The sequence below is a fragment of the Triticum aestivum genome, chromosome 5B (assembly GCF_018294505.1).
Source record: "Triticum aestivum cultivar Chinese Spring chromosome 5B, IWGSC CS RefSeq v2.1, whole genome shotgun sequence".
NCBI lineage: Eukaryota > Viridiplantae > Streptophyta > Magnoliopsida > Poales > Poaceae > Triticum > Triticum aestivum.
This window is the reverse complement of record NC_057807.1, coordinates 639,323,794-639,393,570: the sequence shown is the minus strand read 5'-3', so window position 1 is coordinate 639,393,570 and position 69,777 is coordinate 639,323,794. Positions and strand designations below refer to the sequence as shown.

General features: G+C 46.2%; 5 protein-coding genes across 8 annotated transcripts; 2 read left to right on the top strand and 3 right to left on the bottom strand.

Annotated features, from left to right (window-relative positions):
- The first annotated feature begins 26,181 nt into the window (after positions 1–26,181).
- LOC123113831 (squalene synthase 1) lies at positions 26,182–32,020 on the top strand. 2 transcript variants are annotated; one of them, XM_044535144.1, is made up of 14 exons: positions 26,186–26,723; positions 26,842–26,884; positions 27,044–27,133; positions 27,243–27,318; positions 28,045–28,114; positions 28,595–28,738; positions 28,845–28,949; positions 29,183–29,329; positions 30,069–30,144; positions 30,784–30,872; positions 31,308–31,399; positions 31,471–31,513; positions 31,599–31,707; positions 31,790–32,020. In XM_044535144.1, the coding sequence occupies exons 1-13, from the start codon at positions 26,541–26,543 to the stop codon at positions 31,653–31,655; spliced, it is 1,215 nt and encodes a 404-aa protein (XP_044391079.1). In that variant the 5' UTR covers positions 26,186–26,540; the 3' UTR covers positions 31,656–31,707; positions 31,790–32,020. The 2 variants fall into 2 exon arrangements, with proteins under 2 accessions (XP_044391078.1, XP_044391079.1); XM_044535143.1 differs by having other exon boundaries at positions 26,182–26,723; positions 31,471–31,707.
- A 1,904-nt stretch (positions 32,021–33,924) lies between these two features.
- On the bottom strand, positions 33,925–39,103 carry LOC123113829 (DEAD-box ATP-dependent RNA helicase 37). The gene is made up of 7 exons (XM_044535142.1): positions 38,895–39,103; positions 37,066–37,921; positions 36,899–36,982; positions 36,122–36,364; positions 35,466–35,633; positions 34,869–34,982; positions 33,925–34,643 (listed from the first exon to the last, which is right to left on the bottom strand). The coding sequence occupies exons 2-7, from the start codon at positions 37,870–37,872 to the stop codon at positions 34,155–34,157; spliced, it is 1,905 nt and encodes a 634-aa protein (XP_044391077.1). The 5' UTR covers positions 37,873–37,921; positions 38,895–39,103; the 3' UTR covers positions 33,925–34,154.
- A 4,619-nt stretch (positions 39,104–43,722) lies between these two features.
- Positions 43,723–46,405, bottom strand: LOC123117319 (probable lactoylglutathione lyase, chloroplastic). Of its 3 annotated transcripts, none has more exons than XM_044538097.1 (10): positions 46,233–46,405; positions 45,711–45,850; positions 45,419–45,602; positions 45,199–45,323; positions 45,012–45,076; positions 44,712–44,873; positions 44,519–44,625; positions 44,344–44,451; positions 44,110–44,249; positions 43,723–44,023 (listed from the first exon to the last, which is right to left on the bottom strand). In XM_044538097.1, the coding sequence occupies exons 2-8, from the start codon at positions 45,769–45,771 to the stop codon at positions 44,436–44,438; spliced, it is 720 nt and encodes a 239-aa protein (XP_044394032.1). In that variant the 5' UTR covers positions 45,772–45,850; positions 46,233–46,405; the 3' UTR covers positions 43,723–44,023; positions 44,110–44,249; positions 44,344–44,435. The 3 variants fall into 3 exon arrangements, with proteins under 3 accessions (XP_044394032.1, XP_044394030.1, XP_044394029.1); XM_044538095.1 differs by having other exon boundaries at positions 43,724–44,023; positions 44,519–44,566; XM_044538094.1 differs by having other exon boundaries at positions 43,725–44,023; positions 44,519–44,566; positions 44,661–44,873.
- Positions 46,406–46,549: 144 nt separating this feature from the next.
- Positions 46,550–50,459, top strand: LOC123113828 (uncharacterized). The gene is made up of 3 exons (XM_044535141.1): positions 46,550–46,876; positions 47,170–49,819; positions 49,901–50,459. The coding sequence occupies exons 1-3, from the start codon at positions 46,845–46,847 to the stop codon at positions 50,330–50,332; spliced, it is 3,114 nt and encodes a 1,037-aa protein (XP_044391076.1). The 5' UTR covers positions 46,550–46,844; the 3' UTR covers positions 50,333–50,459.
- Positions 50,460–57,867: 7,408 nt separating this feature from the next.
- Positions 57,868–60,400, bottom strand: LOC123117318 (uncharacterized). Its single transcript, XM_044538093.1, has 3 exons — positions 58,948–60,400; positions 58,759–58,820; positions 57,868–58,236 (listed from the first exon to the last, which is right to left on the bottom strand). Exons 1-2 carry the CDS (start codon positions 60,258–60,260, stop codon positions 58,799–58,801), a joined length of 1,335 nt encoding a protein of 444 aa, XP_044394028.1. The 5' UTR covers positions 60,261–60,400; the 3' UTR covers positions 57,868–58,236; positions 58,759–58,798.
- Positions 60,401–69,777: the final 9,377 nt, after the last annotated feature.

Sequence of the window (69,777 nt, the reverse complement as noted above, 5' to 3'; positions counted from 1 at the left end):
GAGCTTGAATCTTTTTCGACCACCAATTTCATTCGTGTGGAGCGCTTCAGTCTTCCCTCAATCATTTCAACCGGTGAATTCTCGTTTTGTACGACATTCTTCATCTCTTTTCTTCTGCGGTGGATTCAGTTCCAATTTTCGATAGTGATTATATTCTTTCCCTCGGATCAAGTGTTCTCCTTGCTCGTTCACCTCTCGCCAGTTTATCCTTCGGGAGTGTTCAAGTCATCTCAGGAGATTCGTCTGTGTTCCAATTAATTCGAGGTTGTCACCTCATTCAAATATGTCAATTGTTCCGGTGCATCATCTATCTTTTCAACAATCCTTGCCAACGGTGTTTTCTCTTTAGTGGGCCCTAACCCACAGGTCTTTTCCCAGGATCTTACCTGACTCTTCTAATTCTCCCGGAGTTATTCTCAATTCTTTTCAAGTCTGGCGTAAGAATGGATCCCATCAGTCAGAGGTTTTTTTTCCAAGATCGATTTCAAATCATTTCATTGTTGGCCCAACCTCCTTGCTTTCCATTCTCCCGGAGTATCTCAATAATTTTGGTGGTGTTTCCCGTCGTCATTTGAAGACCGCAGAAGAGTTTTTCCTCTCAATCTTGTCCGTTCTCTTGAAGATTCGCGGTTCTAGCTTCTTGTTATCCTATCAAATTATTCCATTTGTCAGATATTCTTTTCTTACCATCCGGAGTATGTCAGAAGTTGTTATTCCACTTCTTTTCACCGGAGGTCATCAACCCAGAAGAATTCTTCGTCCTCACTTTTCAGCTACCGTTATCCAATTATCCCGGCGCATCTATCAAGTGTTCTTTAATCAGCTCGTTATCTCTTCGTTCTTGTGCATCTGAATCCCCTCTAGCATATTGGTTCTTCTAATTCTTCCCGGTGATTCATTCTCTTTCATTAGTCATTTTTAAATTCTAACGGTGGTTCCTTCAGATTCTTTTTCCTTGATTATCATATTAATTCATTCGTTCTTCCCAATCGTACCGGTGGTTCATGAAGACTCTCTCAAGTTTTGTGCTATATTCCCCTTAATCCTTTTTCGACAAGAATAAGTAGTGTGCATAATCCATTGCTTGTCGTCAATTTATGTTGATGAAGGATAAGCATACAATAAATCTTATTCTTATTTCCTCAAAGTGAGTAATCCTTTCCTTTGGAGTTTGTTCTTGATGAATAAATTCTAGTTCAAGTGTTTTCATCTTTTCTTTTCCGGAGTTCAAATTTTCCTCGTCTATTTTGTCGGAACCTCCATCTAAATCATCGCAAGGCTCATCTTATTCTTTCTTCCTTCATTTTATCTCGTCATCCTTTTGTTACCGGAGTTCTTCACGGTGGTTCTTCATGATTCAATTCATTCTTCAAGAGTTCATCAAGATTTCGTTGGTGGAGTTCAAGTATCTTTCCTTCTTGCATCTCAAAGTGCAATTAATTCTCCATATCCTTTTGGAAGTGGAGTTTTGCATTTCTTCGTTCTCCTCAGCTATTTAATCTTTTCCGCTTGTGGTCGGTTATCAGCTCATAAATTTTGAGATGTTATCCATAAGTCCACGTCAAGCTTATTCTTTCGTTGTTGAATTTTCTCAACAACTCCATTCAATATTTTCTTCTAAGGTTGCTTTCTATTTCATTCGTGGCACAAGTTGTCATTTTCTTCTCCGTTCTTTTCATTCAACTCTTTTAATTCTTTCCGGAGGTTTTGTGTCATGTCTTCATCAGGTATCATTCCATCCCCTCAAGTTCATGTTCTATTCCTTCCATTTTCAGCCGGAGTGCTGCCTAAATCCTTTCAGTCTTATTCGTTTCTTATCTTGTTCTAACCGGAGTGGTTTCATAGTCTATCTGATTCCATGAGCTTTCGATTCTCGTCATTCTCGTTGTTCCTCTCTTCTTCTCGAGTGCTCTCGATTCTTTGCTTCTTATCTTGAGTTCTTGTTTCACCTCATCCCTTTTCCCTTCCGTCTCGGTCCTAAGATCTCGGGACGAGATCTCTTGTTAGTGGAGGAGTGTTGTAACGCCCCGGATTCGATGCGCCAGGTGCCCGCCAGTTATTCGTCGCCGTTGCCATGTCTTTTGCTTGCGTGTTGCATTTTGTCATATCATCATGTGCATTTCATTTTGCATACGTGTTCGTCTCTTGCATCCGAGCTTTTTCCTCGTTGTCCATTTTGCAATCCGGCGCTCCTATTCCCTCCGGCGTTCCCCTTTTGCCTCCTGTTGTGAGTGGGTGTTAAACTTTCTCGAAATGTCCCGAGGCTTGCCATGCGGCCTCGGTATACCACCGGTAGACCGCCTGTCAAGTTTCGTGCCATTTGGAGGTTGTTTGTGACTCCAACGGTTAACCGCGTAGTCCGAAACCCCCCCCCCTTCTCTTTGCAGCCCAACACCCCTCCAAAGTGGCCCAAAACCCATCCAAACCCCATCCATGCTCTCGGTCGTTCGATCACGATCGTGTGCGCGAAAACCGCTCCTCATTTGGACTCTCCTAGCTCCCTCTACCTACAAATATGTGCCTCCCGTCCAAAAATCGCAGATGAACCTTAGCCCCTTCTCCACCGCGCCGCCGGACATGTCCATCCGCGCCGGACATGTCCGCCGGCCACGTCCCTCCGTCCAATAGCGTCGCGCCACGTCATCGCCGCCGCCGCCTCAGCCAACCTCCACGCGCCACGTGGCCCGTCGCCGTCCTGCTGCGTCGCGGCCCGCCGGGGCCCATCCGGGGCCCACGGGGCCTGGATCCGCCGCCGCCGCCGCCGTCCGGGCCGCCCGCGCCCGCGACCGGCCGGCGCTCGCCCGCCGCCGCCGCGACCCGGAGCTCGCCTCCGCCGCCGCCTCCCCCGACGCCTCTCCGTCGCCGCCGCCGGCCCCTCTGCCGCCTCGGGCTTGCCTCGGCCGCCGCGCCCGAGCGCCGCCTCGCCAGCCGAGCTTCGCCGGAGCCCGCGCCCGCCTTCCGGCGCCGCCCCAGGAACTCCTCCGCCGCGCCTCCCGCCGCCCCCTCGCCGCCCCGCGCCGGATCCGGCCGGATCCGGCCGGAGGAGACCTTCCCCGCCCAACTCCGGCCACCACCACGTCCGACTCCGGCGAGATCCGTCGCCGCATAAAAATCCGTGCAGCCCGAGGTTGACCCCTAATTCGTTTGTCCCGTATATTGTTGCATTATCATGCCATTTTCATCACATTGTATCTCTACATCCATAGCTCCGTTTCGTGCGTATAATATGTCAAATTGTTCGTCTCAATGAGTACATCATTTCATTCCATTGCGTCATGTTCATTTGAGCTCATCTTGATGCCTGAAGCATCGTTGCAAGAGTGCTTCATAATGTTTTCCGCTGTCTGTTAACAGAACGAGCTCATTTGTCATTTTTGCCATGATTGATGTGTGCATCCTATGAGGTTGATGTCTACATGTGTTTTGAACTATGCCATGTCTTCTTTACAGAGGTGCTTACCATGTATTTTTGTGATCAATGTGGTGACTAGCACAAGCATGCGAACTAGACATCGTGATGTTGCTGATTTTAGTCCCTGTTCTGCTGTTATTTTGATGCCATGTAAACTTGATGCTACAGAGATATCCATGCATATTTTGAGATACTTCAGTAAGGATGTTTTGAACATATGGTTGTTCTCTATCCATTCATGCCCCTGGTTGCAATTATGGAGTTGTCTAGCATGTCATTTTCGTGCTCTACTTTTGCTTCAAAATGGTTCCTGGCAGATTGTTTACATGTTATTCAATTTTGCCAAGGTTGTTGTAGTTGATCCTTGCATGCTATGAACTTGTTCTTGCCTTGGATTGTTTCATAAACATGTCTTCCTGATGATGCTATGATTATGTTGTCATGCAATGACTTGTGGTGAGTTAATCGAGCTTGTTAAGTAGGGTACTTGTTGTTGCTGTTTTGCTAGGCTGAATCTGTTATTTGGTGATGCTATATAAACCTGCTGCTACAAATCATTCTATGCATAATCTGGAGATGATCACTAAATATGTTTTGTTCTACATGTCATGCTCTATCCATCCATGCCCTGGTAGCATTTATAGCTTGCTTTAACTTGTTGTAATCTTGCTCCAAAGTTGCTTGATAATATTATTGTCAGCCTGTTAACATTAAGTTCAGTTGTTGTCATGATTGTTGCTAGTGTTCCATGGACCCTATGGACTTGCTGTTGCCATTCTTAGCTTCACAAACATGTCTTCTTACTGTTGGTTGCCTTGCCATGCCATGTATTGCTCTATGGTGAGTGGTACAAGCTCACCAACATGCCTTCATAATTCTGTTTCTGCCATGTTTGAATCTGTATTATAACTTGCCATGTTTACGTGGATGCCATCATTTCTTCTGATCCTTTTTGGCTCTTGGTCAGTAAGGGACTTTTGTTCTATGCATTTAGTATATTCATGCCATGCCTTTGTTTTCCTTGATAAGTTCCTGTAACATGTTGTTTGATAGCTCTAGACATTGCAACCTGATGTTATTTCTGCTAAAGTCTGAAACTGTTATTATTTGCAATCTTGCCATGTGTGTTTGAGCATGTTCTAGTGATTTCTGGAGATAGCTCAGTATTCATGTTTTGTAATGCTTTACATGTACATCATGCCCATGTCTTTTGTTTTCATGTTGAGATGCTGTAGCTTATTTTTTTGATGCTTGCAATATGCCTAGTTGCTGTTTTGGACAGATTGTTGCTATAACTTGTATAGAGTGCATGTGTTGAACCGTTGCTCCATTTTGAGTGTGCTCTATATGAAACTTGCTTGGAATTGCATGTAGTTTCATATTATCATGTTGCATCCTTATTTTGAGGTGTTTGCTTGATGTTTGGGTGCATTTTGCATCAATGTCATGTTTAACTTGTTTTGCTCATATCTTCTAGGCCGTAGCTCCGAACTAAATAAACTTTATATGTAACTTGACTAGAATCTCGTGTAGATCATCTTTGTGCATCTTAACTTGCTGTTTAACAACTTGAACATAAGGTTTATTCAGATCTGGACCAACTTCGAAATTTGCATATGAGGACTTACCAGAATTGTTATATGTTGTTCCCGGCCTCATTTAAACTTGCTTTGATGTGTTGCTCTTGTTTGCATCATCCCTTGCCATGAGTAGCTTCATGTAGTCTTGTCTTGCATCATACTTGTTTGTGCATCATGCCTTGTTCATGTGTGGTGTGTTTACCTTGTTGTGTGCTTCTTTTCGATAGTTCCTGTTTTGTTGCGATCGTGAGGATTCGTTCGTCTACGCTTGGTTCGGCTTCATCCGTTCGTCTTCTTCATGGACTCGTTCTTCTTCCTTGCGGGATTTCAGGCAAGATGACCGTTACCCTGGATCTCATTACTATCATTGCTATGCTAGTTGCTTCGTTCTATCGCTATGCTGCGTTACCTATCACATGTTCTTCAAGCCTCCCAAATTGCCATGAACCTCTAACCTTTGACACCTTTCCTAGAAAACCGTTGCTTGGCTATGTTACCGCTTTTGCTCAGCCCCTCTTATAGCGTTGCTAGTTGCAGGTGAAGTTGAAGGTTGCTCCATGGCGGACAGGATTTTGTTGGGATATCACAATATCTCTTATATTATTAATGCATCTATATACTTGGTAAAGGGTGGAAGACTCGGCCTTTTGCCTGGTGTTTTGTTCCACTCTTGCCGCCCTAGTTTCCGTCATACCGGTGTTATGTTCCCGGATTTTGCGTTCCTTACGCGGTTGGGTGATTTATGGGACCCCCTTGACAGTTCGCTTTGAATAAAACTCCTCCAGCAAGGCCCAACCTTGGTTTTACCATTTGCCTCACCACCACCTATCCCTTTCCCTTGGGTCGGCCAACCCGAGGGTCATCTTTATTTTAGCCCCCCCGGGCCAGTGCTTGTCTAAGTGTTGGTCCGAACTGAGCCGCCTGCGGGGCCCCCTCGGGGCAACTCGAGGTCTGGTTTTACTCGTAGCCTGTCTCATCCGGTGTTGCCCTGAGAACGAGATATGTGCAGCTCCTATTGGGATTGTCGGTGCATCGGGCGGCTTTGCTGGTCTTGTTTTACCATTGTCGAAATGTCTTGTAAACCGGGATTCCGAGTCTGATCGGGTCTTCCTGGGAGAAGGTATATCCTTCGTTGATCGCGAGAGCTTATCATGGGCTAAGTTGGGACACCCCTGCAGGGTATAATCTTTCGAAAGCCATGCCTGCGGTTATAGGCAGATGGGAATTTGTTAATGTCCGGTTGTAGATAACTTGACACCAGATCCGAATTAAAACGCATCAACCGTGTGTGTAGCCGTGATGGTCTCTTTTCGGCGGAGTCCGGGAAGTGAACACGGTTTCTGGGTTATGTTTGACGTAAGTAGGAGTTCAGGATCACTTCTTAATCATTGCTAGCTTCACGACCATTCCTTTGCTTCTCTTCTCGCTCTTATTTGCATATGTTAGCCACCATATATGCTTAGTCGCTGCTGCAGCCTCACCACTTTACCCCTTCCATTCCCTTTAAGCTTTGCTAGTCTTGATACCCATGGTAATGGGATTGCTGAGTCCTCGTGGCTCACAGATTACTACAACAACAGTTGCAGGTACAGGTTATGCGATGATCATGACGCGAGAGCGATGCTTGCTTGCGTTGAGTTCTTCTTCTGCTTCTTCGATCAGGGGATAGGTTCCAGGTCGGCAGGCTGGGCTAGCAGGGTGGATGTCGTTTGAGTTTCTATTTGTGTTTCATCCATAGTCGGATGATGCTCTTATGTATTGTGATGTTGTATTCGTGTGGCATTGTATGCCTTATGTATGTATCCCCATCTATTATGTAATGTTGATGTAATGATATCCACCTTGCAAAAGCGTTTCAATATGCGGGTCTGTCCTTGGTGGGACCTTTGAGTTCCTTTTGGATAGGGTCGCATATTGGGTGTGACAGATACACATCCCCCGGTTTCCCACCATAGGCGAGGAGGAGGCTGGCATTTTGGCATCGGCCGCGTCAAAAGTTCCCGCCTGTACCTGGACACGAGGGGCTTAGGGCATTGTTCTGCCCGGTATCATAAAGACCGAACACCTCAAGGAGTGTTCGGCGTCTCGAGTTAGGCCTTATATGCATCAGCTCCGAATCATGTCTTTGGTCAAATGTTGGGTTTGCCTGGCTCCTGTGTTTTGCTGCCTTACGTTCCGCATCATCGGCTAACGCGGCACCAGGAGAACTACTGCGATTGTGCCCCGGTTCGGCCGGACGAGCACCTTAGTAGAGAAAGCCGAAAACTGACTGTCATGATATAGCGAGAGACTGGTCAACCACTCGATCGACCATTGGAATGTTTAGAATTCCTCCGCTTTGACGAAGGACCGCTTCCCGGTCAGGCACATACGCGCCCCGAGTTCGGGAAGAGCGGTGCCACCAGGGGCTATATAGTAGCCCCACATTCGAGCTCCTATGGCTAAGTGAAAGTGATAAAGCATTATAGTTCGGTTGCCTAGTTTGCTACGCTATCACCTCCTTAAAAGGACCAAGACGTTGGATTAAGTGTGAAAAAGCGCTTTTCTTTTTGCAAACACCCCCGCACCATGTGCGTGGGGGCTGAAGCCAAAGACTGCCATCTTTCAGATTATACATAAACATACGGCCGCACAGGAGATAGTTCAATACTTGAACACACAAGTATAAAAAGTTATTGCATTATAAACATGATCTCAGAAATCATACATGTCATTCAAACATAACATCTTTCGAGCACTGCGACTCTATTAAACGAGCGCCCTGCAGGACTTCCTCAAAATAGTGCTCGGTGGGGAATCGGCTTTTGTCCGAACCCCGGGATGCAACAGCGGTGGCATCCATCTCCGCCCAGTATGTCTTACCACGGGCGAGAGCCATCCGTGCACCTTCTATGCATGCCGACCGCTTCATCGCCCCAATACGCGGCACCGCCCCAAGGAATTGCTGCAACAAGCCAAATAACTCTTCGGCTTGGGCCTTTTCGGCCACAGATGAGCGACCACATCCGTCATGGCAAGTCCGGACAATCTATTCAGTTCAGCCCACTCAACCAGCCGATCACTCAACGGAAGTGGACGCTCCGGACTATGGAATTGAGACCAGAAAAGCTCTTCCATTTCGTGATCCTTCTGGCTTCGAAAGTGCACGACTGCGTCCGCCGCACTCGCCGCCAAGTCCAGATAAGGATCCTCCGCACCGTACAATCGGCCCAGCTGAGCATACTTCGGATCCGTGAACTTCCTACGCAGCATAAAGGGCTTTCCAGCCACAATGTCTCCGACCTGACGCAGTTCCTCCTTCATAGCCCGCATCGCACTACGGGCATCCTTGGCTTCGGCGTCGGCCTTCTTCAGGTCCTCTTGCTCCGCTCGGCGTTCTCTTTCAAGAACCTCCAGGCGGTCGGTAGCAACTTTTAATTTCGTGGCCATTCCGGCCATCTCCTCCCTGCTTCGGCAGTGAGCAGCCTTCTCGGCTTCTAGCTCTTCCGCTGCCTTCGAGGCAGCCGCCTCGCTTTTTCTGGCTTGCTCCTTGGCCCGAGCAAGTTCTGCTCGAAGGCCTTCCACAGCAGCAGCACTATCTGCATCAGGCATACAAATTGTAAGGAATGGGCGTCAGCTCCCTTACTAGGCGACCGCAGAGCAACCACATACCTTGTGACTCATCAAGTCGTTTATTGACCAGCGAGATGTCCGCATCCGCAACGTCGAGTTGCCTCTTCAGCTCGGCAAATCCATCAGTCCGGCTGGCCACCGAACGTTCCGCCACCTGCATAGGAAAGGCGACAATCTATAACTGAGATTATGATCCTCGGCACGCTGTCGCTTTCGACAGCATACCAAGTCTCAGGGGCTACTATCTATACAGGGCGCACTTCATGTGCAAAACTGTCAAAAGGTATGTCATTTTTTGCGTACCTCAAATCCCGTCAGCAAACTTCCGACGGCCTCACACAACCCGCTTTCGGCGGACGAGATCCTCTCAATCACCATACTCATTAATGTGCGGTGATCTTCTGAGATGGACGCCCTCTTAAGCAAATCCTGCAGCTCCACCGGCCGTACTCCAATGGGTGCCGAACTCTCCGGCCCCGCCGGACTCGGGGAGACCCTCCGTGACGACACCTCAGGGTCGCCCGCCCCGCACGACGGGGCGGCAGATGGAGGCGTTTCGCTCTCCATCATCTCCGGACGAAGGTCTCCCGAAGATGAGCTGTGCTGAGATGGGCTGAGATCCGAACTACAAGGTGAAAACTTCGGTTACCCTTAGAAATTAAACGGGGATGTCCACTATTACAAAATTCCCCCTTTTTACTTACGGCTCGCTAGAGGGCTGATTCCTCCGAGGAGACAGTACGGCCGGGGCTCTTCCCGGCACAGGACCTTCCGGTACAGATTTCTTTCCCCGCTTTGAGGCCTTGGCCTCCGGGTCTTCGGAAGCGGTCCTCTTCTCCCCCTGGAAGGAGGGACTCTCGATTCCTCCCTTACTGAAAGCCTCCGTGGCTGTGGTGGTAGTTCCCCTGTGCCCTTCTTCGCCCTCCTCCGAAGGTGCAACCTCTAACATTTTGATTAACACGGGATCCTGCGTGGTCTCAGGGAGGGGGGCCGGACACCGTATCAGTTTTGCTTGCGCTATCCACTCCTGTCCAAGGGATAGCTGGTTAAAAGGCAAATCCACAGTAAATGAATGGACGATGTGTCCGGACACAGGGCTACTTACTTGAGTATCCGGGCGATTGCAGCTTAGGCCAGCATCCTCGGTCAATTCCGGACGCATCTCTTGCGATCCGAAGAACAGTTTGTACATCTCCGCGGGTGTCAAACCCATGAAGTGTTGAAGAGCTCGTGGCCCCTCCGGATTAAATTCCCACAGGCGGAGGGGGCGACGTTTGCAGGGCAGTAGGCGCCGGATCAACATAACCTGTACCACTACGGCCAGATTGATCTCCCTTTCTTGGAGGCCTCGAATCCGGTCCTGCAACAGGGGAACGTCCTTGGACGGCCCCCAGTCACGCCCCTTGTTGACCCATGACGTCAGCCGCTGTGGAGGGCCCGAGCGGAAGATGGGCGGCAGCCTCTGCCTGCTGCCCCTGGGAGCGGTGATATAGAACCACTCATGTTGCCACAAGCCGAGCTCCTCCTGAAAAGAGCCCTCGGGCCATGGAGCATCGGCCCTCTTACTTATAACCGCCCCGCCGCACTCTGCCTGACGCCCCTCAATCATCTTCGGCTCCACGTTGAAGGTTTTGAGCCACAAGCCGAAGTGAGGGGTAGTGCGGAGGAAGGCTTCGCAGACGACAATGAATGATGAGATGTGGAGGATGGACTCCGGAGCCAAGTCATGGAATTCCATCCCATATTAAACATGAGCCCCCTCACGAAGGGATCCGTCGGGAAGCCTAAACCCCGACGGAGGTGAGACACGAACACGACGCTCTCGCCAAGCTCGGGAGTAGGAATAACTTGCCCTCGGGCAGGCAGCCTATGCGAAATCTCGTAGGTTAAGTACCTGGCGTCTCTTAGCTTTAGCACGTCCTCTTCCGTGACGGAGGAGGGCATCCACCGGCCTCGTAGGTCGGGGCCGGACATTGTCGAAGATCGAAGGTACCCGAATATGGAGCCCTGGGTGTTGGAACTCGGGGCGAGGGGCGGATTCGATAGAGGATTGAAGGAAAAGAACGGGCCTTGGTCTCATTATAAAGAGGGAGAATACCAAGAGCCGTCCCCGTGACCGTTTGGAACCCGCCTTCGATGGAGGGGGCGTGGCAACGGGCGCGGTTGGGTTACCCACGTCCGTATTGATGGGAATCCCGGAATAAGGGGAACACGATCTCTGCTTCGACAAGACGTGCCAAGGAAACCGCCTCGCTAAACGCGCTGAGGTGGAACAATAAAAACAATTTGAGTAAAGGCTTGGTAGTGGTGTGATGTCACGCCACAAAATACGTCAGCAGATTGAACTTGTGTAATGTTATTCTCTCTACGGTGGTACGTGGAATTTATTTTGCAGAGCCAGACACTATCCTGGTGTTCACAATCTTCTATAAATTATTCGGAGGAAGAACCCGCCTTGCAATGCCGAAGACAACATGCGCGCCGGACTCGTCGTCATTGAAGCCTGGTTCAGGGGCTACTGAGGGAGTTCCGAACTAGGGGGTGTCCGAATAGCCGAACTATCATCATCGGCCGGACTCCAAGACTATGAAGATACAAGATTGAAGACTTCGTCCCGTGTCCGGATGGGACTTTCCTTGGCATGGAAGGCAAGCTTGGCGATACGGATATGTAGATTTCCTACCATTGTAACCGACTCTGTGTAACCCTAGCCCTCTCCGGTGTCTATATAAACCGGATGGCTTTAGTCCATAGGACGAACAACAATCATACCATAGGCTAGCTTCTAGGGTTTAGCCTCCTTGATCTCGTGGTAGATGCACTCTTGTAACACACATCATCAATATTAATCAAGCAGGACGTAGGGTTTTACCTTCATCAACAGGGCCCGAACCTGGGTAAAACATCGTGTCCCTTGTCTCCTGTTACCATCCGCCTAGACGCACAGTTCGGGACCCCCTACCCGAGATCCGCCGGTTTTGACACCGACAGCCCCCTTCCCCCTTCTCCCTATAAATAGAGGGGTGGATGGAGGGGTGCAACAACACATCCAAGGTGCAGCCCCTCCCTCCCCAACACCTCTCCTCCTCCGCGTGAGCTTGGCGAAGCCCTGCCAGAGAACTGCCACTCCATCATCACCACGCTGTCGTTCTGCTGCTGGAGCCTTCTTCCTCAACCTCACCCTCCTCTTTGCTGGATCAAGGTGCGGGAGACATCACCGGGCTGCACGTGTGTTGAACGCGGAGGTGCCGTTGTTCGGCGCTTAGATCGGAATCCACCATGATCTGAATCGCTACGAGTACGACTCCTTCATCCGCGTTCTTGTAACGCTTCTGTCTCGCGATCTTCAAGGGTATGAAGATGCACTCCCCTCTCTCTTGTTGCTAGTTACTCCATGGATTGATCTTGGTGATGCATAGAATTTTTTTAATTTCTGCAACGATCCCCAACAGTTAGGGCATTTTTACATTTGCCACCCTGACCATGTAAGTAAATCGTCTATTTAAAGGGACGGAGATCCTTAGATCCAAATCACACCATCCTCCCCCAGCGAGCATCCATTAGAGCGTGCCCGAAGGAAACCATCCCATCATGGCCGGCCGTCGCATCTCCTCCTCTCGCTCCCGTAGCACTAAGCCAGGCGATTGGGAGAAGTGTTCTGTCCCCCATAGCCGATTAGTAGAGTTGCAGACCAAGGGGTTTCTCCCGCCTACATACATGGTCCCCGTCCGAGCCGGACTAGCCACCTACAACGGCGGGGAGCAAGCGGAGAATTTTCCCAACCCGTCCAAGGGGGAGCAGGTATGCCTTGTCCCTTACTTGTTGAGGGAACTTGGATTTCCAATCCACCCGTTCCTCCGCGGGCTCCTGTAGTTCTATGGCCTCCAGCTGCATAACTTCACCCCTACCTCCATTTTACACATCGCCGGCTATGTCGCCTTTTACAAGCTATTTCTGGGCTGCGAAGCTCATTTCGAGCTATAGAAGAGGCTATTCTGCCTCGTACCCCATACTCAGGAGGGGTCAATATATCAACTGGGCGGAGCCGAAATATGACGCATCGCCGAGACCGGATACCTGTCCGGTACTCCGAAGAAGACATCCGAAGACTGGCCTTCGGAGTGGTTTTATGTGGAGGGCGTTCCCCTTCTGGACCCTATTCGGATGGGCCTTCCTGAGTTTGCAAATGCCCCGTTGAAGAAATGCCAAAGTTGGCACCCCCGGAGCCTCCAGGAGGAAGATAACACAGAGGTCCTTTTCCTGATGGACCGGATAAAAACGCTGGCCAAATCAGGACTGACAATAATTGAGGTTATATCAATATGTATAATGCGGGGGGTACAGCCACTTCAGTATTGGGGAAAACCCATGTGGCACTTCAATGGAGAAGACGATGCCACCCGCTGCGGTCGTAAAGGTCCGGACTCTGCCGCGGCTCTGGCACGGCTCTGGCAAAAAATTTGTTCGATTTGTACAAAGGAGAAGAATAGGAGTTCATCTATATTAAGCCACGGGATGGATTCTCCATGTATAACCCTCCAAGCTGGGTGAGCTACTATCCTTCACTCCAGCTATTCCCACACTTTTCATCATAAATATTTACCTTACTAATTCATAGCAGGAACTGCGAAAAGCCGTGAAGGAGGTTCACAGCCCGTCTCCACAGCCAGAGGATCCCGACTGGGCCCTCAACCCCGTACTTGGAGAAGATCCGGACATATTTGTGGAGCTTGTCGACACGACATTTTACCAGTTAAGCTGTGATGGTGCCTTGGTGGCCATCATAGCGGATTATCCTGGCCTACTCCCTATATCACATGTAAGTAAAACCGGAGTCACAATTTCCAAGAAGGATCCCCTATTTGCGCCTTACCCACCGCACGTGTATTGTGTTTTGCAGGGAACGCCATCGGGACGTTGTGACAAACCCACGGCGACTCGTCAACAAGGAGCACCAAAGCCGGGTCGGCTTAAAAGGAAGGCAGTCGGGACCGAGACGTCGTCGCAGCGGTATGATTAAAAACCTGCTACGTAATTATCGTACTTAAAATATAACAATGTCCATGGTTCTCCGGTAGAAAAATCGCTCGCCGGACTGTATCCGAAGAGCCTGTCGGTCACGCCTCCACCAGCCGGACTCCAGGGCCGGACTCAAGGGCGGAGATCAACGCAGGGACAATGCTGGACAGTCCTCCTACAGAGGATGCGGATAGATTCTCCACTACAAACTCCGAAGTGGAGAGCGCCATGAATCACAGGCGCCGATGGGCCACACTACGCGACCCTAATTTCTCTGAAGAGGCGTTCAATGCCTTCAACTCAGGGGACACGTACATCCGAGCTGCTCAAGATGGCCTCGCCAGAGACACAGACCAGTATGTAAAGGATATACGGGTAAGAAAATTTGATAAGTATGTATATCACTAGCTCCTGAGACTTGAAACAGTTGGCACAACCGATTTAAGGATCATTGTATGTGTAGGTTCTTACAGAGAAGAATACCCGGCTGTCTAAAGAGCTGGAGGAGTGCAAAGCCCAGCTGCGGGCCGCAGTTGCCGGAATGGAGGAGTCCAAGAAGGCCCCATCTGGTAATACTTGTCTTAATCAAAAAAGAATGTAGTGACATGTACCAGCTAGTATTCGGCATGCATGCAAATCTAACAATAGATTCTACAGACGATCCCGGAGGCAATCCGGAGATCGTAACGGTGGATGAGCAACATGCTCAATGACAGCGAGAGGCTGGCGAGCGCGTGCTTACACGGGTTATTCGAGGGAATAATGATCTCAAGGACGCCAAGACCAGGTTGGATGTTGAGTTAAAAGATGTTCGGGGCCAGCTTGTTGATTCCGTGAAGGAGAATAAGAGGCTTCGACGCGACATTTTTAGTAAGTGCTTGAACGAACCTTTATAAAGTTCAGTGAAGAAGCGGGCTAATAGAATTATGTTTGTAGGTATGCTGACAGGTCATTCCGAAGAGGAGATGCCCGGATCTGTAGTCAATCTTCTGCAGGAGCTCTCACAACTGCATGGACAAATTCGGCAGGTGATGCAGGGTATTGCCTAGGCCTTGTGGCCGTCCGCATCCCTGCCCGGAGGCATGGGAGAGCTCGTGGAGATGCTCAAGGGAGTGCGGCGGCGCTTACAATTATGGAAGATATCAGCCAGCCGACAAGGTGCAAGGGAAGCCTGGGCCATGGTGAAGACGTGATACACCAAGGCTGACTTGAACCACATGGCTGATGTCGGACCTATAGGGTCAGATGGGAAAGAGATCCCCATTAGTCTGGTATATGACCAGGTAGCATTAGCTGTGAAGTATTCCCAATAGGATTGTAGGCTAGACAGCTTGTTGGATGGTATAGGAGAAGAATTTAGTCAGTCTAAGTGACTATGTAATTCAAATGACATATTTTGTCCCTAGCCGGATTGTAAATCATTTGTCATGGCGGACCTTTTCGCTTCAACCTCCGGACCCGACAGTCTGGAGTGTATCCAAATACCCGCTCAGTTATGTAAAAACCGGGGTATGCATGGAAACCAGACATAGGGGTCATAAGTGCTTGAACAGACAAGTACCCAACTAGCTATGTTATATTATATGGATAGTAAGAAACATCTTCCAGGGAGAATAGTTCCGTTAAGGGTTCCTTTCCCTGGGTACGCATGCATTAATGTGCATGTCTGAACTGCGGAAAGCGACGCAGGATATAAACATCTGGGGGCATGTATTGAAATAAGTAGGAAACATCTTTTGTTCACCGATCGAATATTCCCTTAAGAACGCTAGCTTTCGGCTTCACCCAGTCTGAGGTACACATCCGGCTGACCCGGCAGTAACAATCGCAGAGGTGCTCCCCTTATGCCCTAGCCAAATTAACGGGAATGTAGGGCATAAACACAAGAGCCAAGCAACCCAGCTTGGTCAAAACTTAAGTCATATCGATGCAAATAATGGCGAAAAGAGGCACATATGGAGAAGTGACACATATGTGGTGGGCATAAAGCCCAGAAGATAATTATATTAAGCTTCTGCATAAGAAGCCCCTAGGTATATTAAGCACGCATAGTGCAGCAGGAGTGTGCGATCGAAGCACACTTAAAGCTTTGAACGCTATATATATTAAAGAAAGAAAGAAAGAAAGAAGACATAACTTAAAAAAAAGAGCGGAGGTAGGGAGACGAACACAGAGTTCGGCACTAGGCGTAGAATCTTCGGAGTCTAGCCGCGTTCCATGGGTTCAGCTCGAGTTGGTTATCTGATGCATCATGTAGACGATACGCTCCTCCCTTGAGAACTTTGTCAATGATGAAGGGACCCTCCCACTTGGGCTTGAGCTTGTCCTTTTTCTTCTCCGGTAGGCGTAGAACGAGTTCACCAACGTTGTAGGTTTTGGCCCATACTTCTCTGCTTTGATACCTTCGAGCCTGCTGCTAATAGAATGCGGAACGGGCCTTTGTGACGTCATGTTCCTCCTCCAGGGCATCTAAATTGTCCTGCCGATCTAGCTCAGCTTCTTTCTCTTCGTACATGCACACTTGAGGTGAGTCATGAATGATATCGAAGGGTAGTACTGCCTCTGCGCCGTACACCATAAAAAATGGTGTGTATCCGGTGGTGCAATTTGGCGTGGTCCGCAACCCCCATAGTACGGAGTCGAGCTCCTCGACCTAGTGCGTATCTGATTCCTTCAAGGATCGCACTAGTCTGGGTTTGATGCTGCTCATAATAAGATCGTTTGCTCGTTCGACTTGTCCATTTGTTTGGGGGTGATAGACAGACGCATAATCGAGCTTAATGCCCATTTTGCCGCACCAAGTTTTCACCTCATCGGCTGTGAAGTTGGAGCTGTTATCAGTGATGATGCTGTGGGGGACGCCGTAACGGTGTACGACCCTGGATATAAAGTCTATTGCTGGTCCGGATTCGGCCGTTTTAACTGGTTTGGCCTCTATCCATTTGGTGAATTTATCTACCATGACCAACACGTATTTTTTTTCTTATGGGTTCCTCCTTTAAGGGGTCCAACCATTTCGAGCCCCCAGACCGCAAAGGGCCAAGTTATGGGGATTGTTTGGAGAGCGGTAGGTGGCATATGGCTTTGATTTGCAAAAAGCTGGCAACCGACACAATGTTGGACGAGGTCCTGTGTGTCTGCTCTGGCTGTCGGCCAGTAGAAACCTATACGGAAGGCCTTGCTTACAAGGGCTCGAGCTGCGGCGTGGTGACCGCTGAGTCCAGCATGAATTTCTGCCAAAAGCTGTCGTCCTTCCTCTTCGGAGATGCACCTTTGGAGCACTCTAGTCGCGCTTTTCTTATAGAACTCTCCCTCGTGGACCTTGTAGGCTTTAGAACGCCACACAACGCAATGTGCCTCATTTTGGTCCTCAGGGAGTTCTTGCCTATTTAGGTAGGCTAAGAAGGGTTCTGTCCACGGGGCAATGACAACCATAATCACGTGGGCCGAAGGTGTTATTTCGGTGGCAGAGCCTCCGATTATGTCAGAGTGTTCGGGACCTGGGGTTGTGTTCGGATCTGAACTGGAATTGCCTATCTCCCCTTCCCACACCACGGATGGCTTGAACAGCCTTTCCAATAAGGTATTAGGTGGGACGGGGTCGCGCTTAGCACCGATGCGGGCGAGGATATCCATCGCTTGATTGTTTTCTCGGACCACATGGTGGAATTCGAGCCCCTCGAACCGAGCTGACATTTTAAGGACGGCATTGCGGTAGGCCGCCATTTTTGGGTCCTTGGCGTCAAAGTCTCCATTTATTTGAGATATTGTGAGGTTCGAATCCCCACGCACTTCTAGGCGTTGAATGCCCATGGAGACTGCCATCCGAAGACCATGCAACAGAGCCTCGTATTTGGCTGCATTGTTGGAATCTGTGTATAGTATTTGGAGTATGTATTGGACTGTATCTCCGGTGGGGGATCTCAGGACAACGCCTGCCCCTAGACCAGCCAGCATCTTAGAGCCGTCAAAGTGCATGATCCAATTGGAGTACGCGCCGTACTCTTTAGGGAGTTTGGCTTCTGTCCATTCGGCGACGAAGTCAGGCAGTACTTACGACTTAATGGCTCGCCGTGGTTTGTATGTTATGTCAAACGGGAGGAGCTCGATGGCCCACTTAGCAATCTGGCCCGTGGCATCGCGGTTATTTATTATATCGTTGAGTGGTACTTCAGAGGCCATCGTGATTGAACACTCTTCAAAGTAGTGTCGTAGTTCTCGGGATGCCATGAAGACCGTGTACGCTATCTTTTGATAATGTGGGTACCGGTGATTTGCATGGAGTGAGGACGGTGGATACGTAGTATACCGGCTTTTGAAGCGGGAACTTATGGCCGTCCATCTCTCGTTCGACAACGAGCACTGCGCTTACAACCTGGTGTGTTGCAGCTATATATAACAACATGGGTTCGCAGATATTTGGCACGGCCAGGATTGGATTTCTGGCCAGGAGGGCCTTTATTTCTTCCAGTCCGGCCGTAGCCGCATCCGTCCACTCGAAGTGGTCGGTGCGTCGAAGAAGGCGATAGCGGTAGTGCCTTTTCTCCTAATCGGGAGATAAAGCGGCTTACGGAAGCCATGCATCCAGTTAATTTCTGGATTTGCTTGAGGTCTGTTGGAGTAGCCAACTGGGACAGAGCTCGGATTTTAGCCGGATTTGCTTCAATTCCTCTATTGGAAACGATGAAGCCCAAGAGCTTTTCGGCAGGTACGCCAAAGACGCATTTTTCTGGATTGAGCTTGATGTCATATGTTCGAAGATTGTCAAACGTAAGCCTCAAGTCGTCTATTAAGGATTCGACGTGTCTGGTTTTGATGACCACATCGTCTACGTATGCCTCCACTGTTTTGCTGATTTGTGTTTCCAGGCATGTCTGAATCATGCGTTGATAGGTTGCACCGGCGTTTTTGAGCCCGAAAGGCATGGTGTTAAAACAGAAGGGCTGTATGGACTGATCAATGCCGTTGCGCCTTGATCGGACTCCGCCATCTTGATTTGATGGTATCCGGAGTATGCGTCGAGGAAACACAATGAGTCGTGTCCTGCGTTAGCGTCGATGATTTGATCAATGCAGGGGAGGGGGAAGGGATCCTTAGGGCAAGCCTTATTGAGGTCCTTGAAATCGACACATAGGCGCCAGGATTTGTCCTTCTTCGGTACCATCACCAGGTTTGCTAGCCAGTCCGGATGTTTTATTTCTCTGATGAATCCGGCTTCGGGTAACTTGGCTAGCTCTTCTCCCATGGCTTGTCGCTTAGGTTCTGAGAAGCGCCGAAGAGTCTGCTTGACCGGCTTGTATACCTTTAGTATGCTAAGGCTATGCTCGGCCAGCCTGCGTGGGATACCTAGCATGTCTGAAGGATGCCAGGCAAAAATGTCCCAATTCTCACGCAAGAACTCTCGCAGTGCGGCGTCTATTGTGGGGTTCGGTTGTGCTCTGATAGATGTTGTTTTTGTAGGGTCCGTTGGGTGGACCTGGAATTTGACTATTTCGTCCACTTGTTTGAAAGAGGTGGATTTGGGTCGTTTGTCGAGTATCACATCGTCCCTATCCACCGTGGAGCGCAGCGCCGTTAGCTCTTCGGCCGCAAGGGCTTCGGATAATGCCTCGAGGGCCAGTGTAGCGGTTTTATTTTCGGCGCGGAGTGCTACGTCCGGATCACTAGATAGAGTGATGATTCCATTGGGCCCAGGCATCTTGAGCTTCATGTACCTGTAATGGGGTATAGCTTGAAAGCTCGTGAATGCGTCCCGCCCTAAAAGGGTGTGGTATCCGCTACTGAACGGGGCCACTTGGAATGTGATTTCTTTGGACCTATAATTCTCCTGCGTGTCGAATACCACATCTAGTGTGATTTTTTCCCGCACGCCATGCCTCCCGACTAGGGATGATTCCCCTGAAGGTCGTGCTGCTTTGCTCAATGCAGCTCTTGTCTATTTCCATTTTGTTAAGAGTCTCCTCGTAGATGAGGTTTAATCCGCCGCTGCCGTCCATGAGCACTTTAGTAATCCGGAAGCCGTCCACGGTTGGACTAAGGACCAGAGCGGCTGGTGCTTAAACTGCTCGGAATTGAGGTTCGTCACTGGCATTGAAGCTTATGGCCGTGTCGTTCCATGGATTTATTGTTGTGACGTGGCAGACTTCGCCGAGGCTGCGGAGTGCTCGCTTGCGCCTATTATTTGAGGCGAAAGTCTCGAAGACTGTCAGTACGGTATTGTTATTTTCGGCGGGATGCTGCTCTGCGGTATGGTTGATGAGGAGATCCTCGCCGCTCTTGGCCACCTGCTGGAGTATCCAACATGCTCTAAGGCTGTGTGTTGGTATGGTATCCGGTGTACTGTGAATTTTGCATGGACCATTGAGCCATCCCTCCAATATGGTTCCTCGCCCTATAGTGGGCTTTGGTTTTTTGTAGTTGGATTGGGTGACTTGCGAGAGTGCACCCTTTTAGTTCGGATGAGGGGTTTAGTGAGAGCCGGAGGATCCCAGAATTTTGTTTGGGTTTTCCAGACGCTTTCCGTAGCACAGTACTTCTGTACTATGGCCGCCAAGTCAGTGAAGTGTACTATGTCACAACGACTTATGGCGTTGAGGATTCCCTTGTCCGTGCAATTTTCGCAAAAGAATGAGACTGTGTCTTCCTCCTTAACCTTGCACATTACAAGGAGGAATCTGGCCCAGAAGTGATGTACTGTCTCTTGGGGCTCTTATCTAATGTGGGAAAGATCGCTTGTATCTGGGTGGGTGGGTAGATTTAAGTCCAGACCCTGACCCGAACTGAGACCCAGGGGCAGAGGAGCTTCCAAGCTTGGCAGCTTGGGCTCCGGGATGTTGCCCAATTTTTCTGGCCCGCTATCCGATTCTAGGTTCAGAGCTTGGGCTATGTCCTCCCGTAGACGGGTACCTGGCTCGGAGAGCTCGGGAATCTGGACATAGTTCGTCCTCAAAATAGAGGAGGAATCGATGCATTGCTCCTCCACCACCGCTATCTGATGGGTGACCGGCGGAGAGTTAGTCTCCCTTTGGTCGGGTTTAAGCCCGATCCGATCATAGTCCGTAGCGACCCCCAGAGCGGCGATGCGATCCAAGAGCTCGTTCAGGGAGAAGAGCTCCATTGGATCCATCAGTTCGGCAAGTTCCGAGCTGACGTGGAGGCTGTTTTTGATGACCTGAGAAGTCATCGTCGGCGCGACAGCCGATCGGGCGGTCATGACGAAGCCGCCTAGTCAAAGAGTTTGGCCTAAAGCTAGGGCTCCCCCAGAGGTGATATTGTCCTTGATAACAAGGCGAGCCATCAAGCCTTACCGTGACGGCACAGTGGAACTTTCAATGAAAGCAGCAATGTCGGTGTCAAAACCGGCGGATCTCGGGTAGGGGGTCCTGAACTCTGCGTCTAAGGCTAATGGTAACAGGAGGCGGGGGACACGATGTTTACCCAGGTTCGGGCCCTCTCGATGGAGGTAATACCCTACTTCCTGCTTGATTGATCTTGATGATATGAGTATTACAAGAATTGATCACCCATGAGATCGTAGAGGCTAAACCCTTGAAGCTAGCCTATGATTATGATTGTTGTTATCCTATGGACTAAACCCTCCGGTTTATATATCCACTGGAGGGGGCTAGAGTTACATAGAGTCGGTTACAGAGAAGGAAATCTACATATCCGAATTTTCAATCTTGCCTTCCACGCAAAGGAGAGTCTCATCCGGACACGGGACGAAGTCTTCAATCTTGTATCTTCATAGTCCAACAGTCCGGCCAAAGTATATAGCCCGGCTGTCGGAGGACCCCCTAATCCAGGACTCCCTCACCCCCTGCCCCCGGTCCTCCCGCAGCTCGCGGGGCAGCCGAAGGGGAAGTTGAGCCTCGTCGTGGAGGCGCAATGCCTGAATGTCGTATGCCCATGTTGCATGCGCCGCACACTGGTAGGAGCTGATCCAGATGCAACGATGGGCTTCCTGGTCCATGATATCGGTCCCCAACGATCGCTACAGCACGTCGTGGTACCTCCTCTACGGTGCTGACACTGGTGGCAGGTCGGGGAACCGGGAGGAGGACGTGGCGCCGTGAGAGGATTCACTGCGACCTCGGGCTCGAGATCGCTGCACGTGGCGGCGTGAATCCGCGCTTCTAATCGTCATCTGGATCTGGCCATTTGGGCGGCGGGGCGGTGCCAGAGTGGACGCAGGGCGTGCCGGCGAGGATGCGGGGTGCAATTTAGGGTTGCGGAATGGATTGGGCGGCACCGGAATGGAATGAGGCCGAGCGGTGGGGAGAGAGCTAGATTTTACTCGCCGAATGGGCGACTGAGTAAATATAAGGGTTGGGGCCGACAATATAAATTTTAATCCTTTAAGGTCGATAAGGGATCAGCTAGGTGCAATTTAGCTATTTAAAACCGTGTTTTACTCCTCTACTGTTTTTCAAGGGATCGGTTTGAGATGTTCTAAGAGTCACTTGTAGTATTCTACTTGCTTCCAACAAATTTTTGCCTGACATTTCTTATATATTAGACTCATCATGCTTTCATTTTCAGGGGCTAGCTTATCATCTTCGGTCAAGCTGAGAAGTTGACCACTTTGGTTGTGCTTTAATGCAGACAGCGACGAACCAATGAGTTTGCTTACAAGGTACTCCTACCGCTGATAAGCCTATTTTTCAAGTACGTGAAAGATAGTGACAGCTTCAATAGTCATTCTTGTAACTTTAAGAGGGACGTGTGCTGCAGATGTACACGTTCACTATGCTTGTGTCTATAATACAAATAAGTACAAACAAGTCAAAAGTGCTTAACGAATGGAATTCAATCAAAGACTGGACTGAAAACAGCTCGCGTTAAACTGAATTCAGAGGACGAAACACCCCAAAATGTGGAAAAAGAATATTGTCCTAGCAAATCAAATTAAGGCGAACCAATCACAGCACATCGATCACCCGGCCACACATCCCAGCCGTTGTACGGTACTTGGAGGTGGTACAATCGGCGTGGTGTCCAACCAATTTGAACTGTGGCAGATGGGGTGCTTTATTGTCGGCATTAACTTTGTTGCAAAGTCTAATGAACTGATAGCAGATGAGGAGGACGACAAGGACATGTGTTCAACCTCCGCTGCCACACCTCTCCACGTATGGGCATCTTCAACGTATTTGATGCATCGGGGCAATTGGTGCTACCGGTGCACCAGACCCTGTTGCACACTAAAAAATGTTTGAAAAAATCTGGAAAAAATTAGTGCATTGACACAACCTCAATGTATGTTGTAAAAAAATCAAATTAAAATTCGAAACATTGCACGAGATATAAAAATAACAAATTTGACATTAATGTGCTAATGGGCCAAAACTGAAGCCCAACTTGTGTTATGTACTATTCAGTGTCAAATTTGTCATTTTTGTATCTCGAGCAGTGTTTCAAATTTTGTGACAATATACATTGATGTTGTGTCATCGCACTAATTTTTTTCAGATTTTTTTGAACATTTTTTAATGTGCAAGGAGGACTGGTGCACCGGTAGCACCAATTGCTCTGGTGCACCAGATACATCCCCATTCAACCCCAACCCCTAAAACGGATACAATATTTATTCATGAACTTTTCTAGACCAGTCTCACCATCCAACCATGTCCCATGAATGTCTGATAATATTTTTAAGCCTGCAACATTTATAAGATTCATCCATACAATATTTTGATGCTTTTTCATACAAAAATCACTTCGTCTGTTTCAAAATATAAGGTGTATTAGTTTGTTAAGGTCAAACATTTTAAGTTTGACCAAATTTATAGAGAAATATATCAATATCCATAATATCAAACCAGTATCATTAGATTTATCATGAAATAAATTTCCATATTTTACGTATTTGGTATTGTGGATGTCGATATTTTTGGCTTTGAAATTGATCAAAGTTAAAGAAATTTGACTTTACAAAAAATAATACGCCTTATATTTTGGAACCAATGGAGTATTTGGTTTGGCAAGTTGGGGAGATGATGGAGTGTTTTTTTTATTTTTATTCATAATGCAGTGTTTTGGTGGGCCTTTTCGCGGTGTGAATCTGAGTTATTTGTTAATCAACCCATAATTATGTGGGAAAATTTTCTAGGTCGGTGGCCACATGTATTACGTTGATGCTACAGTATACATGTTGGTGCTTCTTTTTCTAGTGGTGAGAGGATGCACGGAATTGATATGTTTTTATATGTCGATTGCTGCCGATTGATTTGAAAAATCGTTGACCCGATCAAAATTGTGAACCAAAATTAAAATTAATCCAATGGGAGAGCTCCAAAACTAGGGAGCATAATGAATTAAAAGAATTAAATGAGAGAGCTCCTTGAGAAATTGTTAACCCGGTCAAAATCGGGTGACCCAATTTTATTGATGGTGAGGCCTTAAAAATTAGAGAGCATAGTGCATTTATAGATAACATGTAAATATTTCTAGTACAACAATAAAATTCTGAGATAACCGGATGGTCAACGAGTTGGTCATCGATTCCAAATTCATCGGTACTAGAGTTAGAATCGGCATATGGCGTCCCACACATGGTGCCCCTTGAGCTTCATTCAAAATGAATGACACTCCCTCGGTCATGTTGTACATCACGACCGTCCATGCAAACTACTCCCTCCATTCCTAAATATAAGTATTTTTTGAGATTCCACTATAAACTACATGCGGATGTATATAGACATATTTTAGAGTGTAGATTCACTCATTTTCCTTCGTATGTAGTCCATAGTGGAATCTCTAAAAAGACATATATTTAGGAACGGAGGGAGTATATAACATTATAGTAATATTGCGATCTCGATGGTTGACGAGCCCAATGTTCATATTATCTCCACTCGGTGAATCGCGCTGCAAAACTTCATGACGGAGTTGTAGATGATATATCATCAATGTGATATCGAGTTCACATTGCGTTCATGGATGACATGCACATCGTAGGGCGCAAAATTATTTTGCTCATGAAACGAAGCATGCACATGCTGCCAAAAGGTCAAGCTCCTTTGACTCATGCCTACAAAGTACAAAGTTACGGTTGTTTATATTTTTGAGCATGAAATTCATTGATACAAAAGTCACCTTTTGGATGTGATGGGACTCCGGTGAGACCATATTCTTTCCTTGAAAAAACCAGTGAAAAAAGTAAGTAAAAATTGTTTCAAGACACTTTTGGTTATGAAACTTTTTTTTTTGAAAGGTGGTTATGAAACATTTTAATCCATGAGCTTGTGAGGAATGCAAGTTTGTCATCGGTACAGGTTTGGCCCTGTCCGAATCACACGTTCTCTCCGTAAAACTTGTGAAGGGACAAGAATTTAGAAAGGTCGGGTCGTTTGGGTGTTCCTCTTGGGTCGGTGGCGCAAACATGACGGTGTAAACAAGCAGGCGATAATCCTAACAACGACTAAAAAGGAAAAATATCCTGCCCTAAAAAAGATTATCTTATAGCAAGCTAATTAAGGCAAACCGAGTTATTTTATAGGAGGTCAAACGCGCAAACATAGCGATCCCCTTGAAGATCATCCCAGCGAAGCTAATCTATCTTCTTCTTTTTTTTTAGTACTCCCAGCAAGCTAATCTTCGCCAAGGAAAAAAAAATCAAGGCATATCGACCGTTCATCCATCTGTCGCCTGGTCGGATAGGTCGCTTCTTCCAGCAGTCCAACTGTCCAAGCAACGAACTGGTTGTAGGTTGGCAGGTACTCCCTCCGTTTGAAAATACTTGTCATTTTAGTGACAAGTATTTTCGGACGGAGGAAGTATGAGATACCATGTGGCGTACGGGCTGTGCCTCGCCGAGTCGCTATGGGATGCAGGTAGACGGTAGGCCGGTCAGCCATAGTGAATGCGTGGAGAGGTTTATTTGGTGGGTTCGGTCTGTTGGAGCTCGACTTGGCAGACATCCGGGCTTTTTGCAAGCCATTTTTAGTTATGAAACATTTTAATCCACGAGATTGTAAGCAATGCAAGCTCGTTATGTTCTTCCTTTTTGCGAGATAAGTTTGTTTCACCCGTAAAAAAAATGATAAGTTTGTTCTGGTTCAATCACTTTGGCCCTGTCCGAATCACACGTTTTCTCCGCAGAACCTCTGAACCCACAGGAATTCACACAGACGAGGCCGTTTGGGTGTTTCTCTTGGGTCGGTCCAACGCCGCAACGCGCAAACAGCACGCCGTACTCATCAGGCGGAAGATTATCCTAGCACCGACTACTAAAAAAGGATTATCATCCTGCCCCAAAAAGAAGATTATCCTGGCAAGGACACGCTATCTTTTCAGTTTTGTCATGTCGGTTCTTACGTGACTTGTACTTTGTTCTTTATGATATGAATGAGATACGTATTACCATGGAAAAAAAATCGGTCGCTGGTCGGCCGCGCTGACCGGATGCGATCAACGGGCTCGACAAATCTCCTCTCCGGTGCGGTGCGACGCCGTCCTCCCCCGGGTCGCTCCAAGTGGATTGCATCCCGAGTCCCGGGTCCATCCAGCCAGTAGGACCAGGCGTAGTAGTATAACTCCAGTGGGTCCCATCACGACGTGGGGGCTGCGGGCGCCTCCACCCGGCCAGATCCGCCGCCAGCCGCCGGCTCACTGACGCCGCGGGCCCGCCCTCCCCTGCTCCCCTCTGCGCCACGCCACCCGTGTGCGGGCAAGTCACCTCGCCTCACCACCGCGGAGGAGCTGGGGGTTAGCGGGCCGCGGGATAAATAGAGGACCGGGCACCCCGGCCGGCGGCGACAACCGCACCGCACCGCGCCCACACACGCCACGCAGCGCCTCGGTACCATCGCGTTCCTGCTCGTAGCTTCGTGTCCCGTCCCACCCCCGGCGGCCCGCAGGATCCGTCCGGCTGCGGTGATTTGATTTGATTTGTGATTTCGGTTCGTGCGGCGGCGATGGGGATGCTGTCGCGGCCGGAGGAGGTGCCGGCGCTGCTCAGGCTCAAGCTGGCGGCGGGGCGGATCAGGCGCCAGATCCCGCCGCAGGAGCACTGGGCCTTCGCCTACGACATGCTGCAGCGGGTCTCCCGCAGCTTCGCGCTCGTCATCCAGCAGCTAGGCCCCGAGCTCCGCAATGCCGTAAGCACGCAATTCCCGCTTCCCCTTCCCCTTCCCCTCCGGATCCCCTCCGATCCGAATCTCTGAAATCTCTGAAACATCTACGGCCGCTGATGTTGCTCTGGTTCTCACCCTGCAGGTCTGCGTCTTCTACCTCGTGCTCCGGGCCCTGGACACCGTCGGTCAGCACCCTTATTACCCCTGCTACTGCGCACTCTGTTTGTTTGAATTCATTTTGCCGCGTTTGATGGAATCTTCTGGGTCAAGTTCATCGCTGCCTTCCTTTTTAGTACTTGTACCAACCACTGTTTGCTCACTGCGATCAATATGTATAACTGCAGAGGACGACACCGCCATCCCTAACGAGGTCAAGCTGCCCATCCTTCGGGACTTCTACCGCCACATCTACAACCCGGACTGGCTCTTTTCATGTATGCATCCGATCTCTCCCCCTCTCCTTAACAAAAAGCTGTCCTTGTGCTCAACTCAACTGTGCTCTTCTTCTTGTTCATCTAATCATGTGTGTACTTTGGCCTTCAGGTGGAGCAAACGACTACAGAGTGCTCATGGATAATTTTAGGCAAGTCTCCACGGCTTTCCTGGAGCTAGGCGAAGGGTAATGATTCCTGTTCCTCAGCTTCCTAGTTCCCAGTGTGCGGTTGAAAACTTGCGCCTTCGTTGTTGTTTTGTCAAAGTCCTCGGGGGACACATCGATCATTTAGTCAGCACTGACGACACTTTATGAAAGTAAACGCAAGACTTCTTTAAATATGGACCTTTTATTGACGATCATTAGTGAAATTGTCATGTCAGTCAGGTTTGTAAGGGTGAAGTGAAAAAAGAGGAAGTAAAATGCTTATAGTTACACTTACAGTAGAACCAGACAAAGAACTGAACAGTCGGATGTACTTGTATGCCCTGAAGGTTTTCTTTATTGTTCTCAGAATCATAAGCACTAGAGCTTATGCCAACTTTTTGCTTGTTTTGTGTCGAGTATTTCTTCCAGGTGGTATAAATGGCACACCCTCTCATGTTTTATTATCTGCATGCCATTTGTGCAGTGGCACTTTAATTTGTGAAGCCATGTATTTTGAGAAAACATTTTACTACACTAGACACGTTTTGCCATCTAGCAGATGTTTATATGCAAGAAAGCAAATGTTACATATTTACTGTCCGTTTTCAGAACCAGGCTATTAAAGTCATCGTAGTAGTATTTCACATGTTGCAAATGAAGCTTTCTTTTCCGCGTTTGCTTTTTCATCAGACACAGTTTGTCCATTAAGTGCAAGTAAGTTCTTTTGAAACCTGCAGAATATAATTATCATTCTTTTGTTTTCAGATACCAAAAGGCTATTGAAGAAATCACTAGGCGAATGGGAGAAGGAATGGCTAAATTTATATGCACGGAGGTCTGTTAATCTAGATCACCCAATATATACAAGTTTTTTTTTTCTTGCAGTCAAGTTCATCAGTGCTTTCCTTTACGTAATGTTTGGTCACTATCAAATTTCTATTATTGGTTGTCATAGCAATCTGTTAATGTTTGGTTACTCTACATAAGGAAGATGATTGGGAGCATTGTGGCATAGATAAATGTAGCTGTCACATTAATAATGACAAACACTTTGCCATGACTTTCTGATGTACCACAAGAACTTTGATACAACCAAACTTTCCCTTGGTGACTTGTGGTCAACAGAAAATATGCCACATGATTATCTCGATCTGGACATTATGACTAAATAGCTATTTGATATCATATTTTCTTTGGGTGTTGAGATCTGTGAATAGAAGTGATACATGTTTAACTTGCTTCTGGTTATTAATTTATTTATTGAGTTTGATACTGTTATTTGTTTGAATTAATTTGGAACAACTTTATTTTGTAGGTTGAAACCATTGATGACTATGATGAGTACTGCCACTATGTAGCAGGGCTAGTAGGCTATGGACTTTCTAGGCTCTTTCATGCTACTGGCACAGAAGATCTGGCTCCGGATCATCTTTCAAATTCAATGGGTTTATTTCTACAGGTAGGTTTAGTGCAATCAAATTTCTGTACTTGAACTATCATGACAAAATAAGAATTTGTTTTTTTACATTTAACTCTGTAACTAATGTTTGGACTTCCACCTGCAGAAAACCAATATAATAAGGGATTATTTGGAGGACATAAATGAGATACCAAGGTGCCGTATGTTCTGGCCTCGGGAAATATGGAGTAAATATGTCGATAAACTTGAGGTACATCAACCCATCAACAAGGGAATTGCATATGAATCATATTGTAAAATTAATGCAAAAATAATTAAAATATTTGATTGAACAGTCAATAATGAAATCTAAATGTCCAATCCAATCCTTTCACCTTTGCTGAAAAGTCTACTCATCCCTTTATCACAACTTTTTTTGTTGAAGTAGCACCTGCAATTTTCTGCTCCACAATAATGCTTTTTTTGTTCTGGGATACAAATCAGGATTTAAAATATGAGGAAAATTCAGAAAAGGCCGTGCAGTGCTTGAATGATATGGTGACCAATGCTTTGATCCATGCCCAAGATTGCCTTCAATACATGTCAGCATTGAAGGACAACTCCAATTTTCGATTTTGTGCAATACCTCAGGTACACTGGTGCTAGTTTTTCCTGTTACAGTGTTCAGTTAAAATGTCCTGTTAAGAGTTTCACTGTCTATCAGGACTAAATAATGTCTTTGCAAAACACTGCCTAACAATCTAGTGGTATATAACTGAAACTTGCTCATAGCTCAGAATAGATTTATGGTACTAGCCATGATTTATGATAATTGAGTCTTCATTATTTTGGTTCCTGGATGTAATTGGTGTTGGTAGGTGCCAAGGATTAAAGATAGGCATACCATGTTTGAAATTGACGTATTACATTCTGTGGCAATCAGATGATAAGTTTTATCCATGGGCACAAGGTTGTAACTTAAGGATTGATCTATACCAGCACACAATTTTCCTTCAGACCTGTTCTGCTTCCTTTTTTGTATACATACTCAAACATTTGTACCCTTGCTAGTGGAAGTAGTTGCTACTCAAGCTAGTTTTCAGCAATGATAACATAAACCTTCTGTTACAAAACACTAGCTATTTTGCAATGTTAATATCTTTCATTGTGTGTCATGGCTGATTGGCCTTCTAAGTATTGAATTGGAGATATTTGATATTTTGCTTTGTTTTTACCATCTTCGTCAAAGTTCAATAGCATTCCTAGACCCTAGTTATACAGTGGTGGGTGCTATGATTTGACTTGCCTTTTTTGTGTTGAAGTATGGATCTTCCATCTAATCTTGAAACAACTTTATTTACCACATATTTTCAACTGTTTGTCTTTTCAGATAATGGCAATTGGGACATGTGCTATTTGCTACAATAATGTGAAAGTCTTTAGAGGAGTTGTTAAGATGAGGCGTGGTAAGACATATTTAGTTCAAGTTGACAAGCTGTACTAGCCTACAATTTACCAGAAAATACCCGTTCGATCACCTCTTTACACTATGTTTAGGAATTTAATGTGGATTAATTATGCAGTACTGTACTTCTTTATATCACATTTGTACGTATGGTTGTTGTATGATTAGGAATCAACACGACAAATCACATCATGGAGTGCTTCGATGTTCCTTGGCATCAGAAAATACAATTGCTACCTTTTAGTTTAATTTGTAGTTCCCTAATTTTATATTATTTCCCAAAGTATCATAGGATCCACCTTAGCCATTATGATTTAGTAGTTATTATGACCATTCTTATTTTGTGTGTGGGTGGGTGGGTGGGTGGGGGTGATCAACACAAAGTGACTCGCGGTTGTGCGTTCTTCTTGGACAGATGAGTTAACATTTGAGTAGAAGAACCTCAGTTTCCGTAATCAGATAAGAAGAAGCAAACTATAGTTTGCTTTTATTGTTGTGCTCTTTCTGCCAAGACTGTTATTATTCTTTTAACCAACGGCTACCTTTATTTAGTGTATTGAATAATTTGCATATTTCATTCATGTGTAACTTTCTATTTTTTCTGACCTGAGCGCAACCTAACATGTACTCCCTATCTCAGGGCTCACTGCACGGGTGATTGATGAGACAAAATCGATATCTGATGTCTATTCTGCTTTCTATGAGTTCTCTTCATTGCTAGAGTCGAAGGTATGTTCTGGAGTATGGATGCAAAGGAAAATGGAGTCTAGTCTAGCATACATATAATTGAACATTCAGATATTTTGTCCTGTTACACAAAAAATAGATATACTTGTTGGATAATGTTTTCATTGTTTTGGCTAAGGCAGTCCTGTAGATTTAGGGATCGCAGCTTAGTATGGCTTGCTTTTGAGCTCAGAAATCCATAAGTGGGTGGCTTTGCTTCAAGATGATGGGGTGCTAAGCTCTTAACTTCATATCTGTTTGTATAAACTTGACATTTTCCTTTTTGACCATCTGATAGTTTTGCTCCAAGCGGCAAAGTTTAGGGAAAACTCCTTACTGTCCCTCACCCATGTTGCTGTTAGTGATGGCCTTTGATGGTTACCTCAGTTGTTCTCTAGCTGTGATTTTATCCATAATATGTTTGGTCGCCATGCCCAGATTGATGATAACGACCCAAATGCTGCGCTGACACGGAGGCGTGTGGATGCAATAAAGAAAACTTGCAAGTCATCCGGCCTGCTGAAGAGAAGGTTTGTTGCATGATTTAGAGATGTACCTTACTGCTGATATCTTCATCCTCGCTGATTGTCTGATTCTACAGGGGTTACGATCTGGAGAAATCAAAGTACAGAATGCCTATGCTGGTGAGTAGTAATATATATAAGCTGATTAATACTGCAAGTTCTCTGTTGTATATTTTTCTCAAGCCGCTTTACGTGTCATCCTCAGATCATGATCATGCTTCTGTTGGTGGCTATTATCTTGGGTGTACTGTATGGCAAGTGATCCGGTCAAGATGGTCCTCTTATGTTCTTAGTGGCACCGCCTCCCCTATGTGGTAGGCTGATCGGTTTCGAGTAACAGCTTGACGATATTTTGTTTGTGCTTAACATTACTGATTGGGAACTGCGTTTGTGTAGGTTTTGCACGTGTACTTCCTGACTGCAGATGGATGGCTGGTTTGCATGTAGTATTGTGCTATGTACCCTGCTGGTGCCATGCATGCTAGTTCTTTTTGTTCTTTGTTTCTGTCGTCCCGTATGTTGTTTCAGCTTGTAATTTGTTTGAATCTAGGAGAGACTTCCTTAGTGACATGTATCCTATGAATTTGGCGTGGCGCCTTGGTTGTCAATGATTCTACATTTTGTTTATTTGTGACGAATGTATGTGATGCATATCGTTTTGCCGTGCCACCTGCGCAACTTGATTATAATTGTCCAACAGGCTTGTCAAACTCCTTATAGTTTTTCTTTTACTTTGCATATAAGTTTGGTCTCAAGTCAAACTTCATATCTTTTTACTCCATGTAAGTCTTGTCTTAAGACAAACTTTGTAAAATTTGAGCAAGATTGTATGAAACAATATCAAATCAATATCGTTAGATGCATCAAGGAATTAATTAATGTATATCCTCGTAAGTGTTGTAGATGTTGATATGTTTAATGTAAACTTGTTTGTACTTTATGAATTTCGACTCGAGATAGTAGTTTACGGTGGTGATTACAAGGGGATTACAGAATGGTGATAAAAAAACGGAGGGAGTACATACACTCTGAACTTGCAAGAGTGGTGATATTGGCTAGCTGGTATAGATCAATCTCTCTCCAGGTAGCAGTTTGCGGTGGGGATTACAGAATGGATCGAAGAACATGCAACTTAGCAGGGGAAGGAGGAAGATAGGAGAAAGAGGTAGTCGCCGCCCGCCAGTAAAGCCGTAATCCACTGGATGCTCTGCTCCTTGTCTGCTCCTTCATACTTTTAGGCCTTTTTTGGTTTGGAGGAATTTCACAGGAATTCCATAGGATAGGATTCTTGTAGGAATTTTGAATTTCAAGTCCTTTGGTTCATAGGAATAGATTCCTATTTCTACATAGGATTTGTTCCTATCCTCCACATTTTATAAGAAAATAAACATGAGCCTAGACCCGATGGAAAAATTCTATGATGTGAACCAAATGACATCCCCTTTTTCAAATCCTGCTCATAGAATTTGAGATACATGTCATCTTATTTCCTACAAATTTTCTATTCCTATGAATTTTTTTGGAGGAATTCTATTCATAATCCTGTCCTATGAACTAAAAAGCCTTAGCTGCAGCGCGGGGTTGCGGACTGGCCAAGTCCATGGGCTGACCCCAAGGGCTAGGAGGCCTCCTGACAAAACTCTGAAGAAGATGACACTCTTAACAAAAAGACACCAACTGAAACAAAGCCTGTGCCAAACTAATGCAGCTCACATAAGGAACATGCTCTGTCTAAAAAAAACATAAAGAACATGCTGTCGAAGACCCTCGTATCCCAAACGACCAGAATGTGAAGGGCGTAAGTTTGTTTCTGCTAACACCTTGATGAGAACTCGAAGATGTAATCCATGAGGGCATGACAATCCGTTGGAAGTGGTATCACCTCAATGTCATCTTTGCCTGGGCCGATAGTCGCGTTGCCCTACCTCCCGTGTTTTCCTAACTAAAGCGATCCTCTTTGCACTCCTACATGCATTAGAATTTTCATATTCTTTATATACCAAGACTCCACACCGTAAGAATACGCAAATTAGGAGCTTCAACGGTTATTGAGCAAACTAAAGAGATCCCGCAGTACCAGCAGATGCATTGGCAAACAGTTTGTTCAAGAATGTCTTGCACAGAATTGGACTGTTAACATAGGTTGTAGATGTCGCAGCAATTGCATGAAAATTGGAACAAATCAAGCTTCTTGGTAAATAAAACTAACCAAGTTATCTTTTCGTGATATTCTATAAATAGCGAGTACCCATACATGCGGCCAGGCTATCATCACAACCACAAATATGAATCCAATGACGCCAATTTTATTTGTGAAATGCAAATGTATGTCAAGTACTTTGAAGCGGGGGGAGTAAAATTTTCGACAGGGCAAGCAATCTCAGCATTCCATGACGCAGGCAAGCGGTAGAAGAGTTGAGCAGAAAAGGATCCAATCACTATTTTGCTAATAAAGAAGCAGAAGCGCAACAATGACCACCAACCAACCCACCCAACAATAAACATCATCCAAAAACTACAGCAGCAGCAGCAACAGGAAATTAGCCCACCCGGACTTTGACGCCAGTCGGAAAATAACCAGTACACGGGAAACACAAGTGCGGTGACAACAACCAGCCACAAAATAAGGTAAATGGGGGCAAGGGCACCATACCCACACCACGGTGACTACAAACCCCAATATCTGTTTTCAGCTAAGTCAATAGAATACCATCCATCCATCGGTTTCGTTTCAATTTCTCACCATTACCAGGTGAACCCATCAGTCCCACGAGCTAGACGCGCCTCCACCATAACCTCCACCACCACCGTAACCGCCACCACCGCCGTAGCCACCACCTCCTCCACCGCCGCCGCCCCTCGTGTCGCGACGGAAGTCACGTCCACCAAATCGAGCACCGCCACCACCTCCTGACCTGCGGTTTCTGCCTCCTCCGCCGCCTCCAAACGAGGAACGGGCAGAATAGCGCTCCAGCCACTGAGGAACCTCCTGATTGGCTTCCTGCATCAGTTCGCATAACGGCCTGGCCAGTGACATGTTGCCCTCATTGAAAAATGCAGTTGCCAAACCAGACTTCCCAGCTCTTCCAGTTCTCCCAATGCGGTGAACATAGTCATCTATGTCATTTGGCAGATCAAAATTGATGACGTGGGCGACATCTGGTATGTCAAGCCCACGAGCAGCAACGTCAGTTGCAACCAGGATGGGAGTTGCTCCACTCTTGAAGGATCTCAGCGCATACTCCCTTTCCTGAATAAGACCAAACAAGCACAAGGAAAAATGTGTTAACCTTGCAAAAATAAGACAAATTCAACTTCTCATGTAAAACCAGACAGATATTCAGATGGTGGTAACAGTGCACTGTTTTTAATAAAAAAAAGAATCCATAATCACTTAGATATTGAGGATAGATATTAGCGTCCAGGAAATAAGGGATTTCCATATAATGTTCAGGTAAACACAGCTCTGGCATACCTGTTGTGTACGATCTCCATGAATACTTGTCGCAGGGAACCCATTTGTATACAGCCAGTTCTCCAGAGCATCAGCACCCCTCTTTGTCTCCACGAAGACCAAAGTAAGAGAATTCTGCACACAAGAGAACAGAGGATGATGAGCCCTTAAGAATTTAATGGCACATTAAGAATTGCCACACAAAAGTTAAGAATTAAATGGTGCCGTTACATCATCCTGGTTATCCTTGTTGAAAATGCAGTTGCCAAACTAGACTTCCCAACTAAAAACACTGTTTACAAAACGTATGGTTTGCACTTAACTTGCAATCACCATGTTATGCTCTCCCAATTTTTAAAGCTGTTGTGAAGAAATTTGCAAGTCTATTATCTGTTTGGTTAATCAGGTAAATTATGTCATCCAATTGCCCTCTCACATTAATATATCATGTCTTAAAAAGAAAAAAAGAAAAAAGATGTTCGCCATGCCCCAAGCAAATTAACCAAACAAGATTACCAGAATGGTTCGCAATAGTAAATGAAACACTAGTCTAGTGATAAGTCCATGAACTACCAGAATCAAAACAATGTAAAGAAAAAAATAGTTAATGAATAGCACCTTTCCAGGAACATCATTAGCCTTCTGCGCATGAATAAGGTCCATGAGGTAACTTCTCTTATCCGCTTCAAGGACAAACTCCACCCTTTGAGCAATCAAATCGGTACTTGAACCAACTCTTCCAACAGCAAGGAAGATGTAGTCTGCAAGGAAATCTGATGCCAGGCGCTGCAGAAACGGAACATTACTGAGAAAAACAAAACAGTAGACAACAAAAAACATAACATTTTCCCTGCCATGTACAAGTAGAAAATTGAACAAATGCACATATGCATTCTCACAATATCAATTTCCCATGTCAGAAAAAGAAATGACGGCGCAAAGTTAATAACTGTGCTATTCAACTTTAAATGTAAAAGAATTAGACAAATATTCATGCATGCAATTTTCTGGTCCATTTACAGCAAAATAGAATAATACATAATCTTGTTTTCTTTTATTAGAGGTCTAATTAACAATGGCAATAAGTAAATTTGCAACTTGAAAACAGTAATTAGGAAGAAAAAACAGCAATATTGATGCCCAGGTTTAAAGGACGATGCATATGAACCGCCCACTACCTCAGCTAGGTTGTCCAACTCATAAGTGATAACACAACATTACACTTGGGGCATATAAGAACATAATTAAAAGCAGGGGGACAAAGAGAACCATACTTGTATCTCCTTTGGAAAAGTAGCACTGAACAGCATGGTCTGTCTCACACCACGAGGGGGCATGTCCATCTGCTCAACAATCTTGCGTATCTGTGGCTCAAACCCCATATCGAGCATCCGGTCAGCTTCATCAAGAGCCAAGTAATTCACCATTTGCAGTGATACTCTAGCTCTCTCCAGCAGATCCATCAAACGACCAGGAGTTGCCACTAGTATATCAACACCTCTTTCCAGTTCTCTCAACTACAATAGAACAAACAAATGCTTAATAGCAGCAGCAAATTCGATTTTACAAGACGGGTTCATTCCAATGGCTGTTTAAGTTATGAGATACTCCCTCCGTAAACTAATATAAGAGCGTTTAGAATATTAAAGTAGTGATCTAAACACTCTTATATTAGTTTATAGAGGGAGTATCTTACTAAGATTAGTGTACATACTACAGCTAAAAACATAAATGCAAGGATCTTTGTTCCCTTCACAATGTATCACTATTTCACTACTTGACAACATGCTGGATACGTAACCATTCTCACAACCTGAATACTTTAAACCTACATGCCATGTTATATAACTTTCTTAAACTACTGAGTCAGTTATGGTACAGTTCTAGGCTTCTAGCACAATGTACATTGCAAGTGTCATGCTATAGACAATTCTTCATAGAATGGGCAGAGAGTGACAGAGTACAAACAACGATCACTTGTTAATTTGTTTACAATACTGTGTGTTATTTTGGTTATCATGAAAATAAACTATAAATCAAAAAAGAAATACCTGCTGATGAATTGGTGCTCCACCATATGCAACACAAGCCTTAACACCAGTCTGGTATGCAAATTTCTTTGCTTCTTCATGAATCTGAGAAACAAAAAAAATATCATATAAGAAACAAAAACAAAATAAACAAGAGCACCCCAAATAAAACCAAAGCAGTCACCTACTTGGACGGATAGCTCGCGAGTAGGAGATAATATCAGAGCAAGAGGAAATGCAGTCCTAGCTCTAGGCCTCTGTGGTGGCCTTGACTTAAGGATCCCACTGATGATCGGGAAACAAAAAGCAGCTGTCTTCCCAGACCCAGTCTGAGCGCAGGCCATCAGATCCCTGCCTCCAATGACAATCGGAATGGCATGCCGCTGCACAGGTGTAGGCCTCACATACTTGCACCTCCGTATATTCTCATTCAGTGCATCACCCAAGTCAATCTCTGCAAACGTGTTGACTGCTGCAGGCACATCGTGGCCACTTGTCTCCACAGGAATGTCCTCATAGGCATCAAAATTGATACCTGTGTTCTGTTGACTCTCAAAGTCAACATCAACAGCCGCCGGCTCACTATCGCCAAAAGGGTTTGGTTCACGGTCCCTGCGGTCCCCCCACCCACCAGGGCGGGAGTTCCAGCCACCACCGCCGCCACCAACAGCACCACGTCCACCACCACCCTGGCGGACAACACCTACGCCAGCGCTAGGAGCACCAGGAGGGGCAGCCCAGCGAGTGCCACCAACAGCGGCTGCGTACCCACCAGCAGGCTGCACAGCACCTGAGGGGTATGCGCCAGCTGGTGTTGGAGCTGCAGCTGGCACTTGGTTCTCTGGTGAGCGGCCACCACCACGGAGGTGAGGAGGGACGTAAGAGCTGCGAGTGGGACGCGAGTTCTGGTGATTGGCAACAGGGGCGGGAGCAGCACCAGTCGCGGGCGCCGATTCCTCGGCGTTCGCAACTGAATCAGCCCATGAAGATCGCATAATTTTGCACAAAACCTTTGATGAAAGTGCTACGGCTGAACGCTAAAACCTGTGAATATCAGGAACAGCTATTCAGTACAAAAAGTAGACCACGACAATATGTTACCAGTAATAAATACAGAATCTGAACAAAAAGAAGTGCTTCAGGTTAGAAATATTTTTGCTTTGGCAAGGTATAAGAGCAGTTATATGATTGTATCAAACACATGTGTAATGCAGATTCAGGTCAAATCCATGATATATGCTAACATATATAAACCGAATCGTAAGTTCAAGCCCAGAAGATACAATAGAATCTACACTAACAAAAGCGGTTCAATTAGGATGGTCCTCTGCGAGACAAGCTACCTAGATTTTGCTCATACGCACTGTAAACTACCAACAAAACCCTAAGCATGAAGCCTCTTAATGTAATCTGCAAGTCTAATACTTACTCCCTATACCTAGAAGCAGAAGCACACACGTCCCAGATTCAAAACAAAAGCTGTACACAGGCGGCACTGTCATACTAGAGTAGATCTACGTACGGAGAGGAAACACGCTAACATAACAAGCAGAGATCTCGTCCAAACACAAAACGCCATCTATGAAAACAGCTAGTAAGATGCCCTGAACGCACCAACCGCACCAAATTGCGGCGGAAATCTCGCATACACAAAGATGAAACGCGGCATGCAAGGTGGGAAACCCCGCTAAGCTTCTAGATCGAACCACTGCGAGAGGGAAACCGGGCGCACTACTGCGCACAGGATTAAGCGGCAGCGGCATGTCGCGCTAAACCTTGGCCGGGAGAAGCGCTTGCCTCGGTTAAGGAAAAATCGAAAACCCTAGGAATCTAGCGGCCCTGCGGCGCCGGAAACCCGCCGACAGCTAGAAAACCCCGAGAACAGCAAGCAGCCTAGCGCGACGGCGAGCCCGGCCAAGCTCCCACGGGAGAACAAAACCACGGGAACTGATTGGATCGGGCGGAGGCGCCGCCCAGATCGGCGCGGGGGAGGAGGAGATCGGGGAGGGGAGCTGACCTGCGGCGAGCGAGCGGGAGGGAGCGGGTCGGAGTCGGCGGGGCTGGGGGCTGCGGGGGGCGGGTGTCGGGAGAAACCCTAGAGAATCGGGGGGAGAGGAGAGGAGATCGAAGGTTGAAGGGGGGAAGGTGGGGGGAGAGGAGCCGAAGGGAGCAAGGAAAAGCTGCGGGTGGAGGAAGGGTGCACGCACCTGGCTCGGCTTGGCTAGGGTAGGGAGAGGAGGCTGGAGGCGCCCCAAAATATCTGCCTGCCAGCCCTTTTTCTGACTTGGCCGGCCCGCAACGCGTGCGCGCCGCGGCCTCTGTGCGTGACGGTGGTGCGGCTGGTGTCCGGGCTGGATTCCTCCCTCCGGCCGCGTCATGGGCCCCTCCTCTCCCGCGAGACGTGTGCCGCTCGACTTTGCAACTTCGCAGTGCGTGTGTTCGTTTTTTTTTTTTTTGGCTACGGACCTTTTCTTTTTTTGCGTTGATGAGAAAGGGGTTCCGTGCAAGGTTTGGAAAAGAAAATTCCAGGGAATAAAAATATCAGTTCTCGTATGAATTTGCGAACCAACTTTTTTGGATGATTAAAGGGACTGTGGTATACTTGTCCCACCAGAGTTCAAATCTTGGTGCTCACATTTATTTTTGAATTTATTTTAGAATTTCCGGCGATGCGATCTTATGATGATATGTCGGCTCCGTCTTTCGGAGGTGCTCATAAGGGTAGGGTGGCGTGTGTGCGTTCATAAGGGTGAATGTATGCGCATGTATATGAGCGCTTGTGTGTTAAAAAAAATGTTTTTTTGCTAATTCTTGCTCTCTTTTTCGTTGGCGTGGGCACATGTGTTTCTTTCTTCGTGGCCGTCCAAAGGCATCGCTTCTGAATTGGAATGGCATCTCACCTACATGCTCATCTTGTTCCCAAGGGCTGCGTATATCTGACTCTTATGTGTTGGTTATCAACTACAAATTGCATTTGTCTTGCTCTGGATATGGCGACGTGCCGATACGCCAAGCTAGATGATTTGTGTTTTTTTGGTGTGAGTGTTTGAACCTAAAAAATATATTATTTTACAGTTTACATCAAAGCTGTTGATAATACTGGTTTTGCAAGCAATTTCAAGCGGTGTTCCGCCTTGTTAAGCGTTTCACGTCCTAACTTGGCATCTACACGTCACGCTAGTTAGTTTTTTTTTTTTTTTGCGGTCAGAGCATCTCCAATAGATGGTTCAAAATTTGGCGGTCCAAAACCGAAGATGTAAAATTTGGACCGCCAAAAAATGCGTGGAGCTCCGAAAAAACTCAACTCCAACATATGGTCCAAAAGAGCAACTTCAATAGATGGTCCAAAATGAAAATGAAAATTTCTTAAAACGACAAACTACCAGTCCATTCAACATAGTTTAAACATCAAATTCAACATAGTTTCATACATGAACTTCAACTACTACTTATTCAAACTACTAGATAAACTACTCCTCATCGTCGGAGTTGCGGAACTGCTCCCAGAACTCGTCCTTCTCCACGTCGTCGCACCCCTCCTCCTCCTCCTCCTCCTCCTCCTCCGAGAAGTCTGCCCAGTCCTCCTCGGAAGAGGACTCGATGGGGATCACCGTCGAGGGACCGGCCTCGTCCTCCTTCTTCTTTTGCTCCGCCTCACGCTTCCAGTAGTGCTCCAGCTCGGCCTGGACGTACTCCGGATGCTCCCGAGCAAACCTTGCCATCGCCTCCTCGTCGGTCTCGCCGGCATTGACGACAACCGACGGCTTCTTCGTCGTGATCTCCTTCATCTTGATGCCCTGCGGCACAAGCATCTCCGCTTCCACCCGACTCTCGATCTCTGGGAAGTTGAGGTGCTCCCGAGGCCTCCCGGCACGCCACACCGTCACGTCGTAGGCACGCGCGGCCTCATGGGCGGAGGGGTACGTGCCGACCCACCAACGCCTCCCGGCATCGGAGAACTCCACTCCCCAGTTACCGGAGGGCTTCTGCCTCACGCCGAAGAAGCCCGACTTGCCCTTCGGCGTCTTCTTCGGCGCCATCGAAGAGCGGTGAGAGCGGTGGAGCAGCGACGGCGGCCGGACGGAGCGGTGGCGGACGGAGCCGGGCGGGCGAAGCTGCGGGGCGGTGGCGGATGGAGCCGAGCGGGGTGGAGCTGCGGGGCGGTGGCGGACGGAGCCGGGCGGGGCGGAGCTGCGGGGCGGTGGCGGAGCTGAGGGGTGGTGGACGGAGCGGAGCTACGACGGCGGACGGGGCGGCGACGCACGGGGCGGGCCGGATCCGCGATGGGCGGGCGGCGGGGCGGCGTGGAAACAGCGGCGGGGGCGGGGCGGGGCCGGATCTGATGCAGGCTGCGTGCGGCGAGGCGGCAGCGGGTTGTGGGGGCGGCGGCGGACGGGCGGGAGGTCGCGAGCGGGCGGCGTGCGGCAAGGCGACAGCGGGTTGTGGGGGCGGCGGCGGACGGGCGGGAGGTCGCGAGCGGGCAGCGGGCGGCGGGGTGGCAGCGGGTTGTGGGGGCGGCGGCGGACGGGCGGGAGGTCGCGAGCGGGCGGGCGAGAGAGGAAATGAAGTGGCGGTTGGGCGTTCGCGGGCGGCGGCTGGTTTTGGACCAGATACATCTCGTGATGTATAATTGCACCGCGAGGTGTAGCATTTTACATCACGAGGAGGCCGCGGTCCAATTTTTTTTACATATGAACCGTCTGTTGGAGCTGCGTTTTTGGCTTCAGACGATCCAAAAGTTAGTTATTTTTACATTTGGACCATCTATTGGAGATGCTCTCACGCTAGTTAGTTTGCCCATGTCCTTTTTCAAAGAAAAAAATGAACAAGTAATTATTTATATTATTTTCAATCCAATTGCACACAAATTAGAGGCATCATATCACAACACATCTCCAACGGATAAGCAAACAACTATCGACATAAGAGAAAACGAATACATTTTGTAATCATCCATGTTTTACTGAACCCGTCTGACCGCGCTTATATTTGACTTCATATATGTAACCAATGTACTAATTTCGTACATTTCCCTGAGCTCATGCTTTAGTTGGATTTACGAACAGTCTTCAAAGTGCAAGAATCAAATTATGCCGAACATGTCCATCACTTTCATGCATTGAGTCTTCTTCTAAGAACTATCTCAATACATGAGCAATTGAAGCAAACATGTAAATATACGTGTTGTGTTATATTTCAAATGATCATTTTCTTTTTAGATCTTTGTTTGGTAAATCAAGTGATTGTCATGTCTTTTATGTTGGTGTACGTACTCTTCATAGACCCCGTGCTTATTGAACTCCTCTAGTCAAACTTGCTTCCCCATCTTTATTGTACATTCAAATCAAACACGGTACAAAATGATAAGATTTAATTTGAGTAAGGATGATGCCGACAAATCTAACAGGTGCCATAACAATCAAAAGCCCTATATTGCACCACCATGGTTTTTGTAATAACTAGATGCAACACATCTAATATCCCTCGTTCGCAGTGTCAAATTGCACACCACTTCGTTTGTTGATATTTTATATGACTGTTTATGCATTTGCACCTGAATGAACTGTAAAATAAAAAAAAATAGTTCAAATTTGAAAATTTTGACTTTTCTTTTTGTAGATGTTCATGTTAGTGCCGCAAGCAGACAATTTTCATCCGAAGCAGAGCAACAGTGTTTCGCCGGTGAAAAAAAAACAATTTTGGGTAACAATTGATGTTCAATTTGTTTTTTTACAGGGGCTAAAATGCTTCACCTTTTTTCCTAAAAAAATTTAGGTAGCATTTGGATGTGACAAAGAACACACAAAAAATTCAAAATTCATTTTCCACAGCCGGGAGCACGTGCTCCTGGGAGCGGAATTGCATTTCCGCTAGTTTTTCTCTTATATTGTGTTAGTTTCGTTTAATGCTGCAACACTTTAGTGTTTCAGAAATAAAATCATTTTTGTGTATTATTGTTTTCACCTGTAAAACATATCCCCTTTGTTCGCTAATTTCCTCATAATGGTGTAACTATAATCTAAAGTTGTGAGGTGTTTGCATGCTTATTCTAATCAGATTTTTGAATGCAACTCAAAGGATTTGATCGTAGTCCTTCAAAAGGACACAAGAGTAAAAAAAATGCAGGGGCACAAGAGTATGTATTTCTCACCACCTATATTAAAAAATATCACCAATAAAATTGCAACAGAAACTATAAGCACCTAGAGTAAATCAAACACGCTAACGAAGTAGGTAATGTATATTTACCATGCGAACATCAATTTTTTATCTGATTACTATTTCCTACTTGCATTACTCGCATTTTTGACAAATGCTAAGTTTCACTGCCAACGACCAACAAAACAAAATATTTTCTTGCCCCGTGGTTGCTCAACTTCTATTGCAACCGAGAAATCTTCTCGTATGCATTGCCTTTTTTTGCATAACTATATTTATGACAACGACCACATACATCTACATGAATATATTATAGAGGAGTCCATTGACTCCAAAATTCCTTGCAACATTTCCAAATTTGTGTTGCTCATTTTATGGATATAGTGCTATTAGTGCGCCATTGTGTTTCTTAATTTTTTTTGCGGGGTCATTGTGTTTCTTAAATAACGTCAAATCATACAAACATGCACCATATAATTACATCGATTGTTCAAGTGTCGCTATTAAAATCATGATATATGTATCATTTAGGAGTTTGGTGGTCTCGGAATCTCTATATAATTTTTGTTATGTTTAAGGTGTGTTTGTACTTCCGGTGAACTTTGATAATATATCTAGACCATTTCACAAAAAAAGAAGACATGTGTATCATTATTGATTTTGGACCGTATCATGTTTTTTCTTGATTACGGATCGTATCATATTTTTTACGGCCTAACTGCAATGTTTTGAATTTACATTTCAAACCCGCTCAAACTTCCCATCAAAACACAGCTTATCCAAAGGAAATGACATCTATAAAATCAGAGTTTCTCGATGTCCTCTACTTCATTTATTTTTTAAGATAAAACATTCTCCCAAAGTCTGTGCGCTCATGTTTACGTTGATGGTAAAAATCAAAGAGTCGACGTTTATAGTTCTTCGGCAAAGTCAATGGTGTGCATGACTACCCAATTCTTTGGTGAAGTCAATGTTGTCAACAAACACCTGCATGCCAAATAGACAATATTTGAGTCTTGGCTCGGTGAGCAATCATTGGTTTGAAGATCAGCATGATGGGAGCAAGATAATACCGTTTTCCACCCATCGGGGTCAAGCACAGATGTGATCTTGGTGCCGATCCCTGGCAAGGGACCTGGCTCCCGCACCACTTGCCCTGCGGACAGCTTCACCACCTCGGCGGTCTTGTAGACATTGTCGGTGCCTATCGCATCTGTTAAAAACCAGCATACCAAGCTTAGCGACACAACAAAAGTGGTTGCAATCATCTACGAATTGCAAAGGCAATGGAGATTATCCATCCATACCTGACCATAGGCCTTCCCCTTGTCATATTTAGCAATGCCATACTTGTAGGTCAGTTCCAGAACCGCATTCCGGTCTTCGGGCCCGTACCCCATCACCGCCACTGTATACTGCATAAAGAGTTTAATACATCACGCTCTGCAAGAAATTAGATAGTAGATTGAGCAGAGTGATCACCTTGTTTCTAGGGTTGTCTCGCTTCCGGAGTAGTTCCATACCATAAGCCTGCAATTTGGCGACAACAAGTCACTCTGGTGATCTTTGAGATACAATAAGCCATGGAACTGCAATGAACATCAAGCACTTTTGAGTAGCCTGCCTTCTCGTAGAAGCTTATGGATCGGTCGAGGTCGCCGACACGAAGCATCACCTGGCATAGTGGCTCTCGAGTCCCTGGCCTCTCAAGGATCTCAAACTTGTAGCCGTCAGGGTCTTCGGTGAACGCGATCACGGTCTTGCCACCCTTGACAGTGCCATACTCCCCTGTCACCTTGCCTCCCTTTGCTCTTATGATTTCAACCGTTTTGGCCACCTGTTGTGATCAAGCATCAAGGTCCAAGGCACGTCACATTAGTGTTAACAGAGCACCATACTTCATTCTCAAAAAAGAGAGAAAAAACAGAGCACCATACTTGTTACAAAACAATTTGCAAGGGAAATGGTGCCTTACATCATCGGTTGCGATGCCGAAATGACCGAACCCCGCCCCAATATCATACTTGTCAACCCCGTAGTCTGCGGAGGAATCGCCAGGTCGACTTTAGCAACGATAAAATTACAGTGAGAATGTGCTTATACTGTATCTTTGTCGGAGAAAAAATGTGCTTATTGTGTGTGGCGTGTAAGTAAGAATTAACTGTAGGTGAGCTCGACAACGAAATGGGCGTCCTCGCGGCCGTATCCGAGGAAGGCATTGGTGTACTTCTCTTCTGGTATGTCGCGCTTCCTCAGCAGCTTCATGCCCAGGCACTCTGTATGGAACCTGCAACCATTACACCCGTCAGAATCCTCTGCTGAAGAACGAACGAGACCGGTGTTGCAATGCAACTAGGCAGCTACTACGGCCGGCCGACTGACTTGATGGTCCTGTCGATGTCGCCGACGCGGTAGACGACGTGGAGGAGCCTCCGGTGGTCCTTCTTGGCCCAGGCGAAGGCCTCCTCTTTGCTACGGAAGGTGGCATTAGCATGCGCGGCGTCCGCGGAGGCGCGGAGCTTGGGCGCGCCGCTCGTGCTCGGCCTGATCGGGTCGGACCGCAGCGCTGTTCCGATCCGAGAAGAAGCGGCAACGAATGAATGGAATCAACCAAATGCAATGCTCGTTTTGTTGCTGTTCGGGGCGTGAAATGGAGGAAGGAACATGAGCTTACCTGCAGCGGTGGAGAGGAGCATGAGGGCGGCGCACGCGACGGCGCCACGGCAGACCCTCATCGTCGTCGGCGCGTGACGCTGGGCCGTCCGATGTGCTTGCGTGCCGTGGGCTGTCGTGGCTGGCGCTTCCCAATTTCCCCTGTTTTTATGTACAGTATTAATTAATATTTTTCTGTTGAAAGAAATGCTGAACATGCTACTCGGCTCTAGCAGGCGGGGCCCACCCATCACATCTCGAACCAACAAGCAGTCAAGCAGCACTATAGCTAACCAGCCCAGTGACACTGGCACTAGCTGAATCCTACCTCGCGGACTGAGGGAAAAAGCTGAAAAACTCGAGAACCACAAGCAGCACTCGCGCCGCGGCGGCGCGGCCAACCTTGCACGAGCTCACGAGACGAGAGTACAAACTTATGAGAACACAAGCTAGCGGCGGAGGACTGGATCGAGCGGGATAGCGAGGGCGGGAGCGCCGCACAGATTGGCGCCGGACGGTGAGGGGAGAGGAGAGGGGAGCTGACCTGCGGCGAGCGGGCGGAGGGACCTGGTTGGAGTCGGCGTGGGGGAGGAGGGTGTCGCGGGTGTGGGAAGATCGAAGGAATGCTTAAGCAACAACAACGTCAACAAATGCTACTGAAGGAGGGTGGATGCCGAAAGGAGGCAGGGTGCAGGTAGGGCAGGAGGAGGGCACCCAAAATATGAGTGAATTGCACAGAACATCAACTTCAGAGGCACTTATAACACTTTACCTCACCTTTTGGAGAAGTTTTCACAAAACCACAACTTTTGGGCTAACTAGTAACACACGGCCCAAATCCACCCCACACAGCCCAAATCCTCTAACTAATGCCCAGTAACACAAACGCTGTACACGTGCGTGCGTGCGGTGTCCTCCCGAGCGAGAGCCAAGCCGCCGCCGGCTCGCTCGTCGCCGGTAGGTCGCCGCCCCCGTCGCCCCCGTCGCCCCAGCGCCCCTCCTCCCCCTTCTCCCCGACATCATCTCCTCCTCCGCTTCAACACCGCCTCATCTTCCCAGCGCCGTCGTCCTCCACACCCACCCAGTTCCTCGCGCCTCTTCTCCTTTCTTCCTTGAACTGGGGTAGCCGTTGCGCGGCGACTCACGGACACGCATCATGGAGTGGAGCTTCAACAATTCCGGCATTGAGTATGCACCCACTCTCCAGCTCCTCTTGGCTTTGATAAATTGGTTTGTTTTGGGGATTTTAGGGTTGGTTGTAACCAAATAGGTAGTGATTTTCAGTGATTGCTCATGAATGACGTGATTATGTTGGTAGATTTTACTAGTTTTCAGCAGGCGCCTAATTTGTTACAATATTGGTATTAGCTAATTGCATTTTAAATCAGATTCGAGCTATCTAGGGTTGGAATTGAAGCAAAAAATCATGTCTTTTTTGTTGCTTTTCTTTCTCTGATATACAAGTATGTTTCATTATGCAGTGTAGATGATGAACTTTGGGTGGTTAATGTGCTGCCAATTAATGGTCTAGGGGATAATGTGCAAAGGATAATTGGACTGTCTGATATCACTTTTCTCAAGTTAGTGAGCTTGGTGTGCTCTGTTGGCTATAACAAAAAGGATACCATCTATTATCAGTGCGGAGGATTAGTTGGCATGGAGCTATTGGACAGTAATAAGAAGGTGACAACAATGGTAAATCAGTACAAGAGCGTTAAGATGTTGAATCTGTCAGTTTTGAGGAGACCCGCACCAACCCGCGGCAAGAAAAGAACGAGGAAGCAAGCATTGTTGATAGAGCAGCCAACCAAAGAGGGCATTAACGAAGTCATAGTTGAGCAAGAAAATGTGTTAGAGGAAAAAGTTGAGGTGACAGAGGAAGAAGAAGAGATGGCAGTGGTAGAGGAAAAAGAAGAGATGGCAGTGGCTGAGAATTATGATGATGAAGACTTGGAAAATCTTGCTCGATTAAAGAGACAGAAAGAAGATCCTGCGGAGCACATGGAGGGCGACACCGATATTGAGGACCTTTATCCACTACTAGATGATACACCTGTTATTCCTATTGAAGATAGCACACTTGATTCTTGCAATCCATCAAAGAAGAGAGCAGAAGCATGGCAGAAGAAGAAACTGAGGAAGGATGCTATTCTCGGTTCACAAGCAAAGTTGCGAGATGTAACCAACACTCAAGCATGTGAACTTTCAGATCCAGGAAGTGAGGATATTGGAATGGATATAATATCAAGCGATGATGATGGCTTTGAACCTGCAATATCCGTTGCACCAAAATGCAAGAAGAGTAGAGCACAACCACTTCCAACTAGAGTGTGGTATGATGAGGGCAGGTTGCTTGGAGGTGAACAACTCTGTTTGCATATGTGTTTTGTGAACATGCATCAATACAGAAGAGCCTTGAAGAATTATCATATACTTCAAAGTAGAGACTATATGTATCTTAGAAATGATAGAGATCGGGTCAATGTTTGTTGTGTGACTGAACTTTGCCAATTCTATATGACAGCTTCAGCTATCAAGAGAGAAGAGACTGTTTGCATTAGGAAGATGGTGTTACCTCATACTTGTGGCATTACCTATGATACTTCTAGAGTGGACAGCACATGGTTGAGCAACAGGTATGAGGAGAACTTTAGAGGCGATCCAGATTGGAAGATAAGCGCGCTAATAGACACTACCAAGAGAAATCATGGTGTAGACATCACTCCTATGATGGCATATAGGGCAAGGAATAAAGCAGCGGATATTGTGTTAGGAAATCACAAACAACAGTATGTGAGGATCAGGGACTACTTGCAGACAGTGCTTGATACAAACCCAGGCAGCCGATGCATCGTGACCACGGTTCAGCAGCCACCACCTGCAATGAATCCTAAGTTTCATGGCTTATTCTTCTGTGTGAATGCATCTAAGGAGGGATTTTTGCATGGATGTAGGCCATTCATTGGTCTTGATGGATGCTTTGTTAAGCTGACTACAGGAGCACAAGTGTTGGCCGCCTCTGGAAGGGATGGCAACAACAACTTGTTCCCCATTGCATTTGGAGTTGTTGGCAAAGAAGACATTCCTAATTGGTGTTGGTTCCTTGAACAACTCAAGTATGCTCTTGGTGGCGACTCAGGGCCATTTGGAAGGTGGACTATCATGTCAGACAGACAAAAGGGCCTGCTGAATGCCATAGACAAAGTATTTCCTAATTGTGATCAGAGATATTGTCTTAGGCATATTTACGCAAATTTTCAAACTGCTGGTCACAAGGGTGGTGATCTTAAAAAACACATGGATAGTGCTGCATATGCTTACCAAAAGTCTGATTATGATGCTGCTATGAGTGACTTGAAGGCTGAGAGTGAAAGTGCATGGGAATGGTTGTCCAAAATTCCACCTAGGCATTGGGCAAGGCATGACATGGACACAAATTGCAAAACAGATTTAGTGGTGAACAACTTAAGTGAAGTATTCAACAAGTATATCCTAGAAACTAGAGACAAGCCCATTCAAACCATGATAGACAACATTAGGACAAAACTAATGGTCAGATACAACAGCAATAGAGAGGGGCTCGTTAATTCAAATTGGGAGATCACACGAAACTATGCAGAGAAGTTGGAACTTGAGAAGACCAGGGCAAAGCATTGTAGGCCAGTATGTGCAGGTCAAGGGCTGTGGCAAGTTACTTCTGGATTGAAAACATATGTTGTTAATGTCGATGCTAATACATGTGGATGTAGAAGGTGGGACATTAATGGTGTGCCATGCAAACATGCAGTGTCATGCATTTATAAGAAAAAAGAGCATCCTGAAGATTATATGAGTGCATTCTTCAAAAGGGCTATGTACCAGGTTGCCTACAACAATATTATATACCCTGTCCCTAGCAAAGATAGTTGGACAAAGACTGAAACACCCGATATTGACCCACCAATTTTCACTAGACATCCTGGAAGACCTAAGAAGAGCAGAAGGAAGGGAGTGCATGAGGTGCCTCAGCCGGGTTCTAGACATAGGATGACAACAACGACATGCTCGAACTGCCACAAACCTGGTCACAAGTATACCAGTTGTACCACACCACTGAGAGTAGACTTGGCGATAAGAAAAAACAAGCACAAGGTAATTCACATATTCATAAATGTAATTAGCATATGTTTCTGCTTGTTAACACAACTTTGAGTGTTTGTACTGGTTGCTCAGAGTAATAGAAGAATATTTGAAGAAGGACCAATCCATGATCAAGCTGAAGAAACACCACTTCATGGTCAAGCCGAAGCATCACCTGTTCATGTTCAAGCTGAAGCAGCACCAGTTCATGTTCATGCTCAAGCTGAAGCAGATACTTCAACTGGTGCAGCCAAAGGCAGAGGGGGAGGAAGAGCACAAGTAAATGGAAGCGGAAGAGGCCGTGGAAAAGGCAGAGGCAGAGGACAAGCTGAAGCTGCAATTCAAGATCCTTTTCATGCGCATGCGGTCTTCGAAGCACATGATCCTTTTCATGGGTTTGACATACAAGAAGTTGCTTCACAACCAGCTGCAGCTAATACTAGAGAGAAGCTACCAGTAATGAGGGGTTCAGGTTCAACAGGGGGCAGATTCATGGAGTACTTCACTGCCAGTGGCAACCACTGAAGAAAATCCTATGTCGAAGGCTTCTTTTGTGAATGAAAAGTTTACATCTTTATGAAAACTGACTTGTAAATGCCAGGTTTATGTAACTAAAAACTCAGACTTGAATGAATGCTTATGTTACATTACATATTTTGGGGATCTAGGCACAGTGACTTGTAAGTGTCAGGTTTAAGTAACTTAAGCACATAACTATATGGATGCTTATGTTACAACACATATTTTATTCCTGTAAGACAACTTATGAAAGTTGCAAACTTCTAGATAACCACGGATATTGTCCGTTTAAGTATTGTTCTAGTCTTATATATGCTTCAGTTTGAAATATTTTATTCATTCTGTAGCTACTTTGGTTCATTTCTATAGCTATTTTACAAATAAGTATCACAAATTTTGATTCAGTCGTAGCTATTTTGGATCATTCTATAGTTTCTTTTGTGTCAGTTTTCATTGGTTCATATTCACAGATACACAACATGATGCATCGCTGGATTACACTGAAGAAAATCTGTAGCTATTTGCTGTTGAACTCTGAAAAAAGAAAGGACAAAGGAAGCAGCCTAAACTCGTTGGGGAGGAGCTCTGTACAGGATGGCCGACGGCGTCGACGATGCCGCTGGGTGGACGAGCCAACGCTGACACCAAGGAAGAGGTGCTGGTGGAGGAGACGACGTCGGGATGGACGAACCAGCGAGCTGCCAGCGACGAGCTAGCCGTCGACTCTGGCTTGGGAGGAGACGGCATGCACGCAGATGCAGGTGGCTGTTAGTACGGGCATTAGTTAGAGGATTTGGACTGTGTGTGCTGGATTTGGGACGTGTGTTACTAGTTAGCCCAAAGGTTGTGGTTTTGTGAAAACTTCTCCAAAAGGTGGGGTAAAGTGTTATAAGCGCCCCTGAAGTTGATGTTCTGTGCAATTCACTCCCCAAAATATCTACCTGCCCTTTGCGGCTTTGCCGACTTGCTCGCCCGCGACGTGTACGATTACACGGGCGCGGCGAAACGGTGGTGGCCCTGCCGGATCTTATGTGTATCCTTCGTTCTCACATGTGTGCCCGCCTAACTTTCTTCTTCTTTTTAAAACGAAGGTAAAAGATTTACCTCGCCTCATTAACGAATGAGACAAGTATATTTTTTATCGCTTAACTTCCATGTATATAAATGGTACCTTAACTTTAAAACCGGCAAACACGGGTGATTTTATTGTACGGGCACCTTGGTCACGTGCCCGGGCTCGCCATCGTCGCTTATTAGAACTCTAGCGAGCCGCCGAAGCAGTTAGTATCAAAAAAGTTGTTGAAATGCATGCAATATTATGAAAATAAGTCCCGCTTTGGTACAAACCCCTCTAAACGTATAAAGGGTAGTATCATCTTTTTCACTCCCATATAGGATACCCGCCGTTGAGCAATCAGAAACAGGAGGAGGAAAACCACCATCCACTCCTTGGATGGACCACAGGGTCCAGTCACTGATGTTAAAGGAATGCTTGATATAGCCTGTAGTTACTATAAAAACTTGTTTAAACAAGAAGATAGAGAAGGTTTCCACCTAAATCCATCTTTCTTCTCTAGTGAGGAAAAAGTTAAGAATACTGAGAATGAGATTCTAGAAGCTCCCTTTTCTGGGAAGAGATTAAAAGGGTTGTCTTTGAATCTTACCTAGATGGGGCCCCTGGCCCAGATGAGATTTCCTTTTTCTTCTATCAGCACTTTTGGGACCTAAAAAAGACCTGATAGCCATGTTTCAGGTCTTCCATAGAGGGGATTTGGCTATCCATAGGCTTAATTTTGCTATGCTAACCTTGATTCCAAAAGAAGCTGATGCTTCCAGTAGGAAGAAATTTAGACCTATTAGCCTACTCAACTCTAGTTTTAAAATTTTCACCAAAGTACTCACTAATAGACTAGCTATGATACTGGAAAGACTCATAGCCAACAATCAATCTGCCTTTTTGAAAGGTAGATATATCCTGGAGAGTGTGGTCACAGCTCATGAGGTGTTGCACTCTTTTCATTCTAGTAAAAAGCAACGTCTAGTCCTTAAGTTAGATTATGAAAAAGCCTTTGATAAAGTGAATATAGAATTCCTTGAAGAACTCCTTAGAAACAGAGGCTTTGGGGAGAAATGGATCCACTTGATCCTGCAGATCACCAGAGGGGGGCCAGTAGGGGTCAAGTTAAACAATACTGAGAGTGATTTCTTCCTTTCTGGCAAAGGTTTGAGGCAAGGGGACCCATTTCCCCCTTGTTATTTAACATTGTAGTTGTAAGTGCATCCAGTGCCACCCCTTGTTGGTTTTGGAGTATTGACGACAAAGTTGGTTGAGGGACTAATGCGTTTGTGAGAATTGCAGGATAACGCAGGTAGTGCCCCTCATTGATTCGGTTTACCTACCGGAGATGACCCCTAAAAATGTATGAAGACATTGACGACAATGGTGGTATATGAAGATATTCATATTGAAGACTATGACTTGAGAAGACATTAAGTGAAGACTATGGAGCGCGAAGACTGTGTCGTTTCGTTGTTTCCTTTTCTTCGTTGTTGAGTCATAGGAACCACCATACTGTTAAGTGGGGTCCAAGTGAACTAAGTCAGAATGACTGAAGTGATGCTCAACCCAAATCCTATGTCTTCGAGCGAAGACAATGAGAGCAAATCTTATCCAGAGCTGGATGAGTCAGCTTTGCTTGTAGCCCAAGTAAAGTTGCCGTGTGTGTTTGAAATCTAACCGTTGGAACACGTGTCAGTTCCTTAGTGACCTAGGGTCATTTCGGACATATCAGGTCGGGTTGCCTTGTGGCTATAAATAGCCCACCCCCTACACCATAAATTGGTGGCTGCTCAGAGTTAGTACACGGCTTTTGTCGTTTGAGAGCAACCCACCTCGAAGCCTTTGAGAGAAAGAAATCCTTGCGAGGACAAAGCCCAAACACCCAGAGCCAAAGAGTGTTAGATCACTGAAGTCTTTCTGTCTGTGTGACCTAAAGACTTATTACACTTGAGGACTGTGTATCCTCCAGCCGGTTAGGCGTCGCGTTCTGAGCATCCAAGAGTCATTGTGGTCGCCGGTGAACGAAGTCTGTGAAGGTTCGAAAGTCTACCTTGAAGACTTACCAGAGTGATTGGGCGAGGACTGGGTGTCCTTAGCTCAAGGGGAATAAGGTGAAGACACGGTCTTCTGAGTTGAATCTCAGCCTCCCTAACCAGACGTACAGTTGTCACAGCAACTGGAACTGGTCCAACAAATCCTGTGTCTTCAACAAGTGACCGGTTCTATCCTCTCCCTTCTTTACTTATTGTTTGTCTTCGTGAAGTCATTGCTTAATTGTCATACCTGTTTGACTTCATTGCTTGACTACAATTGTTTGTTGGCTTCATACTATCTTCCATCCCAATCCTTACTACCTGGCTGCTATTAGTCTTTGTACTTTCACATTATCGCATACCTGACTATGGCTTGCCTGTGTAGTTTATCTTCCACTGCATATTAATTAGGTTATTTCTATTGTTTGTCTTCGAAACTTCCACGTTTTGAAGACTTTCATAAAAATTGCCTATTCACCCCCCTCTAGTCGATAACTAGCACTTTCAGTAGTTGATGCACTCACTAGGATGCTAATGAAAGCAGCTGACCGTTGATTGATTAAAGGCCTATGCCCCGAGGTTTGTCCTGAAGGGATTATATGTCTTCAATATGTTGATGACACCATCCTATTCCTGGATAAGAACCTAGATCATTCTAGGAACCTGAAAATGGTTCTATCTTGCTTTGAGAACATCTCAGGCATGAGAATCAATTACAATAAGAGTGAGCTCATTCCTATTAATATGGAAAATGCTGAGGTTAGGGCTTTTCTGGATACACTAGAGTGTGCTGAGGGATCTTTCCCCATTGAATATCTGGGCATTCCTCTGCACTATGATAAACTTAGGAGAGAAGACATCCAACCTCTAATTGACAAGGTCATGAAAAGAATTGCTGGCTGGAGGGATAACCTTCTTTCTTATAGAGGGAGAATAGTCCTCATCCAGGCCTGCCTGGCTAGCATCCCTATTTACTTGCCGTCTTTCTTTAAATTCCCTAAATGGGCAATAGATATTATAAACACCGAAATGGCAAACTGTTCGTGGAATGACTTTGAAGGCCACAAGAAGTTGCACTTAGCTAACTGGAAATTGGTCTGCATGAAAAATGAATTTGGAGGCCTAGGCATTCCAAACCTGCAAGATATTAACCTTTGCCTGCTAGGGTCTTGGGTCAAAAGATATTATGAAGGGGAAGGGAAACCTTGGAGAAAGATGATAGACCAAAAATATATGAGGGGCAAAACCAATCTCTTTTCTCCTAGCTCCTCCACTAGTATCTCTATATTTTGGAAAGGAGTAAAATCCATCATCCAAGCTTTGAAGTTTGGATACAGATGGAAGGTAGGAGTAGGGGATAAAATTAGATTCTGGGAGGACACTTGGTTTGGCACATCTTCACTAGTTGTCCAATTCTGGCACATCTACATGATTTGTAATGAGCAAAACAAGAATGTCAGGGAGGTCTGGGATGGTGAAACCCTAAAACTTACTTTTAGAAGGAACTTTGATGATATGATGATGGAGCAGTGGTATCAGCTGATGGAGATAGCCAGAGACATTAACTTTAGCAATGACCCTGACTCTTTGATTTGGCAACTTGAAAACAAAGGGATCTATTCATCTAGCTCGCTGTACCATGTGATCAACTTTAGAGGGGTGCAACCTCTGTTCCTACCTGCGGTGTGGAAACTGGCAGTTCCACCCAAGATACATGTTTTCCTTTGGTTGTTTTCCCAGAATAAGCTCATGACTAGGGATAACCTGAGGAAAAGACACATCATCAAACCTCTAGACTGTGTTTTTTGTGCTGAGAATGAGACTAACCACCATCTGTTCTTTGACTGTGTTGTAGCCAAAAACATTTGGTCTTTTGTCAGTTGCTTTTTCCAAAAAGCCGTGGGCACGAATTTTGAATCCGTGGCCCGCTTCTGGATTTCTAACAAAAAACATGTAGCTTTGAATATAGTTAGCTCGGCTGTCCTGTGGTGCTTATGGAAATATAGGAACTCTATGATTTTCAATAACACCATTTGGACTTCTATTACTCAGGTTTGGGGGCTGATCCACAGAATGATCAAATTCTGGGTGATTCTGACCCCAGAGGTGGACAAGGCCCTGATGGAGTCTTTCCTGGAGGCGTTGAGGAAGCTGCTCCAACAACCTTTGATGATCCTGAGTGGCTGAACATGAAGAGCACACAGTTTGACGGCGGTGCAAGCTGGGGGAACCTCAAAATCTCAGAAGATGAAGGCTTCCACTACCCAACCAAGAAAAGGGACACCAACGGCAAGAATGCGATGCCCAGCCCGGTGTCCAGGCTCGCGATCTGTTGGTCTCCTCAGGCGGCTCTGGCGCCCCCGCTCAAGTTCAGAAAGGGTGTTGGCGCGATCGTGATGTGAGCGCAACTGTCACGTTCCGCCGCGCGGTCGAAGGAGGCTGGACTCTTGTAGCCTAGCTTACCTAGGCCAGTTTTATCTTCCTCTACCTTTCGTCTAGTCTTGTTAGCCTCACTTTTAGCTTGGTTGTAATAAAAAATCCTGAACCTCTTGGAACAAGTAGTTGGTAGGTAAAAGACAACACTGTATGGTTTCATTCTGAGTTAATGGAACCGGGGAGAGGCCTCCCTGTTCATCGAAAAAAAGCAATCAGAAACAGTCGGCCTGATGGGAGGAAGAGCGCAGTCGCTTCACTTCATTGTTGAAGATCACCGCCACCCATGCAGAAACTCTAACCCTAGCCGTCCGCCTTCCTTCCGCTTGTTGTATTCTTGAGGGTTTCTCGTGATGGACCCATGCGTGCGTGTTTGTATTTTTTTATGCCTTACGTGATGTCTTGAGTTGGTTATTGGTCCATGTAGTTTCGGCTGACAGCTACCACAACCCGTGATCGATTTATTTCTCATGCACTTTATTTTCCTCTCCCACCCGAGTTAACGCTACATTTGTAACGTATGCGGTATGCTAAACAGATTATCCTTGTATTTATGGGCCTGCTACGCGTCGACGAGCGTTTATTTTAAAAGATCCACCGCCTTGCCATCTGATAAATCTAGCGGCTCGACGTCTTCTTCTGCTTTGCAACAAAGATCTTGTTGCAAAAATAAAATTTCAACATAGGTTGTGTTGCGGGATTTATTTTTTTTGCATATGTTGTGTTGTGGGATTTTTTCTGTCTTCACTTTTTTCTGCAACAAAGATAGTGTTGTGAAAGGACTTTTGCAACATAGGTAATGTTGCAGAAAACATAAAGATGAGAGAGGGAGAGAGACGCGATGTCTCTAGACGAAGAGATAAGTCTCGTGTTTCCTTGAGTGAGGTGTCGAGGGCATGTGGAGCTTAAAGGAGGTGGCGGGCGCGTCAATTATTTTCAGTCGGTTGACGCTAAATGTTTCCCTTTATTTATGGGAAATCCTTCTATCCAGACGGCCGATCGGACACAAAACATCCACCGCATCGTCTGCGCGCCATGTGCCGTTGACCGAGACATTTGCAACATGGCCCTTGTTGCAAGACGCACAACACAACACAAACTATGTTGCAAACCGATGAAGACGAAACCCCGAGCGCAACACGAGCCATGTTGCAAATAGCTAATGATCGAACGACTATCATGTAGAAAGGAAAAAACCTGTATTGGGGGATCGCATCAAGACTCGTGTTGCAAAGCGCCGAGTGCAATATGAGGCTCATTGGCTCATGCAAAAAAAAGCATTTCAGGGGATTGCAACAAGGCTCGTGTTGCAAAGCGTTGAATGCAACATGAGACTTGTTGCAAAGGCTCAACGACTCAAAGGGAAGGACCAGACGGCTGTCCGCGACTCCATCGAGCGGCTGCCTGGACGGTCGATCTTTTAGAATTATCATCCGACCGACACTTAGCGTCTGCCTTTATTTATTTAGCAAATGTTATGATTTTATGTCTTAAATAAAATTCTTGAACATGCAGGCCCGCGACATCAGCTTCGCTTAAAGCTATTCTGCATTGAATTCATCTCTGAAACTCTTTATTATGTTGCAGCACGATATTAGGGAAATTGTTCAGATGAATACTAGTATTACACCCGCAAAAAAAGAATACTAGTATTACACAAACAATACTTTGGTTGTAAAGAGTAGTCGCTACAGTGAGAGTCTGGGAGAGAGAGAGAAAAAATCTTACAATCCTGGCTGTATATTTGGCACAATGTTTTCATAACACCGTCGAAACCCTTGGTGCTGCTGTACTCAAGTATATAGCATGTTTACCTTTTTTCCTTCATTCAGATCCATAATGAAACTAAAACAAGTATATATTAACAGTCCATTATGAAACTATAAACAAAATATACAAAATATGTTAGCACACAATATTATTACGTGACCAAAAAGATGCACATATGCAAGAAAGTGATGAAGAGGGCGACACCAAATGCAGGTACACCATTCTGTCTATTTTGCACCATTCAGTAATAATATAACAATGAATCAGCAAGAGCTAAAGGCGTGGTAATCCCATACTAGTCAATGTCAAAAATAACGATTGCATACTTCAGCTACCTTTTAATAGTCTTTTGCAAGCAGCCAAGACTTTCCAAAGGTAAACAACAAAAGAAATGACGCAAATTTTGAGGACGGACGATATACATTAATACATTATTAGATCCTCACAGACATCAAGATTAACGGTGAACTACATAAGCTGCGTATGAGTAGTCTCTCCCATGCATAGCTTCACCCTTGCAATTATTGTAGTTGAACTTGAACTGTAGACCGAATAGCTATCCAGTATGATGAAGTGTTGGCAGACGTGAGTCATTCCATATCCTTGCTCTCTTCCTGCAATACATAAATAAAATACACTACATTACGGGTCTGATGGAGAAAGACGCTGCTCTCCACGTAATTGAAATACCAACAATATTAAAATGATGAACGGCAAAAAACTATTCAACACTAACTGGTAGTGATTAGGAAAATATGTGAGTTACTACTTTAAATATTGCCAGGGTCTTGAAACAGTCTCATTGTTGGCATTATCTTCTATTGTTAACAAAGAAACATCCTTTTTTGCAAACTGACCAGTACAAAATAACGCTAATTGCGATTGATTTGTCTTGTTTCCAGTTCTATCTAGGAGTGTTTTTCATAAATTAGGCAGATATATAGTTCTTTGTATTCTCATGGTAATGACATATTTTCTCACTAAATATTTTTTCTAAGATGCAAATCAACCAACATAGTATTGTTACCATGGTGTATACAAGAGAGTAAGCAGACAATATTGCTACCAAGGTAATCCTATACTGGTCAATTTCAGAAATAATGATCTCTCCGAAAGCTTCGTCCAATCGTCCTTACCATTACTAATTGTAGTTGAACTTGATCTGTAGACCATGAGTCATCCCATATCCTCGTTCTTTCTGCAGTACATAAATACAATACAATACACTACATTACTTTCTGGTTGCAGAAAGAGGCTGCTCTCCAAGACTCCAAGTAATTGAAATACCAACAAGACTAAAATGATTAATGCCAAAAGAAAATCACCTGGAGAGACGAAGGAACCTGGAGAATTCACAGGGGAGGAAGGACGCGGGAGCACCAGACCTTCTTCTGGTGAAGTCAGCATCATCGGTTTCAAGGCCCTCCTTCCCATTGATGTATTGGGAAATTGACTCCACTATCCTGGTGCTCATGTCAATGCTGACCACCCACATCTTCCTAATGACGTATTTGAATTCGCTGATGAGGAAGTGCACTACATATGGCCTGTCGACGTTTACTTGAGGAAACATAAGGACGGTGTGTGGAAGGTGCGGATTGGAAGACCAGAGCTCAGCCGAAGTGATCTTGTAGTCTAATTCCCACACCATGCTGCCTAATGCGAGAGTGTGGCAGGTGATGGTGAAGCCTGAACCAGATTTGAGTTCCCCGTGACCAATGCCATCATGGCGGGTGACATTCACAAACTTGAGCACACGGCCATCATCAATGGCGGACACACCCCGGTATAACCAGCTGAATGGCTTGATTTCACGGAAAGTGTGAGCAGAAGGGAACTCATCAAGAGGGAGCGCGAGGAAGGTGACGGTAGGGACGTGCTCTGCGAAGACGTCGTAGATGAGCATGCCTCGGTGGTAGTCGATCCAGCAAAGCGAGCGGTTGAAGGGGACGATGGCGTCCGTGTCCCAGCAACAGAGGTGCCAAGGATCATTGACATTGTCGATGCCAAGGATTGGTAGACGCATGGCGTTCCATTCGCCGGCAAGCACGGGGCCAGCGGATGTGGAGGAGCGCAGCAAACAGACGTCAGCGTAGACCTCCGAGTGGACGGACTTAAAAACGCAGAGCTCCGCCACCGCAAACTCTTGCTCGCCTTCGCCGCCTCGGCACAAGAGGCCGATGGATTTGACCGTCAGCAGGCGGTGCTTCCCCTGCTCGAGCGGAGGACCGCGAGGTAGGCTGTCACCGGTGCGGGTGTAATCCGTGTAGGGCTCGGTGCAAGGGGGCAGAGCTTTGAGCGAGGAAGTGTCGTAGGCGCTGTAGATGAGGAAGTCCTGCACCAGCCCTAGTCCGGGGATATCGGTACCGATGCGAAGCAGGAGGAGATGGCGGTGCGCCGCCAGGATGGCCAAGGGGGTGTGCTTCCTGGGGTCTGGAAAACGCGGCAGCCGGGCGTAGAGGCGGGAGGGGAGCGGGGGCTCGGCGAGGCAGAAGGCGATGTGGAAGCGAGCGTTCCAGGAGGTGGTGCCGGACGCCCTGATGGGCGCCTTGGTGGCGTCCGGGAAGGACCCCTTGTCGTCCCTGCGGAAGACGAAGCGCTCCATCATCAGCCAGTTCGGGAACGGGGCGGCAGCCATGGCGCGACCTTGAATTGAAGCAGATCGGACGATTAGGGCGGGTCTCTGTGAGGACAAATCGGGGGGATTTGTATGGCGAGCTGCCTTGCCGATCAAGGAGGCGGCACGAGGCGTTCCGGAGCAGCGATCCGTCGGCTTCCAAGAGACCAAGTCCAAAACCGATTGGGATTCTATGGTGCTTGATTTTCAGTTTGACCATAATACTTATGCCTCCCTGTAATCCTGTCGAGCCACAGTACAAGTCCAGCTTATTCATTGATGATTTTTCAGGGGCTCTCGTGCTGTTTGTTCGGGATTTCTCTGTCAAAACTCAAAACAGCTTGTGTGCGCGCGTGCCGTCCATCTGCAACAGGGTCTGCTGGTCAGGTACGCTTGTTTATCTATTTCTTGCCCCCTTGCTCCCTCGTGCTGTTGACTCTACTGTCTCTTAGGCGGACAAAGATCAGGTGACTTGTCCATAGCAACTGTCGTCGTCCCACCGGGCCGGCTGATGGTTCACCGGCGGCGCGTAGGAGGCGCAACTGTGGAGTTAGCCCGGGTGTGCCCGCCTTTATATCGCAGATTCCCGTGAGGCCGGGCGTCCGGGTGCATCAATGTGCGGCGCCGGAGTGGGTTTCTCGGTCGGCGAGCCTGCTTAATGACGGCAGACGAATGGACAACGACACTGAATGGGCGCGGTAGATATCCGTCCCGACCAACCAAGCATCTCCAGCATTAAGCATGTAAGGACACCGGAGACGCATCCCAGGCGGCACCCTCGGCCGGCGCGCCGCTTCAATGGCGGAGGCAACGAGAGGTCGCGTCCATCTTGAGCCGACTTCAATGTTGAGTGGCGCGCTCTACAACTGCATGAATGCGGGCAGCTGGCGCCGGGTGAGAGCGCACGCGGGTGAGGAGGGGGTTTTGGTGGGCCAGGGCGGTCAGAAACGGGCTTGGTATCTGTCCGGACTCTGGCAAACCTCCCCCACTTTTGTCTCCGGTTTGCGGGAGGTTTGTGAAAGAAATCGCGTCCGGACCGCTCCGCGGACTGATACAGGACCGCGTTGGATGCCTTCCTCGGTCCGGACAGCGCAGTCCGGACAGTTGCAGGAGGTTTGCAGGTCCGCCTTGAAGATGCTCTAAGTGACTAATTAATGATGATCACTTGCACTCAGTATACAATGCCATTTGTATAACGCAAACAGGCTGAAAATGTGTTTTTCTATTCTTAACTGATTGTTTTTTTGACTATGTACTGCAAGGCAACAGCCTCACAGTGTTTATTAAACTTTAAGAAAAGTGTACATAATTACATGGGGACAGAAAGTAAAGAAAGAAATACTTACAAGAATCCTATGAGAGAGAGGCTATCCAAAGAACTAAGCTATCCTTATATTTACATTTGATTCTATGAGCTAATAGAGAGATATCATGTATGAAATTCCTCCTCCAAGAAATGAAGGAAGGTCTCTCATTCCTAAAGATTTTCCCATTCCTTTGTGTCCAGATATTCCAAGTAGCAGTAAAAACCACCTCAGTGAAGAAAGGATGACCAAAATCCCTCCTAGCAGAAAGAGCCATCTCATATGTACTCTGGTTTGGTTGAGCGATCCAGGAAATCCCAAGGTAATTCCAAACCCTTTGGCTGAAGTTGCAAGCAAAGAAAAGGTGTGTACGATCCTCATGTGAGGCACAAAGGCAAAGAACACACGAATCATCCTGAATGATCCAGTTCCTGCGTTGCATCATATCCCTAGTATTCAAACGGTCCATTAGGAGAAGCCATCCAAACACTTTAAACTTAAGTGTGCAAGCAGACCTCCATATCCATTTGAAGATAGGATCAACTACCAAAAGGGAGAAGCAAGACTCATAATACAACTTTGATTTAAACTCCCCAGATTTAGATGGCCACTTCCAAATATCCTTGCAGTCCCCATTCAGGTTGACCAAAGACAGCAATACTTGGAGATGAGAAAGTTCAGAATAAGCCTCTTGAGACAGCGGCAGATGGAAATGTTCTGAGATCTCGGGAAGCTCCATAAATTCTCTGACTGAGACTGTGTCATCAATAACAAAAGAATGAAGCCTAGGAAACTTCTCACTCAAAAGAACCATATTATTACCCAACTGCCATCGATCAAGCCAAAAAACCACCGTGTTGCCCTTGTGCACTCGTGGAACAGCTAACTTGCAGAAGTTGGCATATAAGCTCATGACATCTCTCCACCAAAAAGAGCCACAGCTCTGCGTGACCTGAGGTGGCAAAGCAGCATAGTATGTGTCCCAAATTAATGTGACCCAAGGCACATCCATTCTGTTAAAAAACTTGAAAAGATGCTTCATTAACAATGCTTCATTTTGGAGTCCCAGATTCAGCACACCCAAACCCCCACATTTCTTTGGTCGGCAGACCCGATCCCATGCAGCTAGGGATTGATGAGGATTGTCCGTGTTGCCTCTCCACAGGCATTGACGCATGATTCTCTCTATCTGCTGTATAATGCCCTTGGGGAGAGATAGAGTGCATAGGAAATAAATTGGCATTGAGCAAAGCACCGACTGAAGAAGTTGCAATCTACTTCCTTGATTTAGAAGACACGAGGAGGCGGATAACCGACGCTCAATACGGTCAACAAGAGGCAAAAGATCATAAATTGTGGGTCTGGAGGTACCCATTGGAAGTCCTAGATATGTGAAAGGCATAGATCCCACATCACAACCTAGAAGGTTGGCAACCCTAGCTCCCTCTTCATCGCTCATATTGATTGGAATCAAAGATGACTTACTGAAGTTGACACGTAAACCAGTGGATGCTGCAAAGGTGGTAAGCATTTTTTTGAAGGCAATCAATTGATCATCAACCGCAGGCAAAACAATTAGCGTGTCATCCGCATATTGCACGATCGGATAGTCATTGGAATTTGTTGGAATTGGCAAAGTTAGGATGTTTCTTGAGCACATCTCATTGACTACCGACTGAAGCAAATCAACCGAGATGACAAATAATAAAGGAGAGAGAGGGTCCCCTTGCCGTACGCCAGATCTGCAGACAAAATGATTACCTGGGACACCATTTAAAAGAACAGAAGAGGAACTCGTGGACAAAATGCTATTAATCCAACCTGTCCAACGATCATCAAAACCCTTGCACTGAAGGATTCTGAGGATGGCTTCATGCTCAATTGTATCGAATGCCATTGTGAAATCAAGCTTTAGGAGGATGATGGGCCGTTTTGAAGCTTTGCATTGATGAATATATTCGAAACACCAGGCAAGACAATCCTGGATAGAGCGGCAACGCAGGAACCTATACTGATTGCGATGAATACATCTTAAGATCACTCTTTGAAGCCGATTGGCTAGCAGCTTAGTCAAAAACTTCAAACACGTGTTTGTCAGAGATATGGGCCTGAAATCACCAACCACCTCAGGGCTTAACTTCTTGGGGACAAGTGTGATTAAGGAAGTATTAAGACATTCCAAGTTACACCTCCCCTCATAGAAATCATTGACAAGTTGCATGAAGTCCGCCTTGAGAATAGTCCAGCACCTCTTTAAAAAAAGACCTGTAAAGCCATCAGGGCCTGGAGCACGGTCACTCGACATATTCTTAATTACAGCATCAACCTCAGAATCCGTGAACGGCAGAGATAGATCCTCCAGACCATCAACTTTTTGAATTAAATTTGGTAGATCAAAACCCATTTGTATTCCTTTTGCATGTCCCATGCGCTGATTGAAATCCGACCAAAACATGCCCGCCAACATTTGATGGTCCGAAACCACCTCACCCGCCGAATTCTTGATGGAAGAAATCGTATTCCGTCGGTACCTTTCTGTGGCCATAGCATGAAAGAACTTAGAATTTTCCTCCCCCACCTTAATGCTTCTGATGGTACAGCATTGTTTCCAATAAATATACTGCCAATGCAGGATATCCTGCAGGTGCAACTTAACTATTCGTCTGAAATTGAATTCGGGCCAACTTAAAGGCTGGATCTCCTCCAACTCATCAAAGAATAGAATAACTTTGTTGCAATCAACAATTAACGCCTTAACTGTAGACAGATTTAAATGCCATTTCTTTAAAGCATGTCGGAGCGCCTTGAATTTGGCAGAGATCGTTAAAGCATCTGTAGACTTACGTACAGTCCTATCCCAAACCTGATCAACACACTCATAAAACCCAGGTAAGTCAACCCAGTAATTTTCAAAACAAAACACTTTAGCTTTGGGAATGGCTGTGGCAATAGTGACCACACAGGGAACATGATCCGATGCTGTTCGCGCAAGAGGCAGGACCAAAGTGTTTGGGTGTTCAGACGTCCAAGCAACCAAAGTGAAAAACCAGTCAATTTGTTCAAGGAGGGGCTGGGATTGCATATTTGACCAAGTAAATTGTCTGCCTTTAATTGGCAGCTCTACAAGGCCCAAATGGCCTATGATTTCATTAAACAGAAAAATGTCATTGACATTTCCACCTGGCAGGTTGCGGTTTCCGAGCGACCTCATAAAGTTAAAATCCCCCAAAAGAAGCCATTTGTCATCACAATTAATGTCCAAATTATATAACCACTGCACGAACTTATCTCTGGCAGGACTTTGACAAGGACCATAGACAGTCACCCGTTTCCAAACTTCCGATGTATGCTTGGAAAGAAACTCCACAATAATACCAAAAGGTTTGGCCTCAATTAACTTGCCCTCAAAAAAAGAAGAATTCTAGATAATAACCATACCAGCTGACGCACTAACCGAAGGCACATATGCAAAATTGTCAAAACGTCTAGGACAGAACTTCCTAATGAACCTATGATCAATATGCATACACTTAGTTTCTTGCAGGCAAACCACAGAGCAACCATTTTCATCAATTTTCTGTTTAACAGCAAGCTGTCGCGCTTCAGAATTAAGGCCACGCACGTTCCAACATAGAACCTTTCATTCTTTAAACCCAGACTGACTCATTACAAACCAAAATAAGTAGCAACAAAAGTAGACCACACAATGATCCACATAGACCAGTTAAACATAGCAGAAATACAAGGTTCGACACATAAGGACATAAATAAAGATAGATGGCATTTATAGCGGTACACCATGTACCAGAAGGCATATGAATGCAATCAAACATCAGAACCCTTGCTGCTTGTAGACTGAGCTGGATTAGCAACAAGCTTATCCGCAGATATCTTCTCCGGGGCAATGCGCAGGTGAGCCCCAATACGCTGGAGTTCAGAGATGGAAGTTGGTGGTGGCACTGAAGTAGCTCCATCCGACTGAGCCGACTTGGTCTTGCGTTTCTTTGGAGTGTGTGGATACCTGTTCAGACCAGAAGATTTACTGGTGCAACTGCCTGGCAGACGGTAGCCATCCCTTAAGGCACTGAGCCTTGCACTGCGACGAACCTCAGTGTCCACCAAAGCCGTAGCCTTCTGCTTGCGTTCACGTTTCAGAGTGACTTTAGGTGCAGCAGTGAACTCAAAAGATTCAAAGATGGGCTCAGAAATATCATGAAAGCAGAGTGCCCTAGCCACTGGCCTTTTCATAGGAGGAATAAGAGCATTGGCACTGGAAGAAACAAGCACAGGTGAAAAAACCATACTGTGATCCAAACCATTAAAGCAGTCATCCCAATACTTGCTAGATAGCAAGAGTGAACCAAAACCAGACTTGAACATGAGCTTAGGAATTTCAGAAAAACAGAGAGAGGGCATTATCTTCTCAAAAGATCACTTACACAGCATATCAGGAGGCAGGACCGGCCCAAAGATAGTGAGCACCTGCCCAATATGCAGAGGAGGCTGCAAAGGAACCCCAGGTGGCTGAAACATGACCATGTCATTCACAGGCTGGTTATTAACTGAATCATCCGAGACTTGCAGGACCATTGATTCTTGCGACTGCTCTACAACCACATGATTCTCCTCCACAAGCTCCTGCTGAACATCATGCAATTCATCATGCAGAGCATCCTAGTGCTGAGGCGCATGGTTATGATCAGGAGGTGGTAACTCATCCCAGCCAATCTCAGGAAATTCAGGCATAACCCAGTTATGGTTATGAAAATGCAAGTGTCCAGGGAGAGGTTGCGGGTTGCCATCCAGGGGCATAGGGTCCTCATCAGCTGGCAGAATATCAGCAAAGTCCACAGAGAATATGTATATTGGAGCAGACCAAGAGATGCGGGAACCACCAAAGTCAGCAAACTCTTGATACACAACATCCCTTGGCACTAAAGTGGTTGCAGGGAAGGAAACATACACCAAAGTACGCACAAGCAGAGGATCATCCTGGTGCCAATGATGAAAGCGGCCAAAAGAGCTAATAGCATCCGAAATAAACTGTGTGCGCCTATAGTCCAGGGGTATTCCAACAATCATAACCCAGCCCCAACGAAAACCTTGGATAGCTCTGTAGTTAATACCCTCATCATGTGGCACAAATCTAACGAATCTGTCGTTGCCAAGATCGAACGGAGGATGATCAACTAGAGCTTGCCTAGAAAATGGGCTATTGAAACGGAAGAGACCAACTCCTTGAATCCAAGGCTGAGAATCAAGAACAGCGCGGCCAAGATTATGAACAACAAAATTACTGACCAAATTTCTGAAGATGAGCGTTTCTTCAGGCAGAGGAGCAGGCTCAACAATTGCAATGGCGTAGTCTTCATGCTGGCGATCAGGAGCCACAGCAGGTGAGTAGAAAGTGCGCGAATTGACTGGAAAAATGTTAGTATTTGTATTTCCTAATGACTTTGTCCTGGCTTGTGCTGCGCTGGATGGACAAGTGTGGGGGTGTTTCTACTTTGGATGGTTGTTGTCCCTTGGATGGCATTTGAGTGGCTGATGCATAGCCGCCAGTTACAGCGTGACTTGCCATGGGCTAGTCACCTGATCTCTGTCCCTCTTAGGCACAATCAATTTCTTTCATCTAATGTGAGGCATTTGTTCAGTATATACTAGTATACCCCAGTAGCCTAACTTCTTGCGATAGCTTATTTAGCCGTTAAACCCTAGGACGCTGATAACGTCGACACGTGTGTGGGTGTTAAAGGATCTAGCCACACGTTTTATGTGATGTCCAAGAGGACCAGCCCACACGCCTACGTGTGGGCAAAACAACTAGTGCCCACACGGTTTTTTCCTCGCGGTCCCTCTTACACACCTATGTGTGGGCAAAATGGATTACACCCACACGATCTCTCTCAGCCATCTACCTCACGGTCCCGCACGCCCCGTGTGACAGTCACCATGTGTCCCTGCAGTTGCCATGGTCCGGACCCTCTTCAATTCATAAAAGTGAATTGTTCTGTTTTCATAGAGCCAATGAGGAACAAGAGGCTTATAGGCAATTGTTTGGATGCGAATTGGGGACTTTACCTTTTATGTACTTAGGTATACCCATTCACCATCGTAAGCTGACAAATAGAGAATGGAAGTGTATCGAGAATCGCTTTGAGAAGAAACCGAGTTGCTGGAAGGGCAATCTCATGTCATACGCCGATTAATTCTTATTAATTCGGTGCTCACAAGTATGCCTATGCTTCTCTTGTCTTTCTTTGAAGTCCCAGTTGGAGTTAGGAAAAGGCTAGACTTCTATCGATCCCGATTCTTCTGGCAGAGCGATAAACTAAAAAGAAAATACAGGCTCGCCAAATGGATATCATTTGTCGACCAAAGGACCAAGGGGGTCTTAGCATTGAAAATCTTGAAGTCAAGAACAAATGTCTTCTCAGCAAGTGGATGTCTAAGTTATCAGTTGAGACTGATGCCATGTGGGCACAGATTCTCCGTAGTAAGTATCTGCATTCCAAAACTTTGTCCAGGTGACAGTGAGACCGACGGACTCGCCTTTTTGGAAGGGGCCCATGAGAGTCAAATCAGCCTTTTTCAATAGGACAAAGTTTATAATTGGTAATGGTACTACCAGGCGTTTCAGGAGGATACCTGGCTAGGAGAGACGCCATTGGCGCTTCAGTACCCGCCCCTTTATAGTATTGTTCAATGACGTGATGCTTATGTTGCAACGATACTTCAGTCCATCCCCCTTAATATTCATTTTAGGAGGACGCTTGCCGGCAATCGTTGGGAAGCGTGGCTTCATTTAGTGAGTAGACTGATGCAGGTTCAGCTATCTCAATAGCCCGATCAGTTGCGCTGTAAGCTCACTAGTTCTAGAGAGTTCACAGTTAAATCGATGTATCTCGATGTTATCAACTCTAGCGCCATTCCTAGTTTAGAATATGTTTGGAAAGTCAAAGTTCCTTTGAAAATTAAAGTGTTTATGTGGTTTGTACATAAACAAGTCATATTAACAAAGGATAACTTGGTAAAGCGCAACTGGACAGGATCTACTAGGTGTAGCTTCTGTGATCGGGATGAAACTATCAAACACCTTCTTCTTGATTGCCCGTTGGCCAAAGTTTTGTGGCGGATGGTGCAAATTGCCTTTAACATTACTCCTCTGAATTCTATCAGCACGTTATTTGGAATGTGGCTTATTGCGATAGAGTTTGAAATGGCTAGACACATTCGCGTAGGAGTATGTGCTTTATTGTGGGCAATTTGGAACTGCAGAAATGATTTGGTTTTTAACAGGACAAGAAATATTCATTTTTTCCAGATTCTCTTCCGAGCCACTGCGTTGATTCATATGTGGTCGCTACTCACTCCGACGGAGGCCAGGGAGCGTTTGGTTACTAGATCTATCCGGTGGGAGATGGTAGCACGGGATATCTGAAGGAAATATGCCCTAGAGGCAATAATAAAGTTAATATTTATTTCCTTACATCATGATAAATGTTTATTATTCATGCTAGAATTGTATTAACCGGAAACATAATACATGTGTGAATGCATAGACAAACTGAGTGTCACTAGTATGCCTCTACTTGACTAGCTCGTTTATCAAAGATGTTTATGTTTCCTAGCCATGGACAAAAGAGTTGTCATTTGATTAATGGGATCACATCATTAAGAGAATGATGTGATTGACATGACCCATTCCGTTAGCTTAGCACTTGATCGTTTAGTATGTTGCTATTGCTTTCTTCATGACTTATATATGTTCCTACAACTATGAGCTTATGCAACTCCCGTTTACCGGAGGAACACTTCGTGTGCTACCAAACGTCACAACGTAACTGGGTGATTATAAAGGAGCTCTACAGGTGTCTCCAAAGGTACATGTTGAGTTGGCGTATTTCGAGATTAGGTTTTGTCACTCCAATTGTCGGAGAGGTATCTCTGGGCCCTCTCGGTAATGCACATCACTATAAGCCTTGCAAGCAATGTAGCTAATGAGTTAGATATGGAATGATGCATTACGTAACGAGTAAAGAGACTTGCCGGTAACGAGATTGAACTAGGTATTGGGATACCGACGATCGAATCTCGGGCAAGTAACATACCGATGACAAAGGGAACAACGTATGTTGTTATGCGATTTGACCGATAAAGATCTTCGTAGAATATGTAGGAGCCAATGTGAGCATCCAGGTTCCGCTATTGGTTATTGACCGGAAACGTGTCTT

Bases quoted from the DNA above. Each gene is read 5' to 3' on its own strand.
- LOC123113831 (XM_044535143.1), top strand. From the start codon at position 26,541: ATGGGGATGCTGTCGCGGCCGGAGGAGGTGCCGGCGCTGCTCAGGCTC. The intron at 26,724-26,841 runs GTAAGCACGCAA...CTCACCCTGCAG, and splicing joins GCCCCGAGCTCCGCAATGCC to GTCTGCGTCTTCTACCTCGT. The intron at 31,708-31,789 runs GTAGGCTGATCG...GCGTTTGTGTAG, and splicing joins GGCACCGCCTCCCCTATGTG to GTTTTGCACGTGTACTTCCT.
- LOC123113829 (XM_044535142.1), bottom strand. From the start codon at position 37,872: ATGCGATCTTCATGGGCTGATTCAGTTGCGAACGCCGAGGAATCGGCG. The intron at 36,983-37,065 runs GTAGGTGACTGC...TTTGTTTCTCAG, and splicing joins CTCGCGAGCTATCCGTCCAA to ATTCATGAAGAAGCAAAGAA. The intron at 35,634-36,121 runs GTATGGTTCTCT...CCGTTTCTGCAG, and splicing joins CTTTTCCAAAGGAGATACAA to CGCCTGGCATCAGATTTCCT.
- LOC123117319 (XM_044538094.1), bottom strand. From the start codon at position 45,771: ATGAGGGTCTGCCGTGGCGCCGTCGCGTGCGCCGCCCTCATGCTCCTC. The intron at 44,874-45,011 runs GTAAGGCACCAT...TGATCACAACAG, and splicing joins TCGGCATCGCAACCGATGAT to GTGGCCAAAACGGTTGAAAT. The intron at 44,452-44,518 runs GTGATCACTCTG...CTCTTTATGCAG, and splicing joins GAGACAACCCTAGAAACAAG to TATACAGTGGCGGTGATGGG.
- LOC123113828 (XM_044535141.1), top strand. From the start codon at position 46,845: ATGGAGTGGAGCTTCAACAATTCCGGCATTGA. The intron at 46,877-47,169 runs GTATGCACCCAC...TTCATTATGCAG, and splicing joins TTCAACAATTCCGGCATTGA to TGTAGATGATGAACTTTGGG. The intron at 49,820-49,900 runs GTAATTCACATA...CTGGTTGCTCAG, and splicing joins TAAGAAAAAACAAGCACAAG to AGTAATAGAAGAATATTTGA.
- LOC123117318 (XM_044538093.1), bottom strand. From the start codon at position 60,260: ATGGCTGCCGCCCCGTTCCCGAACTGGCTGATGATGGAGCGCTTCGTC. The intron at 58,821-58,947 runs GTGATTTTCTTT...TATGTACTGCAG, and splicing joins AGGTTCCTTCGTCTCTCCAG to AAAGAACGAGGATATGGGAT.